Below are 72,089 nucleotides of genomic sequence, written 5' to 3'. Positions count from 1 at the left end.
CTACAGGAAATTATGAAGTATAAAATGAGCAAAACCAAAAAAACATTATATCAAAAAGAACAGAAATATTGTTTGAAGAATGACTCATATATCCACCTCAAAAGAAAGAACTAACAATATCAGTAAGACATAGTTTTATATATACATATAACTTTTTGTCAAATAATGCCTTTTCTCATTTGGGGAGAGGAAGGAGAGGCAGAGGGAGGGAGGGGCATTCCTAGGAATTTTTATGTAACAAAAATAAATAGAGATTACAGCTCACCTACAACTAGGTAGATGGTAGAGATATTCCTGAAAAATAAAAATCTTTTTAATGAACCAGGTATTATAAACTTCTTTGATTAACAATAAACATTTAATTCAATTCAATAAGTATTTGTTAAATATTTACTGCTTATGTATACCCTATTATGTGCTAGAGATGCAAGGACAAAAGTCAAAGTCTCAGACCTCAAGGATCAGACATTCTTTTAGGCAGGCATTCTTAGCCTAGGATCTGTGAAAAGATAGATGTGTGTGTATGTATGTATGTATGCATGCATGCATGCATATTATGTGTATATGTATATGCATGTATCTATTTATATATTTATTGTATCTATATCCCCATATACAAATACCTATAGTTATAAACTTACAGTATAGCAATATATTAATGATATATTATGTGTGAAATTATATACCTACTAGATATACTTATATATTAAATATATTGGTATTTTTCAATATATCAGTATATATCAATTAATATTTTGATAATATTTTATTATAACTGATTTCCTTTGTAATTCTTTGTTTTTTATTTTAGGCATCTAAAATCATGATACTAAGAAGGAGACCAAAAAATTCAAGAGACTGTCAAAGTTTTTGTGACACACAAAAACATTATTTAAGAACTTTTGTTGTAAGAGATTTCAGAATAAATTGAGGATAAATTAGAGGAGAGAGAAAGCTCTAACAGGTGAGGACATCTGGGAAGACTTTGTCCAGGAACGCCCATCTGAGTTGATTGAGCCTTGAAGGATGCTATGAGATACTTTCTATCTTTGAGACCCTAGAAAAATTACTTTACCCCTTTTGCCCAGCCCCTGTCCTTCTGTCTTAAAGTTGTTAATGATGCAGAAAGTAAGTTGTTATTGTCTTAAGGATGCTACATAAACAAGGACATGTGTGTAAATATATTTATATTGATCAATTAAAATTGTGCTTGGCAAATATTACAAAATAACATTGTGGCAAAAGAGGATAGTTTGAGATACTCAGCAAAGATATCTAAGATGCAATCAGAACCTGGTTCTGAAGATTCTCCCTTTGGCACTCTCACTTGGTCAATCTCCACTCATATGCAGCAACAGCTTTCTGTAATCACTCCAAGAGCACAGCTTCTTAAAGATTGGAGATTCTACACCTGCAGCTAATACAATCCCCTCAGGATCTAGACATAGGCTAAGTCCATTGCAGTGCCACTTCCCCCATGTGCAAAAAACAAAGACCATTCTGGGAAGAGGGAGGCAAAGTGTCTATAGAGGAGCAAGGTGCCCTAAAATATTATAGAATTGGGGAAGGCTACATCAACAACATTGCCTTAAGCATTGGTTGTGTTTCTACATGACTTGAGTTAAAGATATTATTCTTTTTAAAACTGTCAGAATTCTCCCACCAGTCAGACAACCAACAAACATGTTTTATTTACTGTGTATCAAGCACTGTGGTAAAAACTGAGGAAATAAAGAAAAGCAAAGCCATGATCCCTGCCCTCAGCACTCTATTTAGCTCAGAAATGTTTCAACAAAGGACAGTAGGATACATTGGGAGAATGAAGCCTATTGAATATATACAGTGTCCCCCAAAACCTTAGTTTGGTTTAAAGCTTAGTTTAAGATTTTGGGGACATCCTGTATAATCAATTTAATGGGAGAAGGGAAGCATTTTAATGATGATGCATAAGTTTAGGAGAAAACTTCTCTGTCAGTAAAACATCTACAACTTTATCTAAATGACTAATGTTAATTGAGAATAAAATTAACAATACCCCTGAAGATACAGAAGACACAATGGCTCTTGAAAACAGGATGGACTCACCTCCCTCCAGAACCAGCTCAGCCAAACTGACACAATGAAATATGATCTTCTTAAATTCCATATGAACTGGAACAAGCTCTAGGAATTGATGCAGAGTGAAAGGAGCAGAACCAGGAGAACATTATACACAGAGACGGATACACTGTGGCACAATAGAATTTAATGGAGTTCTCTGCAAGCAGCAATGCAATGATCCAGGACAATTCTGAGAGACTCATGAGAAAGAAGCAATCCACATGCAGAGGAAGAACTATGGGAATAGAAACACAGAAGAAAAACAATTACTTGATCACATGGTTCTGTAGGAATATGATTGGGGATACAGATTCTAGGTGATCACCCTAGTGTAATTATCAATAATATAGAAATAGACCTTGATCAATGATACATGTAAAACCCAGTGGAATTGCATGTTGGTTGGGGGTAGAGATAGGGGAGGAAAAAAACATGAATCTTATAACCATAGAAAAATATTCTTAATTAATTAATTAATTAAAAAGTTCAATAAAAAAATATGACCTCTTCAGTTACCACCAGAAAAAAAAGAGCCCAAAGTGCCAATGAGGGTCAATGTTGCTAGCCTGGCCCCAGAAGTCAAGAGAAACTCCCCTCCACCCTCTAAGAGGAGCCCCCTCATTTCTGTCCTCTAGAACTAAAAAAGTAGTTTTGCTGAATGTATCCTACAGCTTCCATTAGAGGTAGAATGGGGAATAAGTAATAATTAAGTATCTTCTATGTGTCAGGCACTGTGCTAAATACTTTACAGGCCTCTCATTTGATGTCTTTAATCCTCACATCCTCACAACAACCCTGGGAGACAGACTTTAATATTATCCCTATTTTACAATGGAATAAACTGAGTCACGCAGAGATTAGGTGACCTACCCAGGGTCACATACCTAGTAAGTGTGTAAAGCTGGTTTTGAACTCACATCTTTCTGACTCAGACTCAGCAGTCTATCTACAGGGCCACTAGCTGCCTAAACTTTAGTAACATCAGGTATCAGAATCCTAATCAGGTTTATCCTTGATAAACTCTCTACTCCTCAGTTTATGTGAGAATTAACCTTTTACACTCCAAGCCCTGAGATAAATTTAATTGGGTGCCCATTTTGGTGCACCTCACTGCCCTTTCATGGAACATAGAAGTTTTGGATCAAGGAGGTTCTGTTTTGATAACAGTAAAAAGTTGTCCCATGAATCTTGTCACATGCTTTGGAGACTACTTTTCAAACCGCTCTAGTCCTGGAGTCAAGGAGGGATACCTTCCTATTATTCTTTGTCCCACTCCCTACTCTAAGCAAATAGAAAATAACTTGATGTGAGTTGATAATTATGCAATTTCTAGGGATGACAAGGAGGAAAGGTGCTTTCTGGGGACAGAAGATTAGGTTCAAGGAATCATGCTATTCTTACTTTCTGCATTGCCTTAAACATTTCAATTCAACACTATCAGATATATTTTCATTAGAAGCACACAAGAAAAATGTAGCTGAAGACTGAACTTCAGTTTTCTTGTCAAGAAAATAAGGGAATTAAATGGCATCATTTCTCAGGCCTCTTCCAGTTCTAGCTCTTATGTCCAGATGCTATAATCACCCCATCATCTGTAAATTCACTTCCAGATTTAACATTCTATGAATGTCTGAATTCTGTCTGATGAGAGTGAAGGAGAGAAGTTTCCTAGACACCTCGACTTGGGTGAAGGATCATTAAGTAGTAAGTATTTTCAACCCTACATAGCATCATAATTCTCAGTAACCCACATAGGCTCAGTGAATCTGGAAATACTTCTAAGGCAAAATGTTACAAACAAATATAGTCTTCAATCAATCATTCATTCCTTTTATCCTGTTCAGTTCCCTAATTCATTTCCACCTGCCTTTTGTCCTGTTCGTCTGTAATCTATTCTAGTACAAAACAAAACTATTGTCTGCTTCCCCAGGGGCTACTCAAATTGGCCAAAAATACATTTGCATAATGGAAAAGATGAATGATTTGCAATTACAAGGTCCAGACCTATTTGGTGGTATTCATCATGTTTGGAAACTGGGAGTCAGACGAAGCGACAGGCAAGACTGATTGATGGTTTTCTTTAAAGAACAGAGCTGCTAATCAGCCCATCATGGAACAAGAAGGGTGACTGCCAAGAACGTGTGAGAATTTCTGCTGGTGCTGGATTTGGCCTGACAAGCATGAATTGCTGCCACAGTCAATACTCTCTCAGACCTGCTCCAATTAGACAGTGCTGAGCAAACCCCATGCCTAGATTCCCTGAGGAACCCAAGACATAACTCTGGGAATCACACAGTCACTGCTGTGATCACACCCCTGAATAATCGATTGTCGGGGGGGAAAAGAGTGAGAAAATCATGGAGAAAGGGAGTGGGGAGGAGAGAACTAGGCACTGGTATTCTAAAGGAAGCATATGAAAGCATTTCCATTAGCAACAGGTGCACATGAGAAGGGAATTCTGAAGCTCCATCTTAACCTGGATGAAGAAATAATTTACTTAAATTCATACCTGATTCAAGGATGGTCCACAGTTTTCAAACTGGCTGATTTTTTAATGAAATTCATGGTATTGTGTGGGGATAGCAAAGGAGTGACTATCTAGGTAAATTTCTGGAGATCTTGCAGAAACTAGACTACGATGGTTATTTTCCCCCAGTTTTTCCTGAGTTTTGTATTATTTTGACTATTGGTTCCCCAAGAGCCATGGCTGGGATTCCAGGCCACAACCACATTTGTTGCTTCCATCTCTTAATCCTTTTTGTTCACAGCACAGGACTTTCTGAAGCCAAAATAGTAAGATATGGAAGTTGAAATCTGTGAAAGTAAAGGGAATTATCATAGATTTATCAGTGTATCAAGGAAGCTTCTCTTATTTACTAATTGTTGCATGGGCAGAGAGAGAGAATCAGCATAAACTAGGCAAATCAAATAATCTTCTCATACTTTGACCACAATCTCCCCTCAAATCCCAATGAAGATAGCTAAATACTCTGAGCACAAGAGTCTTGGGAACAAAAGTACCCCCAAGCCATTGGATCTTAGCTTCTAGCCTACTCCCAGCAGCACTGAGGGGAAAAAATGATTGTGTATCCCTTCCTCATCACCACTAGCAATAATTGCTGATCAATTGCTGATTACCAATAGGCATATGAGTACCAAACTCTTGGGATTGGTAGCATTCCACACACTATCCCACCTCCAGGCCAGCCATCACAGCCATCATGCAGGGAAGCAACTCCTCTACAGAAGGGGCCAGTCATGCCAACCAACTGCCCTTCACAGAGTAGATAAGTCAGTCTGGCTGAAAAATCAGAATATCCTAAAGGAGAGAGGGTGGAGCAACATGTGCCAGACAAGTCAAACTCCTACACTGACCACTATCTTCCCTCAGACCTGATAGAAACTTCATAGTATCCTTAAACAAAATGCCTCTGGATTAGAAATGCTTCAAAAATAGTTTTTCCCACCAAAGTCCTTGGCACTGTTTAGTTGTTCAACACCAGAGATTAATATGACTTTATCAGTGAAAATGACATTAAAGCGTAACCATTACCACTTTGCTGCTTTGTTGCATGGGCAACATGCTTCCAAACAGGGAAGCATTCTGACTGGCAACTGAAACCTTCCTTAGGTGATGTTTTTCCCATTAGGATGTGAGTTCCCTGAGATCAGAGACTGTCTCATTTTTCTCTGTCCTTAGGAAGTGGCACAGTATTTTGCACATAGTAAGCACTTTATTAAATATTTTATTCATTCATTCCTTCATGACAAAATTTCTCATTTCTCCAATTAGAATGTTTGCAGGAATTTTAGGTTCCACTTTTTTTGTATCCCTATTTAACCTAGTCATTAATAACTGCTAATAAGTATTCATTCAGTAGACATTCTCTCTCACTGACATGGAAAGCCACAGAGGGGTTTGTCATGAATGTTTTTTATAGTTTACTGAGGGTAGGATTAGTCTCAGCCAGGATTTTGGAATTCGGATTCCTGATATTTTTCTTCATTTGGATATTTTTTTATGAATGTTGGGAGTTTACACTGGCATATTTGACTGACTAGATAATACAACTTACTTTGTTGAACTACTATATGTTGGCAGATAAGACTTGCCCTTCAGTATATTCATATAGTAATGAGCTATGTTATTATGCAGTTCTACCATATAATTGTGAAGTCTTAATGTACACAATTACATATCTTGCAACAGATTCCCTTCTCTCTACTGACATAGCCACCACCTATTTCAAATCTTCATTCCCATTTACTTCTTGTTGTTCAGTTGGTTCAGTCATATCCAACTCTTTGTGAGCCTATTTGGGGTTTTCTTGGCAAAGATACTGTAGTGGTTTGCCATTTCTTTCTCCAGTTCATTTCACAAATGAAGAAACTGGGGCAAACAGGATTGAGTACTTCACCCTAGGTTATCCACAGCTATTAAGTGTCTGGGCCCAGATTTGAATTCAGAAAGTTGAGTCTTCCTGACTCCAGACCCAGAACTCTATCCACTGTGCCACAGACAATTGCAGTAACCTCCTAATTGTCCTCCCGGACTCAAGACTCATCTCTCTCCAAAATTTCCACATGCTCACTAAAATAATTCCTCTAAAGAGTAGGTCACTTTGTTGAAAGTGGTTCTAAAGATGAAATAGAAACTTTCTGGCCCAGTATTTAAAGTCCTTCAAAATCTGACTCCACCTATTATTGTTTATTTCACATCATTCTCTTTGCTCTGTGATCCAGCCAGATTGTTCAATTTATTGCTTCCCAAATTTGTCATTTCAGCTCTCTTCCCATTCCTCTTCCATCTTTGTGCTTTTGCTCAACATGTCTCTAATTCCTAGAACTCCCTTTCTACCAGCTCTTTGAATCCCCAGTTACCTTCAAAGTGCAGTGAATAGGTCCACCTCTTATGGAAAACCTTTCATGAACCCCTTATTTTTGCCCTCCTCCAAGGAGTATGTTTATTTAATTGTTAACATGTTCTGTCTTCCAAGAGAAAGCAAACTCCTGGAGAACATGAATATGCATTTGCTTTGCATTGTCTCTGCATGGCCACCACCTGACACACCATGAGTTACTTGTTGTAGGTGCTTGATAAATGGTACTTAATTGATTATTCAGTTGAAACCAGTGTTACCAGATATATATATACATATATATATATATATATATATATATGTGAGTGTGTGTGTGTGTGTGTATTTTTGGGGGGAAAGGTTCCTAGAAAAGAAGACTATGAGGGCACTTGGGTGGATAAAAATATAAAGTTCTCCATGCAAAAGTGGGTCCCATTCCTTGGGAAGAGATAAGCAGCGAATAACTTTATGGAAAAGTATTCCAATTTCCTTCATGCACTGAGTTATAAACCTTGGAGAGGCTAGCCACCACATTGTCTAATATGGAGATTTCAGCAATGGTATCATTTAGAAGCTCAGATAAGACTTACAGGATAAGTACATTCAAGGGTGCTAGTCTCTCCTGTCCTCTCGACAATAGCATTCAGTCTTCCCTCATGATTAACAATTTATGATTTGTTACTATAAATACTGCCGGGCGCAGTGCAAAAATGTTTGACTGCCGGACCACGTTTTAATAACCAAGTTGTAAAAGCCATTATAGAACACGATCTGCCAGGTTTGCCCCCACATAAATATTTTATCAGGAGTTAAGAGCAGCGTGCAAGGAAGTTCTGTAGGAATAAAACACTCTTCTGGCTCTGAGAAACCAGGGAAACGAGTCAGTGGGGGAAAGATCATGGCACAGTGTATTGTTGGGCCACATCAGGTTACATGGTTCTGAAGCCTCCCTCCAATTTTCTCCTGCTCTTTCTGAAGAAAGACATCATTGTCTTCATTATTAGTGGGGAAACTGAGGCTTGGAGAGCCTCAATTCAAGAGTCCAATTCAAACCTCTTATTTCATAGAGAAGGAAATCAAAGCTCAGAGAAATTATATAACTTGTCTAAGGTGTTGCAGAGAATAAGTAGAATTGGAATTTGAATCCATGTTCTCCAACTGCACATTAAGATACTTTCCTGCTATACAAATATGATTTCTAGCCAAGAAATTCTAATGAAATGAATAAAGAGCTGAATGAAATAGGGGTCTTTCCCTGCAGAAGGAGCTCTCATTTCTCCCTTATTTCCACTTCTTAGAATCTCTAATTTCCCTCAAGACTCAGTTTAAGTATCACCTTTCACCTGAAACCTTTCCTGATCCCTGCCTCTCTTAGGGCCTGCTCCTCCAACCAACTTTTATCTATTTTATTTTTTAATTAAAAAAATTTAAATTTTATCTTATTTATTTTATTTACATAAATATAAATATTTATTTATTTTATGTATTTAAAATACATATTTCATATGTATTTAGTATATCTCATTCCACAAGATTTAAACTTCTTAAAGATAGAGATTTTCACTTTTGATTTTGAATCACCAGTACATAACACAATGCATGGAATATAAGAAAGGCTTAATAAATGCTGGTTAATTTCTTGGCTTACCCAAGCTGTAGTTGTTTTTCTCTTTCTAGATCCCAAAGATTCAACCTTAAACTATAAAAATGAGGGCTATTTCTGTGTGAGAGTTAAAGACACTTATGAAATTATTCACCAAATGGCCAAGTTTCTTTAAATCTGCTTTTGGAATGGAAGGAAAGCCTGGTCTCCTTTGAAATGTGGATGTATTTAGAAAAGCAATAGATCATGACTTGTGTGGGGGTAGGATATGGCTAAAAGTTCCAGGAGGCCACGAGAAAGAGCATTTTGGGCTCAGCCCAGAGATGGGGCAATCATAAATCTCTTGAGACTGACTTCTCTCTCAAGAATTATAGCTTGATTTTTTTTAGACTTAAGATTTATAAAGTTCATAAAAAATCTGATATGGTTCAGATAAATTTCAGATAAGGCTCTGAATTTTCATCACTTATCTAAACCAAATAACCTCTGAATCTGTGGCAGTTTACCCTTCACTAATTAGGAAATAAATCTCATGTGCTCTTTGGCGAATATCCTGGAGGCAAATAGAACTTTAACTGCCCCAAATGTCTTCTTTACCTTCCTTTATTGAAGTTACCAATAGCTCAAGATCCTGGCCTGTCTAGTGTCGACCAAACATTTATAGTCTTGTAGCTTCCTAGCTTTAGGGCTCTGGGTTAATAGAGCCAGGGAATTCATTGTCCAGGATTACAGAGAGTAGTATTAGTTGGCAGTAATTGGAGCTGAGTGGAAAGGAAACGAATCGAAAAGGATCAAGGGAAATCATATTATTAGTTGTGTAAAATAACAACAGGCCATTAATTCTGCTAAGAAGGAAGGGAAGGTTTATTCTTTACTGCATGCTTCACTTGTCAGGTGGGCTCTGTACAACCTTATTAGATGCAAAAATAAAAGAGCTGTCACAGTTCACCAAAGGTGATCATAATATTGGACATATGAGGTGACTGGAACTGAAAGATCAGGCCACTGTGAACCTGCATGATCCATCTTCTGGCTTCCTGGTCTTAGATGAAGTCAAGAAATGAAAGGGCAGAAATAAACAAGAGAAAGGGAAATCCACTTATAGAAAATATTTATCAAGAGGGGAAGGGAATCCACTGAAAATAATGGTCTTTATTCAGTAGTAAATGATCATAGGAATCTAGTGTTTAGCAAACCCAAAGACCCAAGCTTTTGAAAGACTATTGGGGAAAACAGGAAAACAGTATGGCAAAAACTAGGCATAGATCAACACCTCACATCACATGCCAAAGCAAATTCAAAATGGATATGTGCTTTAGAAATAAAGGGTAAAAACAAAAATAAGTTAGAGTAGCATAGAATAATTTACCTATCTGATCTATGGATAAATGAAGAATTTATGATCAAGCAAGACATAGAGAACATTATGAGATATAAAATAGATAACTTTGCATTAAATTTAAAAGTTTTTGCACAGACAAAACCAATGCAACCAAGATAAAAAGGCAAACAACAAGCATGAAAACTTTTATACCAAGTGTCTCTGACAAAGGCCTCATTTTCCAAATATATAGAGAACAGAGTCAAATTTATAAAAACACAAAACATTCTCCAATTGGTAAGTGATCAAAGAATATGAACAGGCAATTTTCAGATGAAGAAATTAAAACTAACTTTAGTCATATGAAAAATGCTCAAAATTATCATTAATTAGAGAAATATGAATTAAAACAACTCTAGGGTATTGCTTCACACCTATGAGACTGACTAATATGAAAAAAATGGAAAATGATAAGTGTTGGAGGTTAAGTGGAAAAATGGAAATGCTAAATTCTCTGTTGGTGTAGCTGTGAATTAATCCATTCATTCTGGAGACTGAATACTCTATTGCAGCAATGCATCAAATAGGTCTCTATCCAAAAGAGTGAAGGTGGGGGAAGGGACCTATTTATGCAAAAAATTATTTATAGCAGCTTTTCTGTGGTAGTAAAGAACTGGAAACTGAATAGATATCCATCATTTGGGGAATGGAATGGTTGATAAAATGTGGTATATGATTGTAATAGAATGCTATTGCACCATAAGAAATGACAAACAAGAGGATCATATACACACCACACACACACACACACAAAAGAAACCTGGAAAGACTTATATGAAAAGATGCAAAGTGAAGTGAGCAGAACCAGAAGAACACTATATATATAGTAATAGAAATATTGTATAATGATCAACTGTGAATGACAACTATTATCAGCAACATAAGGATTCAGGACAATTACCCAAGGGACTCATGACAAAAAAGCTTTTCCACTGTCTAAGAAGGAACTCATTAAATATGAATGAAAATTAAAGCATGCCATCCTTCACTTTACTTCTTCCATGAATTTTTCAAGTGTAAGGAGTATGTGTCTTCTTTCACATAATAGACATGGAAAAGATATATTGTAAAATAAAACATGTACAGCCTCTATCATATTACCTGCTATTTTGAGAAAGGGGGAGTTGTGAGAAAGAGGAAGAGAACATGGATGTCAAAATGTCAGAAAATGATTATTGAAAATTGTACTGATTTAATTTGAAAGAAGGAAAGAAAAGAAAAGAAGAAAAGAAAGAAAGATAAAAAGATAAAAAAGATAAGAAAGAGAAATAATCATGTCTAGCATACACATCAACAAATAGAATAACTGTAGTTTTAAATAGGATCTACTAACAAAAAAAAAAAACAAAAAAACCTTTTATAGAATAGGGTTTTACAACCTACACAGAAATATCATTTTGTTTCATATCTTCATAAACCTCCTAAGGACTGTAAACTTTTTGAGAGCAGGGAGTGACTATGGGGAAATTTTAATTTTAATTTTTCCTCATCTGTGTAACTCTGGGCAATCACTTAATTTCTCCAGCTCTCAGATTCCAAATGCCTAAAGTGAGGATGATGGATTCAATGGTCTCAAAGGTTTCTTTGGTTTCTAAAATCTATGAACTTCAAAGCCTAACAGAATCCTGGGTCCATGGGAGATATTTAGTGAATGTTTGTATTCTGGTCAACTAATTAACAAACTTTGTTTGGGAGAACTTATTACATGCAAGTTAAATGGTACATTCTACTTTTTCCCCCAAATAATGAATTTTCCTTTCTCAGTTTCGTTGAAAAATGAGTCAAAACTAAAAAATAGTTCTATTTAGGGAGAGCTCAGACTTTGTCTTCATCTATGTAACTATTAAAAATAAAATTTACTTTATGAGCATTAATATTTTCTCTTCTAACAACATTCACTCAAGAACAAAAATGTAAAACCTTTGAATGAATATGTATGGATCACAAAATAATTTCCCACATTGCCTGTGTGCAAATATGCATGTCTTATTCTGTATTTGAAGTCCATCATATCTTTAAGAAAAAGTAATTTGGGGGGAGTGGAGGTGAAGCTGTGTGGTTCAGTGGACTGAGAGCCAGGCCTAGAGCTGGAAGGTCCTGGATTCAAATTTGACCTCAGACACTTCCTAGTTGTGTGGCCCTGGGCAAGTCACTTAACCCCCATTGCCTAGCTGTTACCACTCTTCTGCCTTGGAACCAATGCACAGTATTGATTCTAAGAGGGAAGGGAAGGGTTTAAAAAAAAGTAGGTGGTATGATTCACTTTCTGTCTTTTTGACTCATGGTTTATTGCTACATTAATCAGTTGTTTTCCTCTATAATGTCATTGTGTTATTCTAATTTTCTAAGTCTTTCCTCCCTTTACTCTGCACATCTCATCATAAATGTCATCCCACTTTCCTCTAAAAACTGCATTTTTTTCATCTCTTATAGCACAACAATACTACATTCATATACTGCATTCTGTTTAGACATTCTCTATTATCGTATATGATTTTGGTATGTGTTCATATACTACAAATTGTTTAGACATTCTCTAAAAGAATGCATTCCCTTAAATTCTAGGTTGGGGAAAAATGAAAAGAACTATTATACATATTTACATACCTATGTATTTTTTCCTCTTTCCTCGAACTCTTTAGGGATAATGCCCTGTAATGATATAATTAGGTAAAATGGGGCTAAAGATGAGAAGAAAAGAGAATAAGTATTTTTATATTACTTACTATGGCACATAATAAAAAATGTTTATTCTAAGTGCTTATTATAAATATTATCTCATTGAATCCTCATAGCAACCCTGTGAGATAGGATCTAATGATCCCTATTTTATACTTGTGGAAATGTAAACAGATAGAGATTATGGGACTTGCCTAAGGTCCTAGGGTGTGAGTAGGGTTGGATTTAAACTCAGGACTTCCTTCTAGTTCTATTTATTTAAGATTCTACAATACAACTTTCATATCCTAAAAGCTTGCATTGTCTAAGATTTGTTTGGATTTTAAATGAAATGGAAAATCCACTGGCATTGGGTTATATTTGAGAAGTATGAGAGGTTGTATTGAGGAGTATGAAGTATATGATAAGTATTTGAGAAATATATGAGAACTTCTTGATGAACTTAGAGTTTCCCTTTATGAGAGTGTCTGAATGTGTGTGTGTGTGGGAGGGGAGAGATAGAGAGACAGGAAGAAGAAGAAGAAGAAGAAGGAGAAGAAGAAGAAGAAGAAGAAGAAGAAGAAGAAGAAGAAGAAGAAGAAGAAGAAGAAGAAGAAGAAGAAGAAGAAGAAGAAGAAGAAGAAGAAGACAATGAGTGAGAATGAGCATGTGAGTATGAAAAAAGAATGATTCTAAGAGTGAAAGTAAGAGAGCAAGAGAATAAAAATAAGAGAGAAAAAGAAGGAAAGAGAGTGTATGAGAAGTAAAAGAGAAAATATAAAAATGAGAAAAAATGAGAACGTGAAAGTGTTTGTGATAACAAGAACGGGAGTGAAAGTGACATCAAGGTTTTCTATCTTTTTCCCATGTCTTTTTCAGTCCCATCTACCCTCAAATTGTAAAATAGATTAATTCGATCTCTGGGGCCCTCTCTCCTTTCCATTAGGCACCAATTTCTATGAACACCCACCGCCTCCTTCACAATTTCTGCCTCCTCTAGCTTCTATAATCCCCTGGCCTCTCCTAAAGAATGAAGATGATCTGATAAATTAATACTCATTATTAAGGTGGTCTCTATTTAATGTGTTACCCCCTTCCTAGCAAATTTGCATTTGAAAGGAGGACTTTTAAAGGATTAAGAATGAATCTCTAATCTTTGTATTCCAAACACTTTGACACCTGGCAGGTAAAAGTAGAGCCTTCTTAAAACATTCCAATCATATTAGATAGGTGGCCACTTAATATGCTTATCTGTGTTTTTAAGATGCACATGCTGGCAGAGGACAATAATTGTTTGCATTTTTCTTACTTGGTGGTTACAAAAATATGTTTTCCATTATTTATCTCATTTGATCCTCACAGCACTCCTCTGAGGAAGAGGGTATAAGCAATGTTATCCTCATTTTACAGATGAGTAAACTGAGCTCCGGATGTGAAGTAACTTTTCCAAAGTGCCATAGTAAGTTGCTGAGTGGTTCTTGATTCTAGGTTTTCTCACAAGTCCTAAGCCTTCCTGCACTACAGTTGAATGTGGGGGAAAGATAAATGTTAGTTTTTTTCAGTTCTCTTTCCCAGGCTTGGCATTCTCATCTGCAGAGTGTTTTCACTAAAATGGATGACTTTCAATACCACTTCCCAGAGGTTATATGACCATTTAACTTCTCTTTCTTATTGAAAAAGCCAAATCAAGACTTGAATAATGTTCCTATTTTCTCAAATACAAAAGGGACAACTGAAATGTGGCAGGGTCACTGGTAATTGCTACTGAAAGTCATAGCTTGTAGACAGTTAGTAGAGTGAGCAATCTTTTTGCATCCCTTGCCCTTGTATCTTAACTACATCTCCCCACCTCATACTCTACAATGCTTTATGGGGTTGAGCCTTAACAGAGATGATTCTGTGTAGTGTTAGCCTAAGATAAATGTGTGAATTAGATATATGTGATGGGCATGCATGGATATATTGCTGTGTATGCACACATATGCATAGGTGAAGTGCATGCTTTTATAGATACTGTATATATGTTCATAACAAAAATAGAATTGTAATGTCAGAAGTACATATTACATTGTGTATATAAGCTACAATGAATATAGGGTACATATGATCTACATGCAGAAACATATATATTAGATACATGATACACATGTATATACAGGATTCTCAAAAGTATTAATGCAATTTTACTCACAGCTTAAAAACTATAATTAGATACTGATAACACCTTATACATATATGTGTATATATAAATGCACATATACAGTCAAACTTCAAATTTCATAAAGGAATTATTCCTAGAAAATAATGGAAAAGTAAAAAACACAAAAATCTTGATACAAATGTTGATCAAAAAAATATGGGAATTAGAGGACTAGTTTCCCAAGAACATTAAAAACTAGAATTTTTCACTAAAGATTGATGAAAATACTTTCCTATATTCAGTTATTTATAATAAAACATTAATTCTGATAATGTATTTTTCCTAACACAGTAACCATGAAATAACCCATAAGATGAAGTACATAAAATAAAATTGTTAACAGGCAAAACATATTTATCCCTAGCATTTGGTGACCTTTTAGGTTAACATCTCAACAAAAATAAATAAATAAATAAAGCATTGATTTCAGACAATAATCATTATGCATAACCCATTAAATCCACAGTGCCATAAATACTATATAGCAAATAAAATTCTTAAAACTAAATATTTTTAACCTGAATATTACTTTCTGCTATGCCAGATGGTGGGGTGAGGGCATTGTACTGTGTACTATACTTCTGCAAACTTCTCTGACTTGGCCACTCTGAAAATCAAGGGACACGTTGTTGGAATTTTAGTCATTGCTGTTGGAAAACACTTGGCAAGGTCTCTACCTCACTTCCAATTCTATTCTTCAAAACTGGGAGACAGCACTTGAAATAAGCCATCAGTGATGTATCCTATAAGCTCTGATTGAGATCCTTTAGAGTCCCAGGGGATGACCACTCCACAAACTTGGAGGTATTGAGCCTCATTTTTTTCCTCTATCTTACATATCTAAGAATGCACACAGGTGTCAATGGGAAAGTAAAGATGAAGTTACTAATAAAATCACAAGAAAGTTCAAGGTCTCAAAAGTTGCTCTACTGCATATATGCATACATTTGTATTTATTTGGTTAGCTGTTAAAATAACATTTCTTTAATGTTTGAGTCAGTGGGTATATGTGTTGTGTTTTTCCTAGCACCCCCTTCTTACCAAAGGTATATTTGCACTTTAAGATGTTCAAAATCCCTTAAATAAGATATTTCATTTGATCCTCAGAATCTCCTTGTGAAGTAGACATTATTATCATTATTGTTTTAAGATGAAGAACTGAGACAGGGATATTTTGTGATTCTGTCAGTTTCACAATATTTGTAAGTGTCTGAAGAAAGATTTTAACTCATATCTTTTTTTTAATTTTTGAATTAGTTTATTTAGTCAATTTAGAACAATATTCCTTTGTTACAATAATCATGTTATTTCCCTCCCTCCCCTCCACTCAACCTTCCCACCGCTGACAAGCAAATTCATTGGGTATTTCTTGTGTCATTGATCAGAACTTATTTCCATGTTGTTGGTGTTTGCATTAGAATGTTCATTTAGAGTCTATATGTCCAGCCATATCCCCTTGACCCATGTATTCAAGCAGTTGTTTTTCTTCTGTGTTTCTACTCCCATAGTTTTCCCTCTGAATGTGGATAGTGGTTTTTCTCTGTAGTTTCCTTCAAGTTGTTCAGGATCACTGCATTGCCACTAATGGAGAAGTCCATTACATTTGATTGTGCCACAGTGTATGATTGTGCCCTGTTTACAATGTTCTGGTTCTGCTCCTGTCACTCTGCATCACTTCCTGGAGGTTGTTCCAGTTCCCATAGAATTCCTACACTTTTTTATTCCTTTGGGCACAATAGTATTCCATCACCAACAGATACGACAATCTGTTCAGCCATTCCCCAATCGAAGGGCATCCTTTCATTTTCCACATTTTTGCCACCACAAAGAGTGCGGCTATGAATATTCTTGTACAAGTCTTTTTCCTTATTATCTCTTTGGGGTACAAACTCAACATTGCTGTGGCTGGATCAAGGGGCAGACAGTCTTTTATCGCCCTTTGGGCAAAGTTCCAAATTGCTCTCCAGAATAGTTAGATCAATTCACAAATTTACCAGCAATACATTAATGTCCCAATTTTGCCACATCCCCTCCAATATTCATTACTTTCCTTTGCTGTCATGTTAGCCAATCTGCTAGGGGTGAGGTGATACCTCAGAGTTATTTTGATTTGCATTTCTCTGATTATAAACTCATATCTTCTTGATTCCAAGGCCAAGGTTATCTACTGCAGCTCACAGATACTTTCTTCATTCTTTTCCTCCTTCAGGTGTCCAACTGATCTGCCTCTCCAGGAGGAAGAAAGCAGGTAATATAAATTACTAACACTTTAATATGAGCTAGCTTAACATGTAACTTAATTTAACTACTCCCAGAAATATTTGATTTTAAAAGAAGAGAAAACTTTGTGTCTATTATTTTTATAGGCTTCAATTTGATATGTATCATTCTGAATAGATAAGCATGTTTTTTTCTTAAGCCAGAAAATTACCTGGGTCCATCTGTTTGAAGATTCTTATGAAATTGTTCTATCTTTCCCTGTATGTTTGCATGTATGTGTATATGTATATATATATATATATATATATATATATATATAATATATTCCACAAATTGTTAGATGATATGGGGAATCAATTATAGCTTGACTTTTCTAGTGTTTTAATATTTTTATTATTTCAAATGATAGGTATAGTGCTTTTAAAAAAAAGAAAAAACATTTACCTTCCATCTTAGAATCAATATTGCATATTTGTTCCAAGGCAGAAGAGGAGTGACTTACCTAGGGTTACACAGATAGAAAGTGACTGAAGCTAGATTTGAACCTATGACCTCCCATCTCTATGCCTGTCTTTCAATCTACTAAGCCACCTACCTGCTCCATGTATAATAAGTATAGTTCTAACCAAGTGTTTCTCAAACTTTTGGGTCTTAGAATCCTTTTATACCCTTAAAATTTTTTTGAAGATTCCAAAGAGGTTTTGTTTATAAGCGGTATGTCTATCAATATTTATCATATCAAAAATTCAAATAGATACATTTTGAACTATTTATTAATTCATTTAAAATAGTAGTAGTCTCTCGGTAACCAAGGATGACGATTGTCTTTGTGCTCTTTCATCTGTGATGTAGATGAGTGTGCACAAAAACACTTGTGCGTGAAGGAGATTTAAGTGGAAAAGTCTTTGCACAGAGACAGTCCCACTCTCTCAGCGTTGGAAGCCTGGGTCCAATGGCACGAAAAGTCGTTACACCTGGAGACTTCCTCAGCTGCATTGGATGGCTGTGTTGTCTTTTGTGCTCCAACACGCCCTAAGCACTCCACAGTGCTTTGCTGCATCGCCCTTTCAGCCGTTGAACCGTCTTATTGTTTTTTTCCATCTGTTCTGCTGAAGCAGTCTTCACATGCTGGGTGAGCAAAGCCTTAGTTCACCAGGGGTCTACGAGCCGATGGCTACCCTCACAAGGTTTAGCTGGCCTGTTGAAGCCGTTGCCCCGGGGTGTATGGGGTGCTCAGGGAGGAGTAGTATCTCTGGTATGGAGGGCTTGTCATGCCCTCCTGGGGCAGCTCTCCAACCTCTAACCCTCACCTGACACCCAGCTCTCATTTAAAATAATAAACCAATTAAGTGTTATAAATAACATCATTTTTATGAAAAACAGCTATATTTTCCAAAAACCCCAAAAAGTTAGCAATAACTTTGTTTACATGTTTTAAACTCTCTTTAATATCAAGTTTGAGTGAAAACTAAATTTTCATATCTACTTCTGTTTTCAGTCTATTAATGAATTGTCTTGGTTGAGGTATTTGAAGAAAATTTAGCACCACATATGTAGATGGAAAAGAGAAGATTATTTTAATTGGCAAATATCTTCTTAGCATTGTTATAAAAATAGTTTTAATCACTGAAATTTCCAAAAGGGTCTCTGAGACCCTGAGACCATTTGGCCACACTGTAAAAAATCCTTTTCTTTTTTTTTTTTAAACCCTTACCTTCAATCTTGGAGTCAATACTGTGCATTGGCTCCAAGGCAGAAGAGTGCGTGAAGGCAATGGTGCTAGGCAATGGGGGTCAAGTGACTTGCCCAGGGTCACACAGCTGGGAAGAATTCCTTTTCTAACCAATACTCTATTCAATGACAGCTGTGGTCCATCAAGTTGAATGGGATATCATGGTAAGTGCCCAGGAAGTGTGAATCTTAAAAATTCTCAGACTCTACTTCAGAAGATTTGATTAAGCTAAACCCATTTTAAACAATGAAGATACTTGATCAGGAATGTGGGGACTTCTAACATTACTTCACCCATACTTAGGCATACTTTAGGGGAAGATAAAGTTGTAAAACTCCTGATTGAACAATGGAAAGGTACCCAGCGCATACTTAAAATAAAATAAAATAAAGATAAAACCCTTAAGCTGGGTCTATTTTTAGATCTAATACAAAAAGGTGCTAAGTACCTATGAAGATCAAATTAATTACTAAAAGATCAAGCAAGCTTAGCAAGAGGTGTGAGGTTTTAGTCTACCCAGAGAAGGTGATAACAAGGTATGAATTAAGAATGGTCAGTCCTGTGGAAAGCGTCTACTGTGATTGGTAGATGTGAAAATTTAGGGGAGATGACATAGGAGAAAATTCTCTTTAAAAGGAGGTCAGAAGTTGAGAGCTGGGCTCTCTCTCTCTCTGTGGCTGAACTTGGGTCAGCTTCCTGAGCTGAAATGGAGGGGTCTCTCTGAACACTAGAGTTTTGCTTGGAAGGATCTTGTGGTGAGTGATTAAAGACTGACTTAGTTTTCTCTCTTAAGAAGAAAGGCCCTATTTCCTCTCTCTCTCCCATTCTCTCTTTCTCTCTCTCTCTCTCTCTCTCTCTCTCTGTCTGTCTGTCTCTCTCTCTCTCTCTCTCTCTCTCTCTCTCTCTCTCTCTCTCTCTCTCTCTCCCTCTCTCTCTCCCTCCCTCTCTCTCTCTCTCTCTCTCTCTCTCTCTCTCTCTCTCTCTCTGTCTGTCTGTCTGTCTGTCTGTCTGTCTGTCTGTCTCTCTCTCTCTCTCTCTCTCTCTCTCTCTCTCTCTGTCTGTCTCTCTCTCTCTCTCTCTCTCTCTCTCTCTCTCTCTCTCTCTCTCTCTCTTCTCTCTCTCCCTTTCCTTAATTCCTTAATTTGTATTAATTAAAATCTCCATAAAACCCAGCTGACTTGGGTATTTCATATTTGGGAATTTTCCCATGGCGACCACTTTATTTTTGATATAAAATCAAGACACTAAAAATTATCTTTATGGTTTTGGCAATTCACAGTCGTGAAACCATATTTTCACGGTCACAGTATATGGCAACCACTCTTTTGTCTGTAATAGAAGCTAAAAATAGCAGCTCGGGCAGCTTGATCATGAATCAATCATAGAACCCTAGACTATTTAACTAGATAATAAAACAATTCATAAGCATTTATCAAGTGTTTACTATATCCTAAGTGCTGTGCTCAGAGCTGGGGATAGGAAAAGAGGTTAAAAAATAGTCCTCAAAGAGTTTACAATCTAAGTCCTGTCCCATAATTCATTTCTGCATACCTTCCAATTATTGACCTATGATTTTATGATTGAACCTAGATTTGGCTTAAACCATTCACAGGATTTATTATTTCCCCTGGATTGGCCTCTCTGAAGATCTCATAGAAAAATCTTTTTTTTTTGGCCATCTACTTCCTTAACAAGCAAGAAAATTCCCAGTGTAAGCAGGAAGACATGGAATCCCTAGGCTTTCATGGATGCATAAGGTGTGTGGATAGATGTGAGGAAGGTAGAGAAAGTTTTCCAGTGTTCCCTTTGGAAAAAGAATTGCAAGATATTCTGGAGTTTCATGAGCTTCCAACACTAGTTTATTCTGTTTTTCAGCTATGTCAGCCTGAAATACCTAAAAGTGTTACCCTGTATACTTAAGATGGAAATTGTGAGAACTCAGAGATTCTTCTTAGCCCCTGTGCCTAGGCATTCAGTTACCTACAAACCTTTGTAGTGGAAAACAAGAACTGTTCTTTCAAAATACTTTATTCCTTTTAGGGTGCTCTTGCATGCATAATTCTCCCACAATCTCTCCTTGGAAGAAACTAATTTCATAATCTTGGAAAAATGGCTACACATTATAAAAATGATGTCCAAAGTTTTGATGGCCTGAGAGAGGCTAGAATTAACCACAAAAATATATAACATTTCCAGAAAGTCACACAATAGATCAAGTACTCTTCTTCAGTCAGTTTTACTCTTTCATGGTATATGTCCCAGAATGCTATTATTATTATATTAGCACAACATGGTACAACAACCACAGGAAGTGTTACTGTATCCTAAGAATTTTGTGGTGACAGAATCCTAATTGAACACTTGTACCTGCTTGCCTCAGTTTCCCTATCTGTAAAATGGAATAAAAAAGGAAATGGCAAATCAACCCACTGTCTGTGTCAAGAAAACTCTAAATGGTGTCACAAAGAGTCAGACATAACTGAATATGACTAAAACGTGATCTACCAGTAAGGGTCTTGGGACTCCTATTCTCATATTCAACTCACCACTCTCTAAGCCAGTGGTTCTTAACTTAGGATCTAGGAATTTAAAAAAAAATAGATAGAAAAACAGACGCATATAGATGGATGGATGGAGAGAAAGACAGAAAGAGAGAGGTAGACAAAGGGAAAGAGAGCCATAGAGACAGAGGGAAATAACTGTCCCACTGGAGACAATTGAAAACTGCTAGCATAATGACAATGTCAATCTATTATCTATAGCTTTCTACCTCATCCCACTGTTTCCTATTTTCTGCCTGATTACTAAGTAAAGAAATAGCTTCCTCTTCCCTCCCTTTTCCCCTCCCCCCACATAAAAAATAAGCAAAAAAAAAGGCTTTGGCAAAAGGAGTTCATCGACTTATAGATTTAGAACTGGAAAGACCTTAGAGGTCCATCATACACACACACACACACACACACACACACACACACACACACACACACACACAATTTTATTAATAAAGAAACTAAGATCCAAAAAAGTAAAATGTATTACCCAATGGCACCTACTTACTCATATAGTAGTCACTGGATATATGGGAAAAGGCAGTGTTCATGCAAATCTAAATGAGCTTGCACTTCAACCAAATGCAAACTCTTGGTCTCTTCACCATTCCCAGACACTGCCATAGACATGACAAAATGCAAACGTTGTCCTTTCCCAAAGCCCAACCTCTCCTGGGCTTTACTACCTTTCTCTGTAAAATCAAGTCTCTGTAAAATTGAGAACTAGAAATTCTGTACACCACAGGTTCCTTTGAGCCTAAAATTTCATGGTTCTTTGATTCTATGGTCTCCTGAAAGAGCCAGCTGCATATGTGACAATCCTAAATCTGGAGTTCTACCTTGAGGGTAAAGATATTATTTCTCCAGAAAGTCCCTGGATAGACTAAAATGTTATTTATTTACATAAAATCAATATTAGTTGGGGCCAGCTGGTCAAGAAAATGGAAGAAAGTAAGAGTCTAGTGTAAAAAATAGACTCGAATACAGGACTACAATCCCCACGAGCCTTTGCTCCACTTCCCCAGAATGCCTTGTAATCTCACCTGGGCCGAGATCGAGAAGATATTTAAGCAAAGGCTTTTGAAGGGGGTGGGGTTTTTTTTGGACTTCCGTTTTGGAGCAGAGGCGTCTCTTCCATGATGTGAGGTTATTTTGTCTAGGCCTCTGGCCTAGGCACATGTTTCTTACTTGTATATTCTTAATCTTTAACCTTTAATAAACCTCTAAAAAATATAATACTCCTTGCAGAGAGAAACTAATTTCTACCTGCCTCAGTCTCCCCATCTCCCCTAAATTTTAATCCTTACACTAGAGAGTATGCAGCATGGCACCAATTGGTAATATCTCAGAGGGGAAGCTGCAGTAGAGAGGGTTGGTCAACCAGGGGCCAATATGAAAGCATAAAATTATTAAGGAACTACAGCAGCTGAGTAAGAATCCCTGTTCTGCTATCCATTCTGTGTGAATTTGGACAATTCACCAGCTCTCTTGCCTCAGTTTATTCATCTGAAAATCATGATCAGACTAGCAATTCTCTAAGACTCCTTCTTAAACTTCAATTCTATGATCCTATAATCCTAGAAGGATCACATGAATAACTTATCTTGAAAGTGCAAATGAAACCCAAATTCACGAAGCTCCTGGGAAGCAGATAAAATTCATTTGAACAAAGATATTAATTTTATTTATGAAGACTCTGAGATCATCAGAATTAGATGGAATATTTAGAGACTATTGAGGTCATATAGAAAAGAAAACTGAGGGGTTGAATTTGATAATTAGAAAATCAAGATTAGAACCCAATTTTAAAGGCTTTTAGACAAGTGTTCATTTGTCTGAACTAAATTATCATGCCTTTAGAAATATCTCAGCACAGCATGTGACAAGTTAAGCTGAAATGCTGTTAAAGGATGGGAAAAAGCAGGTTGAAGAATTAGCACTAAAAAGTCAGTACATATATCTGTTCCCACAATACTGCATGTAGTCATAAATAAGAGGCCATGTGAGTCCCGTTATTTTTTCCAGACTTATGTAGGTCTTCATATGTTATGGTCTTTAAAAAAATTGTGATATTGTACATATAAATTATTATAAAATGTGGGGTTTAATCAGTCTGTAATAAACAAGTCATCTTCCAAAGAGTACTTCAAGCATTGTGATGGTTATGCCTTACTGGAATTCCTCTGGAACTGATTAAAGGTTTCATTTCTAAGGATTAAGAGAGTGATTTATTGATGGGAAGAATGTCACCTCCATCTCCAGAATGGGATGTTTCTCTCAGCTGGAGAGCTTTTTGGTCATGCATTTCTCTCTTCATTTAAACCAAGTTTAATATTTTCATTATAAATTAGATGACTGCATTATAAAAAATCCAGAAGCTGCTTACCAAGGAGCATTTTGTTCTTTGAATGAAACAAGGACCAGGGATTTTTGTAAGTAAGATTATTGCATCTGAACCTGAGAGAAAAGTCAGATGCATAGAATCCTACAGATAGAAGAGATTTCAAAATTCAGGGAGTCCAATCCTTTCCTAACTCTGGAATCTTCTCTACACTACCAGCAACAAGTAGCAAACTTCATAAAGGCTCCAAAATTATCACAATTATTAAGTTGATATTTTTTTCATTGTATTTTGTTCTCAATGTGTAGTTCAGTGACAAATTTGCTGGATATGGTACTAGTTAAAACCCTACTTCTACAATTTGAAATCACAATGTCAGTGAAACAGTTTACTCTTCTGTAATATGAATGAATGGATTAGATCACGTCTAAGGTCCTTTCCACCAAGTGGTGTTTCAGAGAATGGTTAGCAACTTAATCTCCAAAGAGGGGATAAAAGGTACTCATAACACACTGGAACCTCACTCCTCCCCTCCTTAATAAACTCCTGTGACTTTATATTGCCTCCCTGATCAAATATAAGATCCTGTGTATGTCAGTAGAAGTCATTCATTATCTAGTTCTTCCACTCAACTACCTTTATAGTCTTTCCCACCTTCCTCTCTACCACATACTCTTAGATCCAGTGATACTAGACTTCTTGTTTTTCCACAAACAAGATACTCTGTCTCTCTAGGCTCAGGGCATTTTCTCTTGCTGTATCCCATCCTTGGAACTGTTCCTCTTCAACTCTATCTTCTGGCTTCCCGGGCTTCCTTCAAGAACCAACTAAAATCCCATCCTCTACATGAAAACTTTCCCAACTCCTTTTAATTCTAATTTCTTTTTCCTTTTAACTATTTCCTATCATAAATATGTATGTGTATATGTATATATCCACATATATATATATATAATATATATTAGATATATATACACTTGCACATATTTGTTACTTGTTGCCTCCCTCTTACAGCATAATATCCTAGAAAGCAGAGATACCTTTTTCTTCTTTTTGCATCCTCAGTTCTTAGGGAAATATCTAGTATATAGTAGGTGATTAATAAATGTTTATTGACCAATTAATTCTTATCGAAACAATCAACAAAATAGTAATTCAAACCTTGATTTGTATCTTTTGCCAATTTCCAGGGTGCAAATACTTCACTGAAAGTATACTCCTGTTTCAACCTATCAGTACTAGGAAACTAATATCACCCTGATGCAGGACTTGAATAAATTAGGTGCTGGTTTTTTTAAAGCACATTTAAAGCAAAGAAGTTTTCAAAATGTTTTTTTTTTCATTTTTCCTGGGTGTTATTGTCCCCAAATCTGTACCTGCATGTTCACTCTAATAACTGGGAATATTTTTATAGTGCATTAAAGTTTGCAAAGAACTTAAGTGCTTGTTTCTTTTAAGTCTCTATGTTTCAAAGAGCCTTTTTTAAGTCTCTAGAACCCCATGACATAAGTAGTCTAGGTATTTTCATCTCCTTTTTACAGATTAGTAAACTGAAGATTTTGGCTCTTCTGAATTGTCAATGATTACCTAAGAACTGCCAGACAGAGATTCAAATCCCATTCTTCCTAACAATGTCCAGCTTTCTATCTATAACATACCACACTGCTTTGATTATTATACATTATACTAGAGGAGGAAATGCTGAATTCCCATAGATCACAGAGCTAAATATTCATATACTATTATTTTGTTTTTTAATTATAATGCCTCTGAGCTCATTTTTCAGTGGGTAAGTTGATTTTCCAGCTGTTTCTCTCTGGGATAGCAGACCCCAATCACTACCCTTGTTAAACTAGAGGGAAACACTGGCTTGAACATGAGGCATACTTGCAAAAACCAATCTGTAAACCAGCTTGCATTCTCCTAAAACCGCTGGGCACTGAAGTAATTTATATCAACTTCAATATTTTATTCACCATCTCCACAAGCACGTTTTAAAGTGAAAAGTCTAACAAATGTGCTCTCTATTTTCTTCCAGCATCCAAATCCCTCACTAGTGTGGTTAAGTTGAAAAGTAAAACCATAATGGCCTCACAAAGCCCTCCTGCATTCAGCTACATATTTCTTACTTGGCCTTCTCCTCCCACTCCCCCATACCACTCAATTTTCCTCTTTTTCTTTTTCTTCCTTCCCCCCCTTGGAGAAAATTTTACAGTGAGGAATAAAAGGCCTGTGTTACACTGGGTGTTTTTTTCATTCTGTAAGCCAAATGTCACTCCATCATTCCAATTTTAGCTGACTGGTTTAATGGCCAAGCCAAGATAAGAGCAATAGGTGATCATGACAGGAGCCTGAGTCCAAGCTGAAGCAATCAAAGCCACATTAAGGCAGCCTTAAAGGTGGCCTAAAATAGGTCAGAGGCCTAACAAGTGGAAAGCTTTGAGCTGCCAAATGGGGAAGAAGGTTGCTAACATAGTTCAAGCCTCTGGATAAATGAGTTGCTTAGAATATTGTTCTTGAAATCCAACAATAGCACACACTAGGCAGTGCTAATCAGGATGGTGAAAACCTCAAGTCTAGACCATGTGTAGATCAACTGGTTCTATTTGACCCAAAGAGCCATTGGGTCCAACTTCAATTGGTGGAAGTGGCAAATATCCAGTTGAGTCAAGGAAGAAGTTGCAAGTAATTCAAGCTATTTAAAAGTGGAATGAACTTTCTAAAAAGGTAGCAGATTCTTTCTCAGTGAAAGTCTTGAATCAGAGGCTTGATGATCATTTAAGAGTATGTTATAGAGAGGATTTTTTTTTCCATGTATCAATTAGAGTAGATAGCCATTGAGGTCTCTTTACACAAATACACACACACACACACACACACACACACACACACACACACACACATTCACATACACATGAATTCAGGCATGCCATTTAAACAAAAACATGACCAAATACTGCTGAACATGTTTATCAAAATAATGGAATAAGAAATAAGATGTAATACAGAGAAATGAAAGAAGGATAAAATAAAATTTGGGAATTTAGCATTGTTAGCATCTAAAATTTCACCATAAGAATCAAAGTCTCCAGATATGATCAGTTAAAGAAATATGAGCAACAGGTTAAACATTAGTTTAAAATATAAAGAAAAAAAGAAAGCATAAAGGAACCAGGTTTTAAGTGGTTCCACACATTTTCTATCAATGACTGTCTTTTTTATTTCTTCTAAAATTATTTGAAGATTGATCTTTCTTATGAAAATAAGATAGACAGGCACAGGGTCTAGCCCAGCAGGTCTGTGTAACACTGACTAACATTTGAAAACTTTTGACACATAAATAATTGTTGGCTTGTGTTCTAAGTTATAGATCATTAGTCCCTCTCTCTGTCTTCTGTGACAGTTATGGAACATATGACCCTGGTGTCTTAGATGCCTGACCATGAAAAAAATGGCAAGTAGTCACCATCAAGCACTAGCCTGAGTGAATTGTTCCCAGTGACACCATTCATAGTGACTTAACCCCTCAAAGAATTTAGCTGGAATTCCTAGTTCAGTGCATTCCCCTAAGGGATACATGCTGTCCTTCACATTTAAAGAAAAATCCCATCAATATGGTACTGAGACTTTGCAAATTGCATAACCACTTATAAGGGAATTCACCAGGAAATAGACAGTAATCAAAGTGCCTGCTTTCTTCCCATGCACATGGTCATAAATTAAAATCATTATCTCTGCAAATGTACAGCTTGAGTTTGTGAAACCTGGGATAGTTCATTCCCTAGTGGATAAGCAATCAAAGGATACGAAGAGGCAAATCTCAAAAGAAGAACAAAGTATGATCAGTCGCCATATGGAAAATTCTTGATAACCAGAGAAATACACATTTGAACAATTCATAGATGACACTTTACTCTGATTACACTGGGAAATACGGTGTAAAATGATCATATTCCAGGCTTGTTGGGCTTGGGAAAGAATAGACACACTAACATACTTCCAGCAGAGCTATAAATGGGCATGCTCTTTTTAGACAAAGGATAGGGCATTTTTCAGTTAGAATTATCAATCTGTTCACATTCTTCAACATAGCACCATCACAAAAAGGAAGGGGAAATCATCTCTCTGTTGTTATCTCACACAGAGACAATTTTTAAGAGACTAGTGTCCAACTATTGTTAAAAAAATGGTGGTATATGAACACAAGAACATATCATTGCACTATATGAAATAAGTAACACAAATTAATATGAAGTTATCAGAATAATAATATATAATTCATCTACATAAATAATCATGATAGGCTATACTAATAGCAATAGATGTTAGCAGCACAGAAGCAAAGAGTTCAGAGGAGGGCATGGAAGTAAAGATATATTGTTGCATGAAAGCAAAAAGTTTACCTTTACTCATTGGAAATATTAAAAGCTCTAGTTTCATAATTTAAAAAAAAAAAACCCTTACCTTTCATCTTAGAATCAATAGTGTGTATTGGTTCCAAGGCAAAAGAGTGTAAGGGCTAGACAGTGGGGATTAAGTGGCTTACTCAAAGTAAAAAAGCTGGGAAGTGACTGAGGACAAATTTGAACCCAGGACCTCCCATGTCTAGGTCTGGCTCTCAATCAAATTATCTCAAAGCCACCTAGATACTCTTGTTTCACAAATTTTTAAAAATTTCTTGTTGATTTGAATGTTTATTCTTTTGATGACAAAGTTCAGAATGTTTCAAAAGAAGAAGTCAAAAACGAGTTCTTTTTCTTCAGGTATGCTAGTGAACAAAGATAAGACAAGAAAAAATAATTTAAATAATGAGCTATTTTAAATGGGATTAATAAAAAATGAAAAGTACTCTAAGGAATATATTTCTGTTCACTAGTCCCATGAATCAAATGATGTAGTCAGTAAGCCAAAATCACAGATAAACTGGAAGCTAAATGAGTCATCAATATAGTCTTAAGAATGTCACTCTTGCCAGCATTAGTAACCAGTATTAAATTCTTTTCTTTCTTCTTGTTGCTCTTAGAAATTCCAAATAAATATTGAAATGAACAAAGAATTAACAAACAAAGGGGGAAAAAAGGGAGACAAGTACAACAAGCAAAAAATGAAATTACTGAGTAAACAAATTTTGATCTTTTGAACATATGGATTTATTAAATAATGCATGCCAACTTGACCAACAAATCAGGACCAAGACCCTTCTTCAGGGTAAGGATGAATATCAAATACAGGAGACAAACTTTTATTCAGCAAAAAACAATTAATTAAATAAGATCAATTCATTAAAAGGAAACAATACACTATTAGGCAATCTAATGTCTAATTAGATGAAAGATTAAAAACTTTACAAGTGGGAAGGAGGAGAGTAAATATCTATAATTCCCTGAATTCAGAAAAAAAAAAGGTAACCCACTTCTCTCCATGTATGTGTAAACAATCAACTGAACATAGAAACAATAACTGATTTATCAGTATAGGGCTAGTTTTTAGATAAAATATAGAGATTGCTTGAGATGTACAATTATGTGAAAACCCCTTACATCAGTCTTAACAACTGACTGTGCTTCTTGGTTAAAATAACCTAGGGCTTTGGTTAAGAGTCTCTAAATAGCAGGTAGTTTCCTTGCCGTGTAGGGCTAGTTTCAAATAATTCAGTAGGATTTTTTCCCAATTCCCACAACTGAATAATTTTTTCTCACAAAACACAATTTGGACTAAGTCCATAATTGAATAGAAAACTAGCTCCAGAATGAAGCCACAAGATGGAGTCATTGTGGTTCATTGAAAACTCACAATTAACCACTTACTATACTAATTCCCTCTACAATTTTTTCATTCAAAGATTATTTGGAAACCAAATAATTATAATCAATATCCAAATATTTTTATCAAAACTGCACTTCCCCCCATTTCTATTGTCTCAGTGACTCTTCCAAGATAAAACACAAAATGTTCATACTGAAAAGGACCTTAGAAGGTAACTAGTCAAACCTTCTGATACTGCAGAAGTATCTGATCTTTAGAAAATTAAGTACTAGAGAACTTAGATCATAGCATATCTTGCAAATAATAGAATATAAAAGTTAACTGAAATTTATTTATGTGAGAAATAATTTGAATAGACCACTGCCCCTCCTAAATCAATTATTTTATCCCTATCCTAATTCCTAATCAATATTATCCAGTTTAACATAATTCCATCTGAGAAGTGATTATTTCTTTTGTATTATCAGACATTCATGATATACCCATCTAATCAGTAAAGGACAATCACCTAATTTCAGTACATAATTTAATTAGGAGTAATTAGATTAGGTTAAATAGATAATTTCTTACACTAGACTTTAAACTTGGAGATCCTTTCTTATCTTAGGCTTTCAACTTGTCAGAACATATTTTTGTTTGACTACAAAAATATCCTAACTAGAGGACCTCTACCCATGTGACCCATTGAATGCCACCATGGAAGATGAAGACAGCCAGACCTCTGCCCTGGATCATCTGAGTACTGTGTGAAATAAGCATACATTTGAACCCATCTATATTTCACAAATGTACCCTAATTATTATATATGTTTCCTTATTTTATATATTTATCTTATACATACATGTTTATCCTTAAAAATATTTTCATATTTATTTGATCCTCACAACTTCATTGTGAAGTACAGGGGGAAGACTTTCTCTACATTTTCCAAATAAGGATCATAGAATCCTAATATTTATTGCAAGAGGAGTACTGAACCAACTCAATCTGACAAACATTTAGTAAACACCTATCATAGGCAAGATACTACATTAGTTATTAGTGATACAAAGATGAAAATGGCATAGTCCCTAGCTTCCAGACACTTAGAACTTAAAATAGGAGATGGAAAAGGTCTATGAGTCTATAGAAACTATCCCATCTTCAAGGTAATCTGGCAATCCACTTAAAACCATAGCTCAAAAGCCCAAGCCAATGTGTTTATTTTTTCTAGTCTGACAGAGTAGTTTAATGCAAAAACATTGAATTAAATAGAATGAGAATTTTAACAACAGAGCATTCATTTTTCCTGACAGATCTGAGGCACATTTATCCACAAATAAATACATCATCATTATTTACTCCCTTTAAAAATAGCTTATCATTTGAGTTAATTTCGTGTGTGTTTTATCTGTTGCTCACTGGCATACCTTTTGATTTTTTTAAACATTCTAAACTTAGTAGTCACCAAAAAGGAGGAATGTTCAAATGAATGATTTTTTAAAATTATTGATAAAGTGTACAATTAAATTTATTTAAATTAATAACATTTAAATTTAATAAAACTTTGAACTTTGGCTTAAAAGAATATTTCTATTATTTTAAGACAAAAATTTCTATACTTTCATAACCTTCATGTTCCTTTTAAGCTCTTTGCTTGTGTGTTTTTAATATTTTAGTATTGCTATTACATTATAGCATTATTATTATTTATTTCATGTAGTTACAGTATATATAAATTGGGTAAAGTAGACATTCCTGGGAAACCCAAGTAAGGAAACACACATAGATAAATATGTGGTCACAGAGCATTCATAGTAGCAGCACAACTGGTACTTCCAATGTCTTCGGTTGAGTTTTTCAGACTGTTTTCCCTAAGTCTGATTCCCTGGTTCCTGGTGTTGATTAATCTCTTCCAGGTGTACAGTCTCTGTTAGATGTGTCGTTCTGGTCCTAGAGCTGCTACTAGGCATCAGGCCTCTAGACATGTGGTCATGAAGTTTCTTTATCTTTCCAGCATCTGGCTTCAGCTGAAGTCTTCAACATTTTTTTGCTACCTCTTTCCTAGAAGAAGAATGGGTTCTTCCATCTTTCTTTTAACTCAGAGCATAGAGACTTAAGATTTCATATTTTTCATCAGAATAAGGGAAAGCCTAGAGCTACTTTCTCTCCATGAGAAGAAACATCTCTGTCTTAGCTGTGTGTGGCATGAAATAAGAGTTAGGATTCAGGTTTGATAAGAATTGAAACAAATGAGTACAGATTGTCGATCAAGAATTATAGAACTTAAAGGGATAATATCTAACTGCAAAGTAATAAAGAGGGTTTGAATGAAAACATTACCTGTAGTGATAGGGGAAGGAATTAATTTTAAATAGTGAATGCATGTGGGGGGTCTACTTTTTTGTCTAGAAATTCTGTGTATCCAAAGTTCCAAATGCAACTAGAGATAGGATCCAGAGGTCTATGAGATTAAATCCTGAATTACAGGTAACATTTTGGGCAAAATAATCCTCTCCCTCTTTCTTTCCCCCACCAAGGTCATATCTTCCAAGTATGCTTACTGATCTCTTTTTCGAAGCCTACATTTTCCTGAATAACAACAAACTTGTGGCATGTCTTGAGAGCTATTGACCCTTTTGCTTTCCAACCCTTCTTTTTAAATCTGGTCTTTGTTTATGTTACCATACATTACCTGGCTAAGCTAGCAAATTCCTTATGTACTACAGATAAATAGATTGATTTCTTCACCTTTATTTTGCATGAATGGCAAATTTCAAGTTCAAAGGATTCTAGGCTTACAGAAAGAAAAGACCAAGAATCTATCCTAAATTCCTCATTTTTACAGAAGAGAAAAGTAAAACCAAGGAGAGGAAGGAGCTAATCCAAAGCTAGCTGAGAAGTAGAGGATCTGGAATTCAAATCTAGACTTCAAATTACTATTTTTTTTCTTTCTGTCATATCATGATGCCTTTTAAAAATTTATTCTTCAGTTCTATTTTAGGCCAATTTCATACTTTTAAAATGTTCAAAAAGTAGCTAAATAAAGTCTTATTCTGTTCAGAACACAGAGATTGCAGTTATAGAATCATAGATATGGAAAGGTCTTAAGCAGAGATCTAGTCCCTTCATTTTAAAGATAATGAAACAGGAGTCCAGAGAAAAAAACTGAGGTGTCAAAAATATAACCTTCATTTCAGAGCTAGAACTAGAACCATCAGGGCAGTGCTCTAGCCACACCATGGATTATGTGAAAGCTTCTAGATCTCACAGTCCTAAAAACAGAGGACAAAAGTTGGTCCTGTAATACATAGCTTAAAGTCAGATTGGTTAGGATCCTCATGTCATATTCTTGGCTCAGAGATTCACTCTTCCCCTTTTCTGCTATATTTGCAATAAATCCACAGCATCCCTTCCTCATCTGCTCCCCAGCCTAAGCTAAGATAACTCAAGCCTCCAATAAATTTTGTGTTAGAATGTCATGTGGGAGTTTAATATGCTTCCCTTTTTGGGGGGAAAGAAATTTACCATTAATACCACCACACCAGAAAACGAGGTTATCTGGTTTGTTTTTCCAGTATATTCATACTCAGAGTATCATAAAGCTTTTCCTGACCTCTTTCCTTACAATTATTCTGAACATAACTAGCAACTTGGATTCATGGATGCATATCAGTAGTAGTAATTGGGAATGAGTGAAATAGACTTTCTTAAAATGTGATTAACAGGGGGAAGCTAGGTGCCTCAATGGATAGAGAGCCAGTCCTATAAACAGAAAGTACCAGATTCAAATCTAGTTTCAGACACTTCATAGCTGTATGACCATAGGCAAATCACTTGATACTCATTGCCCAGCCGTTACCTCTCTTCTGCCTGGGAACAAATGCACAATATTGAGTCTAAGACAAAAGCTGAGGATTAAAAAAAAAAAGATATGGTTGGCAAGGGAAAGAAGGACCCAAGATAACTTGATATTTATAAACCACTGAGGGAAAGGGAAGTACCATGAAGAAAGGTTGAAGCTATGAAAATTAGGGGTGACCATAGGGAGCGAGAAGTGTAGACTTCCAAGTAATGCTTTCTGAACTTTCCTTCCCTTCCTTTTCTTCTTTACTTATCCATTCTGAACTTAACAATTACCAAGTAAGGTGAGCATTTCCACATACAAAGCAGATCTGAAAAAAAGAGGATTGTGCCAGAAGATGGAGGTATGTTATATATAGCTTGCTTCTCTTGCAAGCATATATTCAATATTTAATTTTCAAATCATTCATTTATCTATGTTTCCTAATGACTTTCCTTCTGTTCTCCATGGTTTGTTTTTAAATGCTTTCTTGACCATTTTTTCTTTTTTTTTAAGAATTTATTTTATTAACCCTCTCCTGGTCTCCTTTTGTAATTAAAAGAAAATAAAACAAAATTCTTACATCAAATGTGCAGTCAAACAAAAGAAACCCAAATAATTAGTCATTTTTGAAAGCATTTATCTCGATCTATACCGTCAGTCCTTTACCTCTCTGTCAAGAGCTTGGTAGAATGTTTCATCACTGGCCCTTTGGAATCATGGCTGGGCCATTTGATTGATTAAAGTTCTTAAGTCTTTCTTATCCATTTTTTCTTTTCTGTGTTATTATTTTTAAATTGTACTAGAGGTTCTGCCCACTTCATTCTCTATCAGTTCATACAAATCCCCTCAAGTTTTTCTGAAGCTATCTTCTCATCATTTCATAAGACAATAATATTCCAATGCATTATATGCTAATATTTGTTAAGTCCATCCCCAAGTGATAAGTACCCTCTTAAAAAGTGTTCTTTCCCGGTACAAAAAGAACTTCTATAAGTATTTTTATATGTATGGATCCTTTTTTATTCTTTTATCTCTTGGTCCACACCTAACTGCCGATATCAATGGGTCAAAAAATATGATTTTCACCTGGAGTATTGCTGTAAATTGCTTTCCAGAAAGGCTGAAACAAAACTACAGTTTCACCAACATTGTATGAACTGCAACCTTTAAACTTACTATCTTGGACAAAGTTTCATTTTATCAACTTTTTTTTATTAATGACTTTGATCAGGGCACATATGAGTTGCTTATCAAATTTTCAGACAACACCAAACTGTAGTTAATGTATTGGTTACATTACAAACATTACATTACAAGTGTAGTTAACATATTAGATGACAGAACAAAGATACAAAAGAAGCTCTCCAGTAACAGAAATAGTGTATGATGATGGACTGTGAATGACTTAACTATTATCAGCAATCCAGGACAACCCCAAGGGACTCATGATGAAAAAAGGCTATCCATTGCATAAAAGGAACTGATGTATTCTGAAGCATATCATTCTTCATCTTATTTCTTCCATGGATTTTTCTCTAGTGTAAAGGGTATCTGTCTTCTTTCAAAACATGATGAACATGGAAATATATATTATATGATAATATATGTACAACCAATATCATATTACCCACTATCTTGGGGAAGAGGAAGGATTGGGTGGGAGGGAGGGAACATGGATCACAAAATGTCAGAAAACAATTATTAAAAATATTTAATTTTTAAAATAAATATTTTTAAAAGAAGTTCTCAATAGGCTAGAAAGAAGAGCAGTATCTAACAAGATTAAATGTAATTTAAAAATGAAAAATCCTCTACTGGAAGTCAAAAGTATTATGTGAGAACTGTGAAATGCAAGCAGCTGTTCATGTGATTATTATTTGGGATTTTAAGTGGATTGTAAGTTCAATATTATGCAAAAGTCTAAAGCAACTGTTTTAAGGTAATGCAATCTTAGGCTATATTAATAGAAGGACAATGTCTGGATAGAGAAAGAGGGCAAAGCTCACTGTGCTATATTTCAAGGCAGCACATTCTACATGAAAAGCTCTAATGCTTAGAAAGATTTTACCATGTGTGTATGTATATGTATATATATGTATGCGTGCATATGTGTATATATATACATATACATATATATATATAATATGAATCTTTCCCCAGTGAAACTTGCTCCTGCTTTCCCATTTTGCCTACTGAGACCAAGCATCTAATCCTTACATTGTAACATAGGTTTTCAAATTCTTAGAGGCAATTATTCAATCCCTATGCCCATCCCCAGTCTTCCCTTCTCCAGGCTAAGTAGTTTCTATTTCTTCATATAGTATGATCTTGTGTTCCCTTCACCACCTTGGGAAGGAGCAAGTATGCTTTGATGTTAATAATTCTCATTGTAAATAGCTTAAACAGGGTGTTTTGTATTTTAAAAATAATTTTCTAAAGCTTAAAACTGAACTAAGATCTTTTTTTCTTCTGTTTGTTTTTTTTTTAACTCTTACCTTCATCGCTTCTCGGCCTTTTGGCTAAGATCAAGTGTAGTAACTCTTACCTTCTGTCTTTAAATCAATACTGTTTATTGGTTCTAAGGCAGAAGAGTGGTAAGGGCTAAGCAATGGGTATCAAGTGACTCATCCAAGGTCTCACAACTAGAAAATATCAGAGGCCAGATTTGAACCTAGGACATTCTGTCTCTAGGCCTGGCTCTTAATCCACTGAGCACCTAGATGCCCCCTGAACTAAGACTTTTGAGAGATCGTGTATTTGTTGAATTGAATGGATTTTGGGCTGTCTTCCAATTTCCTTGAGTCTTTTGAGGGCAGAAGCAGGTAGTTAGTATAGCGAATGTACCTGGACCCAGAGTCAGATAGTCCTGTGTTTAAAAACAGCCTCGAATACCTATTAGCTGTGTTACCTTGGGTTAGTCATTAACCTCTCTCAGATTCAGTTTCCTCAGCTGTCTAATGGGGATAATGACATCTATCTCCCGAAGTTGGTATGAGGATCAAATGAGATAATAATATAAGGTGCTTAGCAGGGTGCTCATAGTACACAGTAAGAGTTTAATAAATGTTTGTCCCCTACTCCCTCTTCTTTAGGGGCAGATACCTTATCTATTCATTTTTTATATCCTCTCTGCTCCTGCTTCTCCAGCAGCTAGCATAGTCTTAAGTAGTTAATAAGTGTTTGTTGAGAGATTGCTTTATTGCATGATTCTTTTATTCCTCCATCCCTGACCAATCCTGAAATGATATTATATATAGGCTATAAAGAAATGGAGTAAAGAGTAAATGTATTTGGAGAGTGATTTGCTTCAATGGCTCTCACTCCCTTGATAATAAATTAGACACATACAGAAATAGAATTGTTCTTCAGTATCATGTTTTGTGTCACAGTGCTTCAAGCCAGAGAGGAGGAAGAGTCCGATGCTTACTTGGTCCAAGTTACCTTCTTGCTTACACAACTCAAACTTCATCTATTATTACAATAAGCTCTTTTATTTGAGGTTTTTTTAAAAAAATTATTAGCTGCCTGAAATCCACAAGGAAGTCCCAAAGGCATCCCAAATTTAATACATGCAACATGGAATTTATTATCTTCCTCCTTCTCTAAACTTTTCTATTTCTACTCAGGCTACCATCATTCTTCCAGTCATTAAGACTGGCACACTCAGCATCACATACCTACTCCAAAATCCAATGTGTTGTCAAGTTCTACTTTCACATTTCTCCCATATGCTTCCTTTCCCCGCTCCTACAGCCACAATCCTGACACAGGGTCTTCTTAATCAAGTTTCACTCAGATTATTACAATAATCTTGTTTGGTCTCCTTGCCTCAAATTTTTCCCTTATATTAACTTGTACTCTATTCAGATGCCGAAAGCAATTTTGCTATGTTTCTAAATTTTCTACATTTCTAAAAAGCAATTTTTCTAAATTTCTAAATTTTCTACATTTCTAAAAAGCAATTTTTCTAAATTTCTAAATTTTCTACATTTCTAAAAAGAAATTTTTCTAAATTTCTAAATTTTCTACATTTCTAAAAAGAAATTTTTCTAAATTTCTAAAATTTCTACATTTCTACACATCACTGGATTTTGCGTTTACTTAATAAATTATGAGTCCCTATTATTCCTAAAATAAAATACAAAATCCTCTTCAGCTTTTGAACACTTCACAAACTGATCCTGTCTCTGCACTGACTATACCTCTTTCTTGGAATGCTATCCTTCATCACCTCCATTTCCCAGATTTCCTAGCTTCCTTCCAGATTCAATTTAAATCTCACCACATTCTGTAAGAGACTTTTCCCCAGTTCTGCCTTTTATCCCAGTCTTTTCCCTATGTGATTAACTTCCACTTCCACTGAATATATTATTTTATGTAAGGGCAGCAAGGTGGTGCTGTGGAGAGAATGGTGGGCTTCATTTTCCCTAGTTCAAATCTGACCTCAGACACTTAGAGGTGTGTGATCCTGGGCAATTCACTTAACCCTGTTTACTTTACTTTACTCATCTTTAAAATGAGCTAGAGAAAGAAATTTCAAACTACTCCAGTATCTTTGCCAAGAAAATTCCATATAGGATCACAAAAAAGTAGAATACAACTAAAAAATGATTAAACAACACAAATATTTTCTGTATATAGTTATGTCATTTTAACCCCCCTCTTCCCTTTAGATTGATGTTGCTTTGTGGGAAACATAATGAGGGGACTAGCAAATGCCTCAGATAGCAACTCTCTCTAGGGGCAACACGAGGGTATTGATTCCAGAAGAATTATGATGATGCATAAAGGAAATGCCTGCGTCACATAGAAATATGCTATAATTGGCTAGTTCCAGTTGGCCAAACCATGTTTTGAAGAAGGGGCTCTTTGATTGGTGGTAGAGATATTCATCTCCAGTGACATTCTTCTACTCATTGTCTTCAGCGTTACCCTGGTGGTACTGCATATCCATGGAGAGACTATGCTGTAAAGGAAAGGGTCTCAGAATCTTCTTCCTCTAGGGTTTCATGGTCCCTGAGAAATGATCTTGGATCCTTGACCTTTTAATTTGTTCTTTTCCATTCTAGATGAAAGGAGGTGAGTCTTTGACCATGTGTTTTGAAAAGATTTTCAATAATACTGACAATGATTAAATAGAAACATTAAAATGAAGCAATGCAAATAAGCAAGTTTTATTGTGGGGCACAGCACAATGAATTGATTGTTGCTCTGTGCTGGAAAGCACTTGCATTTATAAGGTCATTTGTCTGGTTTACTAGCAGGCCTGACTGGGACCCGGGTATAAAACAAACCCTGAGTGTTAGTAGCTAATTATAGCTACCCAGTTCTTTAAGTACTGAAACATAGCACAGCCACACTGAAGACATATGAGCACCCACTGATCTTTATTCTTTGGGAGTTTCAAAGGCAGGAAATGTGAACAACAGGAATCCAAAAGTCCAGGAATCCAAGTCATTTACTATTAAAGTCAGCCCAGTGTCAATGTCCTGAGAAGCAAGGAACAATATTTAGGAGTGATCATAAGGATTTAAGGCCAGAGGAAAGACTCATCCAGCAGCAACTGCCACCTTTGGACTTGAACTTGATGGAACAAATTCTATGTACAAATTGAGCTAAATTAAAGCTATCCCCTTCCTACTCCATTCATTGGACTGAAATGGTTTAGGGAGATTATAACACCAAAGTATAGGGGAAATTTTTATTTTATCTGAAAAGTAAATATCTTTGCAAAACCTAGCTGATGTTGAGGAGTTAAGTAGAATTGGGGTGCTGATCACTTCCCATAAAATGGGAAGAACACCAAGGAGTGAGGACTCAAACCAATGGTTGTAGAGAAAAAGCTACCCCAAATCACTTAGAGCATCCAGGATTCCTGACTGGTTGATGCCTCTGGTCTGGACCTGAGATAGTGGACCAGAGCATATAAACTTTAAATGGGAATGTGGATTTTACTTTCCTTTTATCCCCAGGACTTAGACTAATGCCTGACATAGTAAACCCTCACTAAGTAATAAAGAAATTACCCCCACCACCATCACTTACATTTCAAAATAACCTCCTTGAGGGCATGGGTGATTTTGCTTTTGTCTTTTGTATCTTCTGGCTATGAACTTCAACATGCACATAGTAGTCATTTGATGAATTTATATTAAATTAAGTTCCAAATCTGGACTTTCTAGGTGATAGAAGGGACTATAGAAGAATATAAATCCAATTTTATTTTCTAAACTTTTCACCTCACCCAATGTCTATCCCTGAATCTTGCTTAGTAAAAATATTTCAATTGAATTAGAATAAAGGGGATCTAGTTCAGCACAGATATTTAATCTGCAATAATGGAGATTCATCTCCACCTGGGAAAAATCCTTACTATTCCCAAGGCAATTGTTCATGCCAATTGTTCTGGTGATTTTCACAGAATTAAACTTAATGCGAGTGTCTTGGTGGCCACATTTTGTATTGAAAAACCAGTCATGGTACTATAAAGATGGCATTCCTCTTTCTGAGTCCTGTCCATTCAAAGAACTTCCCCTTCAAGTGGTCATTTTCTTTAACCAACTCAGTAGTTGAGGTTCCCCACTGGTCTGTATTGCCTAAAGGGTCCAGAATTGAGTGTGGGAGAATTTAGCATGGAGGAAACAATCTAGTTTTACCTGGGTGACAGCAATTATGCAGAATGACAAAAGGAACAGTTAAGTTACAAGTTGAAAACAATAATGGGCTCTCCCCAGTGACTGCCAGTCACTCAGCCATGAGAAAAAAGCGTCTGTGGCAGAATCCATTGTTACCAGTTATGTCTCTATAATGCCTAGACATTCTAAGACTAGAATGCAAACAATGTCATTTGCTGTCTCCCCGAAACACTCTGAGGGCATGTGGAGTCTCAAGCTGTCACTCCTTGGAAACAAACCATTGAGTGGGTCACCAGGTAGCCCATGTTAGACATGACGGCTCCACAGTCACAACTCAGAAGAATCCTGAATTCCCCTCTTTGAATCAGAGCTGACCAATAGTATCCAAAATGTCTCGACCAAGTGAGGCAAGAAAGACACACTTAAAATTCTGAATTTTCCTCAGCATAGGAATATGGAAAGTGAGAGGTGAGGATGAAAAATTGAGATGAATTGCTGTTATATTTTGCACAGTTAGGAAGCAACTGAAAACAAGATACCATCGTGCCATTGCAAACAAATTAGGAAAGTTCTTATTGACTTGAAATTTTAGAATTTCTTGAGGTCCAATCATCTCATATTGACTTAAATCCCTTGATTTACCCTGGGGTTTTCTATATTTCAAAAGACCTTATCTTCTTATGTATCACATTAGTGGGATATGAATATGGCATATTTATTATAGGCAAATTGTATAACTGAAAAAGCCTTGTTAGCTATTAAAATCTCTGTAAAGAATGTCAGCTTCTGGACTTTGAAGCAGGAATGTATTAGAGCTAACTCAAACTATCCTGTAGTGGAACTGGCTCATATTACTTTAACTCCTTGAAAATCAGGGCTTGGTTTATTTATTTTTTTTGTCATCAGACTTATTAATGTGATGGAGAAAATAATAATGAAGTTGAAAGCGTGTTCTCTGTACATTGGAGACAGGAGGGTTAGAGCTGGTTATTAAATATTTACCAGCATAGTCCAGCTTACATAGATCATCGTATTTATTCCCAGAAGGCAATAAAGAAATCATCTAGTAGAATCCCTTCATTTGAAGATGAGTAAACTGAGGTTTATAGAGCTTGAGTAGTTTCTTATGTTTAGAAATTTGGTGGCCATGATGCACAGGAATTAGAAAGAGGCACCTTCCAAAAGTCTAGTCCAATGAAGATCCACAAAGTTAATTTAGACAGCAATCAGGCAAGAAAATTTGTCACTGCCTAGGTCACCACAATTGATTGCAGTTTGAAACAAAATGAAATATAAGTATAGGAATGAGGATTGAGCCTGTGATATCTCTGGTATAGAAAACTCTCAGATGAGGAACCCAAATCTACCAATATAGGTTAAAACTTTGTCTATGACTTAGAGAGTCACTTGGAGCACTAAGAGGTTAGGTGACTTCCCCAATGTCACACAACCAGTGACTGTAAAAGGCAGAACTTGAACTGGTGTCTTCCTGGCTTTTGAGACCAGTTGTCTGTCCATTATGGTACTGAGTGATTTTTTTTTGCATATTAACAAAAGTTGTTCATTTTTTATAAAGGAAGAAACAGAGTTCATGCTATTTCTGGGACTCATTTTCTTCATCTACCAAATTAAAAGATTGAACTAGATGGCACTAATAGTTCTTCTAGTGAAGAGAAGGTTGATTCTAGAGTTAGGAAAACCTAAGAGGAAAGTCCTTCCTATGACACATTTCAGCTGTGTGACTACTGTGGGTGAGTTACTTCAACTATCAGTGCCTCTCCTGATCAAATTGTCACAGAATATTTTGTAGAGATATCTTCTTTATCCCCATTATATCCTGCTCTCTAGTATTATCTCTTGGTATACACAGTTTTAAGCTTTAAGCAGACTTAAGACTGCACTAAAACTTTGAGGGTATTTTGCATTTTATGCATCTAACACATACATATATATATATATATGTATATATGTATATGTATATGTTTCCACTTGCTGCTTACTGGAAACTCCTTGAAGACAGTGACTAGACCATCATTAAAATTGCATCATCCAGGCCAACTATAGTATCTTCCACAGAGTAAATATTTCAACAATCTTTGTTAAATCTGAATTATATTTATTTAGAATTATAATTTACCATAACTATGAAACTATGAAAACTTACCAAGTCAAGAGAAGCAAAGTCATTTTCTAGATGATCCATGCTAAAATGCCAAATTTATTTAAACTATCTGGATGAAGAAACTAAACATACTTTTGTCGTCTCCTCCTCTATAATTAACCAATTACCAATTCTCCACAACACTCTCTACATTTGTAGTTCCAAATCTACTATTCTTATTTCTATAAACTTCATTTACAGAGTTAGACATATTGCCAAATGATTTTTGAATAAGGGGAAATTCAGAACTGAGGAAGGAGATGACAAACCAGTTTCCTGCTATTTTTAGAATTGACTAAATTATTGAGTTTTAAAGATTTGCAAGCCTCTTGGGCCCAGTTGGCTTCTTCATTTGAAATAAGGATTAAATAAATGAATGAAATTTCCTGAGATTTCAAATAAAGTTATAGAGATCAAAACAGTTCATTGGTAATAGAAAGGCATCAGAATAGTCTTCAGTCCCAATTATGTTACTAAAATTGCCATGGATCTTATACAAGCTACTTCTCTTCTCTGGGTCTTGTTTTTGTAATTCTCAAAAAGGAGCATATGGAGTATATAAGCAGCAAGGTATAAACACTAAGTTGAATTCTTATATCTCTAATAATTGATTATCTACGATCAGATTTCTAGGATTTCAGATTCTAAACCATCACCTAAGTATATTAAACTATAGCCATTCTTCAGTAAATTCCCTATATTTTCATTATTTAAAACATATTTTGCATTAAAGTAACATTAATAGGGTGGATAAATGGGTGAAAAGATAAAAATTAGGAGATGGAATTTAATGTACAGAAAATACAACTTAAGTAGTTTGGCTACAAAGCAGAATATTTAAGAAGGAATCATTATTCCAGGTAACCAGCCCCAAAAGATATGCTTGATGCAAATCATGATGGTCTTTTAAATGCCAAACTTAGGCATTTGTATTTTATACTAGATGCAATAGGGAACTACTGAAATTGCTTGAGCAGGAAAGTGACATGATCTGATATGTACTTCAGAAATATTAATAAGCTATGTGGGATGTGGATCAGAGAAGGCAAATTAAGAAGTTATTGCAATAGTCTAGGTGAGCTATGAGGGACCTAAGAGATTGCAGCCATGTTAGAGAAACTTGACAGAATGTGGCAACTAATTCTGATAAAAGATTGAGAGAATAAATACTAAAGGATAACTCCTAGGCATGGTAGCTGGGTGACTAGAAGAATGGTGGCGCCCTCTACAGGAATTAAAAGTTAGGAAGCAGGAGAGAAGATGACAAGTTCTATCTTGGACATAAAGATGTTTATTTGGTTGATCCAGTTAGAACTATCCAAGGGACAACTGAAAAAGTGGGATTAGAACACAGAATAAAGGTGAGGGGTTAGCTGTGTAGATATAGGAATCATCAATACAGATACAATTCAGAGGAATGACGCTGACAAAATTCCAGAAAAGGTGTTGCGGCAAGAGGGTCTATGAATGAACTCACTTGGAGGCAATGAAATTTGTATGATCATTTTGGTTAATATGATATTTTAACTCAAACTTTCTAAATAGAGCAACCACTGTAGGATGACCCTTAGAACTCAAATTCCCAAATGGGATTCTTCCAGGGTAGAGGGTCTCTCCAGGTTGAAGACATTCTGTAGGTATAAACTTTTAAAATTGTAGCCCATAAACTCTCACCTTTGAAAAACAATTGATTCAACTACATCCTTCCAGGGCTAATTTTAAGCTGTTTTAGATTCTCTAGGCTTATTTTACTCAACCCTCTTTCTCCTAGAAAGTGATAAGTTGTCTTTGGTCATGAAAAAATGGAGGGAGCCAGAAGCAGGAGAAATATATTTTCCTTGTACCCTTTCCCATATCTCTAGAATATAAACTATAAAAGTACTTCTAAAGACTTGTGTTTTTCCTTCATAACTGACACTTTCTGTCACTGTCTCTATCTGTCTCTCTTTTTCCTTCTTTGTTCTAAATCTTTACAATGCATATTTTTTTTCATTTAAAAAGTCACCCTTGGTGCTATTGATCCTTCAGTCAATTAATGGCTGCCTAACTTAGCAATTCCTTAACTTGGTTAAAGTAGTATACACTTTCTTTAATAATCTAACATCCCATTGCCTTTGCCTTTTATGTCCCCAAACTGAAAAAGTTCAATTAGGGGAAACTCAACTGATAAGTATCTCTGATCAACACTCCATATTATAATAGTATGCAATATTTGCCTTCCCAATGTCCTAATGAGGAATGACAGCATAAATTTTCTAACACAAAGCCTACTATTTCAAAGAGAATGTTAAAAAAAAAGTATACAGGGAGAAAATAACCACATGCTTAATTATAGTGTTCTGGACAAGATCCTATTATTGTAGACAAAAAAAGAATTATGGCTAAACAAAGAGAATCTATATCTCATCTTGTTATGCTCTCTATGTTGCATACAACCTCTCTGTTTCACTGTTCATTTGGATTGAAAGTTTTTCAAATACGTATTTCAAAGTGCCCTACATTAATTTGAGCAAACCCACAAAACTGGCTGCGATAACTGAATGCCCTACAAACATTTCTTAGACAGATCAAAAAGGATCTTCTTCCAAATAGTTATACATTTCGAGCCCAATTCAGAAAAATCAAACACATTGAGAATTTAGGGGTAAGTGGGTAGTTTTAGGAGAGAGAAAATCAGTGATTTTCTGGGGGAAACAGTTGTGTCTTAACCATACAGAAGGAAAATTCATTTGTTTCTGACAAAATTGGTTGAGAAAAATGATACTTGGTTTTTCAGCTTGAAGAAAAAGTTATTAGAAAGTTTGAGAACTGTGGTTGGGACAAAGTTCACTCCCTGACCAACACAAAATCCAGGTTATTGTTGTTTTCTTTAATGTTTTCCTTTCAATGAAGAACTAATAGTGGTGAAAACTCTTCTACAGGAAGGGGCTGAGGTGGAACTGGCCTCCAGAACAAAGAAGTCTTCTATAGGTATCATGAGAGAAAAAAATAATTCCTCTTTCAGCTAAGTATTTTCTTAATAAAATTATAACAACAATTTCCCTCCTAGTTATATCTACATTTCCTCCCATTGATGTTTACTACTGGACATGTAGAGAATACACATTTAACAGGGTCAGTCATGGGCAAACCCCTGAAGTAGGCAAAGGTGGCCTTTGATATTGTGATTATGTCATTTTGATACTATGTTATTCTCTAAAGAAAGTCATCTGCCTCCATGTTAATATTTCTTAGTTGAGTTATAAATAAGATTTATTCATTATATCAAATAAATGTTTGGAGACCAGCTTTCTGAAAGAGGGATCCCATTCTATTAACCACATTTTCTAGTTTTAATACAAGTCTGGGACAGATTTATGTCTAAATTGATAGAGATATAGTTTTATATATATATATATATATATATATATATATATATATATTTGTGCATATAGACATACATATATATATATATCATGAAGATATTTTCCAGAAATATTACAAATTTCTAGAAATTCCTTCATACTACAAGGTTTGCTTTAAAGTTACAAAAGGAAAAAAGTGAAATGCTTTTTTGATGTTAGATCATTCTATCATACATTATGAAATAAAGTCATTGCAAATTACAAAGATCCAAGTAATTAATAAAAAATTAATAAAACTATTAATTAACTATTAATAAAATTAATAAAAATCCAAGTAATTAATAAAAAGTTAATAAAAACAGATTTAATTTTGTTTTTAGTAGAAACTTTCCTATCTTATGTGATCTTGACTCTTGTTCCTTGGTGTTTAACCTGCTTTTTTCTGTTTGAAGTATGGGGCTTTTTTAAGTTGAACTTTGGATCATGACTAGGACAAATCCTTACACTTTTGCTATTCTTTGGGGTACAGGTGATCAGTGAATTCTTTCTATGTATACTATGTCCTCTGGTTTCAATAGTTTTCGACAGTTTTTAATTGATGTTTTCTGGAGATATAATGTCCAGGGTTCTTTTTAATTCTGATTTTCATGGAGTCCATTGATTCTGAAAACAAATACCATATTAATATAAAGAATAAGTACTAGACCTATAATTTCATTGGCTTAGGAAATACCTAATCAGAAAATTGCCAGTCTTAGTTAGCTCTGTCACTATCTCTGTCTCTGTCTGTCTGTCTGTCTCTCTCTCTGTCTCTCTCTGTCTCTCTCTCTCTCTTTCCCTCTTCTCCCTCTCTCTAACTTAAAAAGTTGCACAGAACTTATCTTCCCTGAACCTTTGTATATATTTGTGTAAGAGTGTTCTCCAGGTTTGACTGGAGGAGAAGATTTTTTATGTAAACTATTTTTATTATACCATCTCAATAAATACCATTTTCTAAAAGCTAATTATGTCTAGCTGACTGATACTAATGGAAAACATGAGTGGCGATGCATGAGTGACAGTACTAGAAATCCAACTCCTCAGGGTAACTAACCTCATTATCCTAAAGCAAGGGCATTGCCCTCTTGGGAGCAGTCCTCCTTTGTGGGAAGGGAAGTAGGTTCAACAAATATTTATTAAATGCCTATTTTTTGGAAACACGTGAGTTTTATATACATTTTAAATCCTTGCATGTGCTGTTATGGTATTATGTTTCTAGTAGGATATGCTCTTGACTGTCAAAAAGAAGAAAAGAAATACAATTGTACAATAGTCATCTCCCCTCCAATCAATAATGTTCTTGAGGGGAAAGAGGAGAGATATCAGTTATACCAACATAGATGCACCAAGGAATGCAAGTACTGGTTAAGATCCTTTCATTAACTTCCAAATTTAAATCTCTAATTCGGACTCTTTTGGGAGCTACCAAGGCTAATTCCAACCTTCTCTTGGACATCTTCTTCTAGATACTCCCTAACAGTTCAAATCTTTCTGCCATTTCTATTTTCTGCCACTTCTGGAGACTGAAAATGAATGAAAACCTATGTATTATGTACTTACTATGTTCCAAGCATTGCATTAAGTGACAGACATACAAGCAAGTAAGGCAGGACACCCCACCCCACACTTTAAAGATCTTTTTTAATAGGGATTAAATAGCAAACTGAACCACCAGTTTCTAACCACAGTCCTATGTGGATTGGTGGGATATTACTACATAAACTTGGCTCCAGCATCAGAAGACTCACAACATTGTTCTTCTTGCCATGCTGCCATCAACATTTTATATTTCCCACCTCCTGACAACTTTCATCTCTTGTTGTGAGAACAATAATCAAATCAAGACTTTGGAATGAGGGTGTCAATAAACCAGTGTACATAGTGAACCTCCAAATGTCCTATCATTCCACTTACCATTTCTGTGATTTCATTCCTTCCTGGCCACCAATGCCCTATATATTTTGTCTTTTTATAATGAAATATAAGCTCCTTGATGTCATAGACTGACTCATTTACATACTAAACTCTCCTAATGTGCCAAGCATATAAAAAACACTATTATAGATTCATTTTAATTCTTTAACTGATTCCTGTTGATTTTCCTATTTGTGTTCAGGAGACCACCATTTCCTTGGTCATCCAGCCTTAAAAAACTGTGTTGCCTTTGTTTTTTTTTTGTTTGTTTGTTTGTTTGTTTGTTTTTATGTCCCAAACAATGTTCAACTGATAGTTAATAAATCATGCTGTTTCTGTCTTTACCTTCTAACTCTCATATCTTTGTTCACTCATTTCCTTTCTGAATTCTGAATGAAAAAGTCCCCATTCAGGTCCTTATTACCTCTTACATGAATGATGGTCTTCCTTTTTGTAATAACTCTCTCTTCTAACACACCCTACATTCTGCTGCCGAGATATGCCTTGCTCAAAAACCTCAGTGGGTCCACATTACCCATCAAAAAAAAAAATCAAAGAATCATTGACACACCAGCTCTGAAAAGGTTTTTAAAAATCATATAGTATCTCTCTTTATAGATGAGGAAACTAGGGCCCAGAAAGAGAAAAGAGCTCACTATTCAGTAATGTTCAGTAATGAATAAGAAGAATTGATTTTGAATTCCAGACCTAATCCAACTATCTTTACAAATTCCTTAAATTGTCATTCAAGGCCTCTCATGTCTTAAGTCCAAAGCCTTCTTTAACCACTTCTCTTGACTGATCCTATATTCTATCTGAACAGGACATCTTTGCATTTCCTGAAAATATATATCACTTTTCTTTCTAGATGCTTTTGATCTTGTAACTTGGATCTGAAATATCATTTTCTCAAGTTCTATCTGTGAAATTCATACTCATATTTTATGACCAAGCTCTAATGTCATTTCTTTTAGAAACCCTTCCCTGATCCCTACAACTGGAAACATTTTTTCCTCCCCTTTAACTTCCAAGCACTTTGTATCTCTTTCCTTGAACTTTTAAAGTGAACCATATATAACCATGAAGAATAGACATAGGGTGAGGCAACTGGAGCCTAGTGATGATATGAGGGGTACAATACATTGCCCCATATTTTGAGACTCTCCACCAGCCTCATGCCACAATGCTCAGTCAATTTGGCATTCAATACTTTTACTGTCCAGCTCTCCCATTATACCCAACCCTCAAATCCTTTGTTCCCTATTCCAAAAGCAGAAGTATCAAACCATTTGGCCTCAACTGGGCTACAAAACTCTTCTTAAGTGCAACTAGAACCAGATTCAAATGTAATAAAAATATTTAACAAAATAAATAAAAAATATACTAGAATGAAATTAATTTTATGGTTTTCTAAATCAATATGTGACCTGTAGGGATCCTCATATACTGGGTAGTAGCCCCATGTATCCTTTTCACTTGAATTTGATTGAGCTATTATTTTACTAATCTAAAACAATTCACATTTTTTGTATACCTACTTTGATGAATTTGCATATTAAAGAATAATCAAATAATTAAATTTTAATAAGTAAAAAATTTTGGCACTATTTGGCTTGAATTGGAGATAAAAACAAAGGAGGTCTTTTAAAATACCCCTCAAATCACAAAGAGAACTGGCCATGGTCCTAGGAGAGTTTAGACCTACTGTTAGTTCCAGTTTTAAAACTTGATCGAGTCCCATACCTCCTAGGCACAATGTCTTCTGCTGAAAATGAAGAAAATAGATTAACTAATAGATAGGGTCATAGATTGTCTGGAAGACATAAGACTATATAGTCCAAACCCTTCTTTTTACAGAGATAGAAACAAAACTAGAGATTTTAAAAGACTTGTCCAAGGACTGGTGGTATTAAACATCAAATGTAGAATTTGAATCCAGATTTTTGGCTTTAGGACCCTTGGTTTTTTCCATGGAACTAAGTTATTTCTAACCTTTTACCTCTAAAACTCTATGATTTTAATTGGTGTGAGGAAGGAGGGTGTCCTCAGTTCTTCAAGGAGCCCCATAACCTGTGTCTCAAAAGACTTGGTGCTCTGGAGTCCACTCCTCACTTATTTCTATCTTTTGTCAACTACCTACTAAAAGTCCAACACAATATGAATCAGGATGTCCAAGCTTTACTTTTAAATCTAGTTCTTATTAGCTATATGATCACAAATAAGTCATTTATCCTCTCCAGTCTTCAGTTTTGTTATTGGGGGAGTGGGGAAATTTTGTATATACTGCCTAACCCATGTAGTAAAAATGTTATTGCTACCTCTATGATTAAGGGAAATCAGAGGGCTGCTAGGTGGCCCAGTGGATAAATTGCTGAGCCTAGAGTAAGGAAGATTAATCTTCCTGAGCTCAAATATGGCCTCAGACACTAACTGTGTACGGACCTAGGCACCAACACTTAAAGTGCTTTTTGCCTTCATTTCCTCATTAGTAAAATCAGCTGGAGAAGGAAATAACCAACCATTCTAGTATCTTTGTAAAAAAAAAAAACCTTAAAGAGGTCATGAAGAGTCAGACATGACTGAAAATTACTAAACAGCAACAACAATAAATCATTTCATCTTTCTGAAGATCAGTTTCCTCAATTCTGAAATGGCTAATGATGATTCTACTGCTCTCAGGGAATTGCCATGAAGAAAGAAATATGTAAACCTTAAAAAACTATAAATAATAGTAGCTGATCATTCTCTATATGAGAAGTAATTAAAATTATAGCTTCCTACCTTGATTTATCATGGGGCAAAATTTTAAAGCAATAAAATTAGCCCTGTCCAACTAATTGTAAGAACCATCCAGTTCTGGGGAAGGATTATCTTAAAATCTAGTAATAATTCTAGTTGAAAAATAATAATAATAAACCCTGTTTAGCTTCAATAGTAAATATACACTCATGCCAACACACACACACACACACACACACACACACACACACACACACACACACACACACACTGGTAATGTTTTTAGTTCTAAGTACGACTTGCCCTACAAAGTACATTGTAAATTTTGCCCTAAGTAAATACTTAATTCTAAGGATAGGAAAATAAGATTTCTTAATGCAACAACCCCTCATTAAATACAGTCCTACAAATGCATTTCTGGAGATTTGTTACTTGCTGGCTTTGAGCCTCATGGGACTAAATCTCTTCCTTTGCTATTGATCTGTGATTTAAATTATTTTCCCATGAGGCTTTCAGCTAAGAGCATCTTTTCCTTGGATCTCTTTGTATTTTTAATTGGCTTATGTTTGTTTAAACAAAATCACACCAGTGCCTTAGGCGGGTCTATTCATTACATTTGAAAACCTTCCCCAGAATTGTACCTCCCTATCCTCCCTGTTCCCACCCCAACCTGGACTCTTCCAGTCTTCTCTTTCATGGCAAACAATGAAAAATGCTTGTCTTCAAAAAGTGCAAAGTTTCTTAAAACATGTTATAGGAGGTAAAAAGATAAAAAAAAGTCTCCCAAATTAAGTTTATGGCCCAGATCCTAAATGAGTCTGCATTTCTTCCAGGCAGACAGAAATGAGCTATCATTTTAACTCAAAGGAAAGGAAATATGTGAAATAGTGGGAAAACACCCAGATCATTAGGGACTCTATTGTCATCAGGACCAATAATTAGTTCTGTGATCTCTGGCATCACTCACCTTTTCTAAAGATCTATGAAATATAGGTGTCAGTATGATCAATCTCCTATGATCCAGTCTCTGGGTGATTTCTAAAGTGCCTTCTATCAAGTCTTGAATATCCAGTTACACTGGCTTCCATGCTATTTTTTTATAGATGAAGGAAAAGGAAAGAAACAAACATTTATGAAATGCCTACTCTATGTCTCACATTGCATTGAGCATTTTTATAGATTTTTATCTCTTTTAATCCACAATACAACATGTAAAGTAGTTGTCATTTTGATCCCCATTTCACTATTGGGAAAACTGAGGCAGACAGAAATTAAGTGGCTTGCCTAATGTCACATAGTTTGTGTCTGAGGTGGAATTTTAACTTGGACCCTCCTGACTCAATTCCCTGCACCCTCTAGCCAAAGCTCCATCTTCTGATTATGCATTTTCACTAACTGGCTTCCATGCTTGGAACTAGATAGTTCCCCACTTATATTTGCCTTCTGACTTCTTTCAAGTATCAACTGAAGTCCCAATTTCTTACAAGAAGTTTTTCTTGGTTCTCTTTAATCTAAATCTTTCTTTCTAAGATTATCTCCCATATATTCTATCTCTTGTTTGAATATGGTTGTTTGTATCCTTTCTCTGCCCATTATACCAGAAAGCCCTTGAGAACAAGGGCTGATTACCTCTGGTCTGATAATCAATCCTGTGTATTGGTTCCAAGGCAGAAGAGTGATAAGAGTTTGGCAATGGGGTTAAATGACTTGTTCAGGGTCACAAAGGTAGGAAGTGTCTGAGACCAGATTTGAAGTCAAGAAGTCTCTAGGTCTGGCTTTCAATCCACTAAACTACTTAGCTGCCCCTTTACCATTAGATTATAAATGTCCTGAGGGAAGATGTGACTTTTTTTTCCCTAATTCTTTACATTTTATATTGCCTAATAATAGGTTATGAAGAAAGGCCTTTTGAATGAATAACCAATCTAAGAGATATACAGACTTTTTATCATCATTTAAAAATTAATGAATTTAGAAAATGAAGAAATAAAAGAAAGATAATTAACCCCCAGGAACCTCTCCTTTGGCTGGTAATTCCTTTAAAATGTATTGTAAGAACTGTTCTCAAGATGGTGGAGAAAATACCACAGCCCACCAATATCCCAAATAATTGTCAAGGATTTAAAAAAAAAATGAGCAGGGGCTAAAAGACTATCTGCCCTTTGATCCAGCTATAGCACTGCTGGGTTTGTACCCCAAAGAGATAATAAGGAAAAAGACTTATACAAGAATATTCATAGCTGAGCTCTTTGTGAGTCAAAAAGTTTTGTGAGCCAAAAATTTCCAAAAAATTGGAAAATGAGGGGATGCCCTTTGATTGGGGAATGGCTGAACAAATTGTAGTATATGTTGGTGATGGAATGTTATTGTGCTAAAAGGAATAATAAACTGGAGGAATTCCATGGAGACTGGAACAACCTCCAGGAAGTGATGCAGAGTAAGAGGAGCAGAACCAGGAGAACACTGTATACTGTGGTACAATCGAATGTAACAGACTTCTCCATTCATGGAAATGCAGTGATCCTGAACAACTTGTAGGAATCTATGAGAAAAACCACTGTCCACATTCAGAAGAAAAACTGTGGGAGTAGAAACACAGAAGAAAAAACACCTGCTTTAATATATGGGTGGAGGGGATATGACTGGGGATGAAGACTTTAAATGAACATCCTAATGCAAGCAAACACCAACAACATGGAAATAGGTTCTGATCAAGGACACATGTAATAGCTAATGAAATTGTGTGTCAGCTATGGGAAGGATGGGGGGAGGGAAGGGAGGGAAATGATATGATTCTTGTAATCAAGGAATGATGTTCTAAATTGACTAAATAAATTAATTTTAAAAAATGAGCAAAAAAATCAAGTCATTCTCAAGGAATCAAAGGAGAATGTATAGAAATTGCATTCTGCCACCACAGATACAAATAAAAAGATACATATAAAGCTTCAGGTACTAGGGAATCAATCCAATCAGAAAACCCCAGACTTAGGACATCCACAGAAGTCTTTTGCCTTGGAGAAGCAGGGTGTATCCACAGAGTCTTCTCAGATCTTGAGTGATGACTTGAGATCTTGTGGACTTAGACTGAAAGGACAGTAATCATGGTGTCCTAGATCAGATTTCCCTAGCACAGTTCAGTGACCATAGATATTTTGGGGTCCTCAGACAAGGTAGCATTCATTGCCCAGGTCCCAGATAATAGAGATCAGTACCAAAGAAGGCCTATTTCTTTCTGGAATGCACAGCACATGGACATGAGGCAAAGTCCCAATTCTGGAAGTAAGGCTAGAAAATGAGTAATCAGGAAAAAAAAAACGCTAATGGTAAAGAAATAATATATGTCCAGGGACTTCCAAGATATAAACCCAAATGAAGAGCATAGGTATATATAATCTATAAGCAAAGATTCAGAGAATATCATAGCTATTCCACAAATTCTACTGGAATTCTTAGAAGAAATGAAATGTTAATGTATATATAGTTTTATTATATGCTATATTGTATACTATTATGTATTTATACTTGTTTGCTATGTATTATAGGAGAATTTATATATGCAGATGTAAATAAATATATATGACAAAATGAAAGATTTAATGGAATTAATAAGAAATCAGTTTTTAAAATGGTATCCATACATTGACTTTTAAAAAATATATTTTGATATAAATAATATGGAAATATGTATCAAATGATAACATTTTTATAACCCAGTGAAATTTCTTGGTAACTCTGGGAGGGGGAGGGAAAAATGTATCTCATAAACATGGAAAATATTTTAAATTAATTTATATAGATAGATAAGTATAATTTGATATAATTTATTTCCTTTGTAATCTTAAAAATTTTATGTTAGTTATTTTAAAATATCATTATGAGAAGTGGTCAAAGATTCTTAAGAAAGTCAAAAAGGCTCTGTCACAATAAATGTTAAGAACCTTTGTTCTAGAAGGAAATAAAGGTCTAAAGAGTTAAATAAAAGATTCCTTGAGAATGTGATTAAATCAGAAATAGATAAAGACTCCATGAAATAACTTATGCCAGAGCAAGTTTGAAAGACTAAAAAGATTTTTATTATATTAATTTATTTTTATATTTATTGCAATGCAAAGCAAGTCACCCAGGAAAGAGAAAAAGTAGATATTCTTTAAGACTGATTTGATTATCTGAAAATTTTGATGAAATAAAAAGTCTACACACAACACTCCAAGATATCATTTATGAAAACTTCTCTCATCTATCAATACTGAGGTACTAACAAAATAGAAAAGAAATAATTTCACCAATTACCTCCTTTAAGAAACCCCAAAATAAAGATCTCTTGAAACAGAATAGTAAAATTACAGAGCTTCTAAATCAAGGAAAAATCCAGTCAGGAAGAAAAAATCAAATATAAAGAAGACAAAGTCAACTTCATATGAGACCTGGCAATTACTATTATAATAAAGAAATGAGCTTGAAATGTTCTCTCATATGGAAATTAAACTGTATATGCACTAGTTTTATTTAGCAATAAACATTAAGGGGTTGGGATAAGAATATGACTTTTTTATCAGGTTTTTTTTTTCTTCAGTTTATGACACTTTTTTTCCCCAGCACACATGGCTTCATTTCTCTGGATCTCTCAGTCTGACTGATGATTTCTCTCTTCCACAAAGCTTTAAATCCTTCAATTTCAGAGACAACAAATATTCCCCACACAAACACATCCCCTTCCTACTTCTTTAATTGTTCCTTGTAGTTCTCCTTAATAAGCTCTTCATCTTCCTGGTTCTGTGAAGTGGGCACTGTCCAACAGTCTACCTTTGTCCTCTTATCTTTTCTAAATAAATGTTTAATTTCATATGACTTCTCAGGTTTAAGTAGATGACTAACTGGAATTGCCCACAGAATCATAGAATGATCTGAAAAGAGAGTTTAGGAGGGGTGTAGCAAAGAAGAAAGACTAGAGGCAATCCAACTGAACTTTCTCAACATTCTCCTATAAACAATTTAAAAATAATTACTCAAATAAAATTTTGGAGTGGCAGAACCAGCAAAGGGACAGTAAGACTTACAAATTGAACTATGTACCATCTGACATGCATCCCCTAAATTTTTCTGTCTTTGTCTTTTCTTATTTGGTTCCCTCAGTTTTACTCCTGGAATGCATTCCTGTTTCCCCTATCATTCATTCACCTACTAATCCTATAATGTTACCCAAAGAAATCTACTCTAATTCTCCATGGAGCTCTAAGAAGCATTTTTTCCCTCTCTTATTTTTTACTTTCCATATTATCAGTTTTTATATGACATTTTTATATACTATTATCTCCTAGACTGTAACATCTAAGAGCATATGGTCAAAGAGAGACAAAGTCTATTGTTTTTTCTTTTAAGCATTTTCATTCCTATTCAAGCATTCTCAATTTAGGAGGCTAATAACTATTTGGTGAATTCAATATAATCATTTGATGATTAAAAGTGAATTGAATAAAGAATTTAAGTTTGTGAAAAGAAAGGACCTCTTTTAAATGGCAGAGTTCCACATTAAATTTTGAAAAACATCCTATGTAGGAATACTTAGTATATTGAAAGGGAATGGTGGGGGGGGGGCGCATAACATTATTCTATCATACAGTGCAAAAGAAAAAAAAATAATTGAAGAAGTCAGAGCTGATCTGACATTCTTCATGAATTGCTTTTTAAAGTCTTTTGGGGATGCTAGTGTTCAGATTTAACAAACAGGGCCCTCATTTGACATGAACTAATTGTCTTGATTTTATTCTTCTCTTCAAAAGTGACAGAAAGGTTAGACAGTCCTTTATAGAGCCATGACTAATTCCAACCCAAACAGAACTCAGAATAAGGGAATGGTGACTGTCTAAACCCTTTTGTTCCTAAAATGATAATATTTCCACAGGTGCAATGAATTTTAAAAAAAATGGTTCTTCATCTATTTAATAGCAGAAGTTGCCAACCTTAGCCCTTTCATGTTGCTTTCCCATCAATCTCTGGCCAATCGTATAGCCAATTAGTACAGTTAACCAATTTATTTCAGCCAAAAAACCTTGACTTTCAGTCACCTGGCTAGACAGGTAAGAACTATTTCAATCATTTAGCTTCTCTTAAAACAATATATTATGTCACAAACATTTACTACAGGGCATAATCAAATTTAAAACAGATAACAAATTGTCTTTTCTTCACAAGGTCCTTATAAAAATTGTTTTAATGAATAGATAAGAAAGGCTTATAATTAGCATATTAATTGTTTCTTTGTAAATGGATGCTTCAGAAGTGCTGGAGGGTGCTTAAAAACAGTTTATTCTTTGAAGTATTTTAAATATTGCCTTGCAATCTGTTTTACCCTATTAACTTGTCTCCTCTATGAAGAAAGGATTGACTAAGCAAAGATATGCTCTATCGAAAATATCCCAACGACTGAATTACTGACATCAGAATTAATGAGGTTTTACAATATGTTACTAACGTCTATTGGTGAATATACAAGCCCACAGTTTAATACCATTCATCTGGCCAGCACAAAACTTAAATTGGAGTCAAGGAATTTTGTATAAGTCCTTTTGGGGAACCATAATTCCTGAAAGGGTTTATGGGCAGAAGTTGTGCTTAAGCATCCAGTGATATAAAAGAGGAGTTTTTGATAAATATTTGATTTTTAAGAAGAGTTTGATACCCTGGAACATTTGGTGCTACAAATAAACTCTGGTTTTCATTCCTATGAAATAAAAGGGATAAGGAAGAGTACAACTAACCAGTAGACTTGGAGTCAAGAAGATTTGAATTCAAATATTGCCTCTGATATCTTCTAGCTGTATGACAAGCGGCAAATCACTTAATCTGTCTAATCTACTGGGGGGGGGGGGTAATAACCTTAAATAGATCAACCATTAGCTAATGTGGAAAAATAACCCTGAACCTTCTGCTTCCATGTATGCAATATGAGATTGCTTTATCTTTTGTTACATTTTATGTCACATGGTTGAATTACCTTAAACACCGTAAGCACAAGGTTATTTTCACATTCCCTATTATCTTCTCAACCCTCTCCCATCCTACATCAATGCCTCCTCAACCTACTGAATCCTCCTTTATGACAAGAACAAAACACTCAAGAAAAGCCATCACACTGTCACAGGGTATACAATATTGTCTACCTGTAGTCCCCAACCTATCTACAAAGAGGGGGGTTAGATTTTATGCTTGTTAATTGAACCATTTATCCTCTAATCAATTAAGGCACAGTTATTTATTAAGCATTCACTATGTATAGTGTGATGCTGTTGTCATTCATCCTTCATTTTTTAAGAAAATCAATGGCATCAAGAGAATGATTTCTTGATTTTTGTGTGATTTGATTGTAAGGGAGGTCAAGTTGAAGAAAATTATAAGCCTCACTATCTCATCCAGAGTTATCAAAGTCAAAGTGACAGGACAAAGGACAAAAAAAATGGCAATGGCAAAGATGTAGTGAGTGACTTTGGCATCTTTAATGTCTGACCAAGCTCTAAGCATTCCACATTGCTTACTTCAGTCACCTTCATGGCCTCTGGCACAAATTGTTCTCATCTTCCCATTCCACCAGGGGAAATCTTTAAATGCCTGGTGTAGACATCCACATAAGTCACTGATGGGATTGGTCCTGTCAGTCACCTTCAACCTGGTTTAGACAGTATACCCAGGTGGTTTTATTGAGGTGTAGGTAGCACATGCCTCATCTTCTTGGAGTAACAGATGTCACTAAAAGTAGTTGAGAAATACTGAAAAGGGCTCAGCAAACCCCCATACTAGTCTTCCTTGAAAACCCCATATATCTGAGTGTGTGTGTTAAGTACTGGGGCTATGATACAACAGTCCTGCCTATAAGAAAACTACATTCTTTTGGGATAAATAGCATAAACAAATCCAAAATACTTATACATGAATCACAAAATAATTTCTTGGGGGAAGGACAGTAGTAGTTGAGAGGGTCGGGTCAAAAAAGGTCCATTATAACACCTGAGGCTTCAGTTAGTACTTTGAGCAAAGCATGGAAGGGAGTGAGAGATTCTAAGAGTAGGAGTAAGGAAGGAATGAGGGGGCCAGTCTACAAAAAGGAACAAAGAAAGGAGAAAGAACATTATGTATAAGGGAGAGCATACAGATCAATTTGTCTGGAAAGAAGAATGTATGAAGATGAGAGGTTATATCATGAGCCAGAAAAAGGAGGCTGCAATCATATTAGGAAGAGCTTTGAATGATAAACAATGGAGTTTGCATTTTATCCTAGAAGCAATAGAGCTTCTAGAATTTTCTTTACCCCAAATAAAGGAATGACATGATCTGAGTTATACTTTGAGAATATTACTCTGAAAGCTTTATGAAGAACATATTAGAGAAGGGGAGAGACTTGAAGCAAGCTGGTCAAATTAGACTATTGTAATTGTTCAGCAAGAGGTGATGAGGGCTTACGTTAAGGTAGTGGCTTATGAATAAAGAAAAGGGGATACACACATGAAGTGCTGTTGGAGTAGAATTGATCTGACTTAGAAACTGATAGAATAGGGATGGGGAAAGGTTAGTAAGAGAGAATGAACTCCTGAAGATGACTAAAAGGTTATATATAGATTTATAGGACTAAAAGAATGGTAATGCCTTTAATAGCAAAGATAGAAAGAAGGAATCAATTCAATCTCTGGAACCAAAATAATTTGGGTAACTCATGTGAATTCAGACATTTTATTTATTTCCTTTTGTTCAATGTGATTTCCTTTGTTTAGTATGCTTCTTCTTTCTCTTTTTCACTTTAATTTGTATTTCTCTAAATATTGATTTGGAGCATTTTGTCATATAGCTGTTAATGACTTTTATTTCTTATTAAAATCATTGGGTTTTTTCTTGTGTTCTTTGACCCCTTATCTTTTTTTTTTTAATATATTTTATTTGATCATTTCCAAGCATTATTCGTTAAAGACATAGATCATTTTCTTTTCCTCCCCCCCACCCCCCATAGCCGACGCGTAAGTCCACTGGGCATTAGATGTTTTCTTGATTTGAACCCATTGCTTTGTTGATAGTATTTGCATTAGAGTGTTCATTTAAAGTCTATCCTCTGTCATGTCCCCTCAACCTCTGTATTCAGGCAGTTGCTTTTTCTCGGTGTTTCCACTCCCATAGTTTATCCTTTGCTTATGAATGGTGTTTTTTTTCTCCTGGATCCCTGAAAGTTGTTCAGGGACATTACACTGCCCCTAATGGAGAAGTCCATTACGTTCGATTATACCACAGTGTATTAGTCTCTGTGTACAATGTTCTCCTGGTCCTGCTCCTCTCGCTCTGCATCACTTCCTGGAGGTTGTTCCAGTCTCCATGGAACTTCTCCACTTTATTATTCCTTTGAGCACAATAGTATTCCATCACCAACATATACCACAGTTTGTTCAGCCATTCCCCAATTGATGGGCATCCCCTCGTTTTCCAGTTTTGGGCCACCACAAAGAGCGCAGCTATGAATATTTTTGTACAAGTCTTTGTGTCCATTATCTCTTTGGGGTACAGACCCAGCAGTGCTATGGCTGGGTCAAAGGGTAGATATTCTTTTGTCGCCCTTTGGGCATAGTTCCAAATTGCCCTCCAGAATGGTTGGATCAGTTCACAACTCCACCAGCAATGAATTAATGTCCCTACTTTGCCACATCCCCTCCAGCATTCATTACTTTCCTTTGCTGTTATGTTAGCCAATCTGCTAGCTGTGAGGTGATACCTCAGAGTTGTTTTGATTTGCATCTCTCTGATTATAAGAGATGTAGAACACTTCTTCATGTGCTTGTTAATAGTTTTGATTTCTTTATCTGAGAACTGCCTATCCATTTCCTTTGCCCATTTATCAATTGGAGAATGGCTTGATTTTTTGTACAATTGATTTAGCTCATTATAAATATGAGTAATTAAACCTTTGTCAGAGGTTTCTATGAAGATTTTTTCCCAATTTGTTGTTTCCCTTCTGATTTTAGTTATATTGGTTTTGTTTGTACAAAAGCTTTTTAGTTTGATGTAGTCAAAATTATTTATTTTACATTTTGTGATTCTTTCTATATCTTGCTTGGTTTTAAAGCCTTTCCCCTCCCAAAGGTCTGACATGTATACTATTCTGTGTTTACCCAATTTACTTATGGTTTCCTTCTTTATGTTTAAGTCACTCTTCCCATTTTGAATTTATCTTGGTGTAGGGTGTGAGGTGTTGATCTATTCCTAGTCTCTCCCACACTGTCTTCCAATTTTCCCAGCAGTTTTTATCGAATAGTGGATTTTTGTCCCAAAAGCTGGGATCTTTGGGTTTATCGTATACTGTCTTGCTGAGGTCGCTTTCCCCCAGTCTATTCCACTGATCTTCCTTTCTGTTTCTTAGCCAGTACCAAATTGTTTTGATGACTGCTGCTTTGTAATATAGTTTGAGGTCTGGGACTGCAAGGCCCCCATCATATGTGTTTTTTTTCATTATTTCCCTGGATATCCTTGATCTTTTGTTCTTTCAAATGAACTTTGTTATGGTTTTTTCTAAATCAGTGAAGAAGTATTTTGGTAGTTCAATGGGTATGGCACTAAATAGATAAATAAGTTTGGGTAGGATGGTCATTTTTATTATATTGGCTCGTCCTATCCATGAGCAGTTAATGTTTTTCCAATTGTTCAAGTCTAGTTTTAGTTGTGTGGCGAGTGTTTTGTTGTTGTGTTCATATAGTTCCTGTGTTTGTCTTGGGAGATAGATTCCTAGGTATTTTATTTTGTCTAAGGTGATTTTGAATGGGATTTCTCTTTCTAGTTCTTGCTGCTGAGCTGTGTTGGAGATATATAGAAAAGCTGATGATTTATGTGGGTTTATTTTGTATCCTGCAACTTTGCTAAAGTTGTTGATTATTTCAATTAGCTTTTTGGTTGAATCTCTAGGATTCTTTAAGTAGACCATCATGTCATCCGCAAAGAGTGATAACTTGGTCTCCTCCTTGCCTATTCTGATGCCTTCAATTTCTTTATCTTCTCTAATTGCTACTGCTAGTGTTTCTAGTACAATGTCAAATAGTAGGGGTGATAATGGGCATCCTTGTTTCACTCCTGATCTTATTGGGAATGCATCTAGTTTATCCCCATTGCAGATGATATTAGCTGTTGGTTTTAGATATATACTGTTTATTATTTTTAGGAATGACCCTTCTATTCCTATGCTTTCTAGTGTTTTTAATAGGAATGGGTGTTGTATTTTATCAAAGGCTTTTTCTGCATCTATTGAGATAATCATGTGGTTCTTGCTAGTTTGCTTGTTGATGTGGTCAATTATGTGAATGGTTTTCCTAATGTTGAACCAGCCCTGCATCCCTGGTATGAATCCTACTTGATCATGGTGAATGATCCTTCTGATCACTTGTTGGAGTCTTTTTGCTAGTATCCTATTTAAAATTTTTGCATCTATATTCATTAGGGAGATTGGTCTATAGTTTTCTTTCTCTGTTTTTGACCTGCCTGGTTTTGGAATCAGTACCATGTTTGTGTCGTAAAAGGAGTTTGGTAGAACTCCCTCTTTGCTTATTATGTCAAATAGTTTGTATAGTATTGGGGTTAACTGTTCTCTGAATGTTTGATAGAATTCACAGGTGAATCCATCAGGCCCTGGGGATTTTTTCTTAGGAAGTTCTTTGATGGCTTGATGGATTTCAATTTCTGATATGGGATTATTTAAGAATTCTATTTCCTCTTCTGTTAGTCTAGGCAGTTTGTATTTTTGTATATATTCATCCATTTCTCCTAAATTGGTGTATTTATTGCCATATAATTGGGCAAAGTAATTTCTAATGATTGCCTTAATTTCCTCCTCATTGGAGGTGCTGTCCCCCTTTTCATCTTTAATGCTGTGAATTTGCTTTTCTTCCTTCCTTTCTTTAATTAGATTGACCAGTACTTTGTCTATTTTGTTTGTTTTTTCAAAGTACCAGCTTCTTGTCTTATTTATTAAATCAATAGTTCTATCACTTTCGATTTTATTAATTTCTCCCTTAATTTTTAGGATTTCTAATTTGGTTTTCTGCTGGGGGTTTTTAATTTGATCGCTTTCGAGTTTTTTCAATTGCATTTCCAATTGATTGATCTCTGCTCTCCCTTGTTTGTTAATATGAGCTTTCAGGGATATGAATTTGCCTCTGATTACCGCTTTGGCTGCATCCCAAAAGGTTTGAAAGGATGTTTCGCCATTGTCATTTTCCTTGATGAAATTATTAATTGTTTCTATGATTTCTTCTTTAGCTAAACGGTTTTGGAGTATCATATTGTTTAATTTCCAATTGGTTTTAGATTTGGTTTTCCATGTACCATTACTAATCATTATTTTTATTGCCTTGTGATCTGAGAAGGCTGCATTCATTATTTCTGCTTTTTTGCATTTGTGTGCTATGTTTCTGTGACCTAATGTATGGTCAATTTTTGTGAATGTGCCATGTGGTGCTGAGAAGAAGGTGTATTCCTTTTTATCCCTATTTATTTTTCTCCATATGTCTATTAATTCTAATTTTTCTAAGATTTCATTCACTTCTTTTACCTCTTTCTTATTTATTTTTTGATTTGATTTATCTAAATTTGATAATGGTTGAAGTCTCCCACTAGTATGGTTTTATTGTCTATTTCTTCCTTCAATTCTCCTAGTTTCTCCATTAGAAATTTGGGTGCTATATTATTTGGTGCATACATGTTGATTAATGATATTTCCTCATTGTCTAGAGTCCCTTTTAACAAAATATAATTACCTTCCCTATCCCTTTTGATCAGGTCTATTTTTGCATTGGCTTTATCAGATATCATGATTACCACTCCTGCCTTCTTTCTATCAGTTGAGGCCCAGAAGGTCTTACTCCATCCTTTAATTCTGACCTTGTGGGTGTCAACCCGCCTCATGTGTGTTTCTTGAAGACAACATATGGTAGGGTTTTGGATTCTAATCCATTCAGCTATTCGTCTACGTTTTATGGGTGAGTTCATCCCATTCACGTTCAAAGTTATGATTGTCATTTGTGGACTCCCTGGCATTTTGATTGCCTTCCCTAATTCTAACCTTTTCTTCTTCGGCTCTACCTTTTAGTCCAGTGATTTACTTTGAATCAGTCCCCCTTGTCCCCTCCCTTGATGTTTCCCTTTTTAGTCCCTCCCTTTTTCTTCCCTCCCCCTCCCCCCTCTCTTTCCCTCCCTTTTTGTTCTCCCTCTCCCCCTCCCCCCCTTGGTTTTCCCTTCTCCTTACCCTTGTTGGGTAAGATAGAATTCAAGATCCCAATGGATCTGGATGTTTTTCCCTCTCAGAGTTGATTTCCCTGAGATTGAGGTTTAAGTAAACCCCCCCCTCTTCCTCTCCTTTTTATAGGAGTTTTCTTCCCCTCCCCTTCCCATGTGAATCTTTGTGTGAGAACCATTATTCTATTTGGTCTTTCTTTACCCCCTATTTATACATTACATTTTCCCCACATGTTAGTATACATAGATTGATATAAATGTAGTCCTTATAGAAGAGAGTTTGAGTAAAAGAAGAAGATAACATTTTCCCCTTTCCTTAATATTTACCTTTTCAGGTATTCCTTGCTCTTTGATTTTCGGTATCAAACTTTCCACAGAGCTCTGGTCTTTTCTTTGCAAAAAGTTGGAAGGCTTCTATTTTGTTGAATGCCCATACTTTCCCTTGGAAGTATATAGTCAGTTTTGCTGGGTAGCTGATTCTTGGTTGGAGACCCAGCTCTCTTGCCTTTCTGAAGATCATGTTCCATGCCTTACGATCATTCAGCGTAGAACTTGCAAGGTCTTGTGTGACCCTGATTGGCATTCCTTTATATCTAAATTGTCTTTTTCTGGCTTCCTGTAGGATTTTTTCTTTTGTTTGATAGCTTTGGAATTTGGCAATTACATTCCTGGGAGTTGTCTTTTGGGGGTTTAGTGTAGAAGGTGTTCTGTGAGCTCTGTCAGTGGATGTATTGCCCCCTTGTTCTAGAATCTCTGGGCAATTTTCTTTGATTATATCTTGTATCACCATGTCCAGTTTGGTGTTTATTTCTGGCTTTTCTGGGAGTCCAATTATTCTTAAATTTTCTCTTCTCCCCCTGTTTTCCAGATCTATCACCTTGTCGGTGAGATATTTTATGTTCTCTTCTAATTTCTTGGTGTTTTGGCTTTGCTTTATTAGTTCTTGCTTTAAAGCCTGGTTTTCTTTTACAGTTTGGTCAAACTGGTTTTGTAGATGCGTGAATTTCTTTTGCATCATTTCCCACTTTTCCTCCCAGAGGGCTTCCATCTTTTTGGTCCTTTCTGATTCAAATTCTTCATGGGTTTGTGGAGAGTTTCTATTTCCTTTGGAAGATTTTGGAGAATTTTCTTGTATATCTTCTTCTATCTGCTCTGTATTTTGTATTTTGGCTCCATAGAATGTGTCCAGAGTCGCCCCTTTCTTCTTATTTTTCTTGGTATTTTGGGGCTTCTGTGCTTCTGTGGAGTTTGTCATCTCTGAACGTGGAGGATTGGCTTTTCTTGTCTTTGTCTGGTGATCAGAGGCTTTAGTCCTGGGCAGATGTTGGTTCTATGAGCGTTCCCTGGGTTAAACTGAATATGCCTCACTGGAACTGGAATAGAAGGGTCGGACCACGAGGCCACACTCTCCCCCTGGCTCGATTTCCGGAAGTTGCCTTCAGAATCCCTGGCCGTGAGGCTGTTTCGTCGGCCTGCGGGGGGATGGGCTGCCGCTTCCCCAAGCCCCGAGAGCACAGACTTTCACTGAGACTTGGATAGCAGGATCCAGCCCGTGAGGCTGTCTTGCCCACCCTGAGGGTTGCTGTTGTTTTGACCAGCTCTCTGCAGCGGAGGCCCCAGGCAGTAACTTTCACCTGGACCGACGGGCTCTCTGCAGAGGAAGCCCCAGGCAGTAACTTTCACCCGGACTGGGACTTGGGTAGAAGACCCTGAGGGTTGTTGTTCCTCAGACCCTGCTCTCTGAGCCCGGCTCGGCTGCCGCTTCCGGGAGCCTTGGACTCTGCGCTCCTACCCCTGAGGTCCGAGTGATCTCGGGTTCTGGCTTTTGAGGGGAGCCGTACCTTTTGAACCGGGTCCAGGTCCAGGAGGAGGGTTCCCAGGGTCTGTGCTGTTGATCGTTTTGAATTTCGGCGCCTTAGGAGCTTCTAGTTTGAGATCGGTCGGGAAGGGTTTTCCGGAGATCTGAACGTCAGCTTTCTCTAAGCCGCCATCTTAACCGGAAGTTGACCCCTTATCTAATGAAAAACAGTATTCTATATTCATATCAGTCCCTTTTATGTCTCAACTATCAGTCTTTTTATCATGAAGATATAATGTATACCTGCTTTCCAAGTTGATAAAAATCTTATTTTTAAATGCATTAGTTTTGCCTCTGTAAAAGATTTTTAATTTTATGTAATTGAAACTATTTTATATTTATAATTATCTCTAAATCATTTCTTGTGTGTTTGAGACTTCTTCTAGTTAGTGGTATTACCTGTCACCCACTCTTTACTATTTTTATGATGAACTTTCATATTGATTCCATGTGCCTATTTAAAGCTTATTGTGATAATAATGCAATATGTTAGGCTAACCCTCTTGCCAATCAAACTGTTTTCTACTTTTCCTAGTAGTTTTATGACCTTAGAAGTACTGTTCCCAGAAGGCTATGTTCTTGAGTTTATTAAATACAAATCTACTATCTTCATTTGATTAGCTTTACATATAACTAGTCTAACATTGATTTATTCTTTCTATCTTTAATCATAAAAATTTTAAGATTACTGATTTACATTATATTTTAAAATATGATAATGCTACTCCTTTTCATGGCAATTTCTTTTCCATTATTTGCCTTGAGATTTTAAAACATTTGTTCAACCAACTTTTTTCACTTTATTGTGTTTAATCCTATAAAATTATCTCTTGCCAGTTTAATTGTCATTGTAGTATATTTCTGTAGATTAATTTATGTATTATTCACATTTTTATGTTGGTATGATCTAGCTGTGATTATTATTGCATTTCTAGTTATTTACATTTTCGTTTAAGTAAAGAGTATTTTGGTGGTTGTTTTTTTTTTTGGAGTCTTACATGTAAGACTTGGCAGGTTAATATCCAGATATTATGCAATATTTTTGTGTTTTTAAGCAGAATTTCTCTTTCTTTTCCTCTTAGGTTTTGTGAGTTATTTGCATTTAGGTCAATAATTTCTATTAGTTTTTTGTTACTTTATTGAAGATATTAATCATCTCAGTTTCTTTACTGCTTCCAAGTTCATTTTCTAAATAAATTATACCATCTGCAAATCAAGATCAATTTCTTTTATTGATATCTTAATCTTTTCTACCAAATGATAGCAGAAAAAGGGATATTCTTGATCTATCATTCATCTTACTAGGAAAAATTCTGATTTTTGACTGGTCCAAATAATGGTAGCTCATTGTCTTATTTACTTTATTCACATCAAAAGAAGTATCTTTTATTATTCTGTTTCCTAGTGCTCTTGACACAAATGAGTTTGCCATTTTATTGTGAAGGTTTGTGCCATCCTTTGATATAATTATAGGATTTTGATTATTTTTGTTACTGATATAATTTATTAAATATGTAGTGTTCCTGACATTGAACCATCTATTCATTTTGAGACTTAATCTAACATGTTCATATGACTTTAATAATGTTATGAATCCTCTTTGGTAAGTTATTATTTAATATTTTGCATCAATATATCTTTTGATCATGTTAGGCTTTTTCCCCCATTGATCTACATTTCCTTAGTTTAGATTTTAAAGCCATAATTATCTATAAAGAGTTTGATAAGGTGCTCTCTCTTTTTATTTTTTGAACAATTTTAAAATACTATCTGTAATTTTTAATGTTGGGCACCTAAGTGGCACAGTAGATAAGTGTACTGGGCTTGGAATCAAAAAAACATCTTTTCACAAGTTAAGATGCAGCCTTGGATACTTATTAGATGTGTGATCCTGGGCAAGTCACTTAATCTTTTTTGTCTCAGTTCTCCTCTGTAAAATATGTTGGAGAAGAAAATGGCAAGCCACTGTAGTATATTTGCCAAACAAAAATCATAAAATTGGATCCCCAAAAGTCAGATATGACTGAAACAACTGAACAGCAAATTCTTAAATAATAATTTAATATAATTCATCATTAAATCTATTATCAGGGTTTTTTGTTTGTTTAGGGAAAGGGATTAATGGCTTCTTCAATTTTGAATACAGAACTTGGGTTACTTAATTTCTTTGTGTTTTCTGCTAGTCTGCATGTTTTGTATTTTTGTAGCTATTTAGAAATTTTAAAAAAGTTTTCCATATTTTGACATGTAATTGAGTATAGCAATTTTTGATAATTTTCTTAATTCTGTTTTTATTTTTGTGAATTCCATTGTCTCATTTTAGATTTTGGTTTTCCTCTTATTTTTTCATTCTTTTCTTCAAACTACCTCTCAGAATGAAATGAGATAATTTATAAAGCACTTCAAGAACATTAAAGCACTATATAAAAATGTCTAGGTATTATTATTATTCTTTTAAAATTGATTATTGTTATTTCCAATTTCTGTAATAGTTTCTTTGACATACTATTTAATATATAAATAAAAGTCATCTACTGACAGATACATGATCAAAATGTATGAACCAACAGTTATGAAAAGAATTGCAAACTATCCACAGCCATATGAAAAATATTCCAAATCATTAATAATGAAAGAAATGAAAATTAAAAGAATCCTGGAATTTTCAGCCTCATTTCCTAACCTCAGTTCAAGTGAAGCATACATGAGACATTTCCTGCTCTGTGAAAAAAAATTGCTATTTTCCCCAGCTAAACTACAAACAATTTGAGGTTATAGACTTTTTAAAAAATTGTCCTCATAATTTAAGGGCATAGGACAACAATTGGCACAAACGTGTTTAATATATGCTTACGAATTGATGGATAAAGTGATGTGAACTCTATTATGAAGATATAATTAATAAAGCTTTGTTTTTTAATAGGAGTGATACACAAGGGAAGAATTGAGGATGACTCAGAGATTACAATCCCAGCTGAGTGGAAGGATGGTGGTCCCCTTAAAATAAAGAGGAAAAGAAGAGATTTTCATGGAGGGCAAAGATAATGATTTCAGGTTTAAATATTTAACTTTGAAATGTCTATAGAATAGCTGTGTTTCCTAGTGCTTTTTCGGTTGTGTATGTGCATACACAGATATATGTATATATATGTATATATATATGTATGTGTGTTAATGCATATGAATATTGTATTGTATATATACTACATACATGTGTATGTGTAGATATATCCATGAAACATCTGTATAGAAGATGAAGATAAACCCAGGAGAGGAAAGGAGTGAGAAGAGAGACAAAAGAAGAGGTTACAAGTCAGAACAGTAGAGAACACAAGTAAAAGAAAAGGCATAAATGATGATCCTACAAAGAAATCTGAGGAGAGAAAGCTAGACCAACAGGAAGAAGACCAGGAGTGGGCAAAGAATTTAGGGAGAAGTATTTTAAATGATGTAATGATCCACTATCAAATGCTTCACAGAGATCAAGGTGGAGAGAAATTAAGAAAAAAGATACTGTGTTTGGATATTAATAGATTAGTGATGACCTTAAAGAGAGTATAAGATTGGAGTCTCTGTTTCAAGGAATTAAGGAATGGGAGGTGAAAAAAGGGTGGCAATGACTATACATACTTTCTCCCCCCTAGGTGTTTGTGAAATGGAGGAAAGGTAAAGAATGGTAGCTTGAGGGGTTGAAGTCTCAAATGTAGGTGGTTTTTGAATGCTAAAAAGCAAGAACTGCTGCAGAGAAAGATATTCATTAATATATATGTCTTCCAACTATGTATAAGGTTCTGATAACCTTCTAAATTATGACTATTATTACAAAAAGGCAGCATGAATTATATGTAAAAAGTCAGAATGGATTGTAAGAAGAGAATGATTGGTTGGATAGACAGCAGTCCTAAGAGTCAAGAAGACCAGGTTCAAGTTTGACTGTGACACATACCAGCTATGCCATCCAGGGCAGATCATTTAACTTTTCCACCAACTCCCCAAGAAAATTAGCTACAGGAAAGCTGCTGATATGCAGTGATGGAGATTTTTTTAAACCACCAGTTGCCTGCAGGGATAAAATCATGGGTCCAGATCATGGAAAAAAAGTGTGGTAGGTGTAAAAGGAAAACATCTAAATGTTAAAAAGCCAAGAAGACTGTGAAGTTTGTCATTAAATACCATTATCAGTAATTTTTATTTGGACTTTTAAATTTATATTATTGAAGTCATTTTTTGTTTACCTGATTCTGCTAATTTCTTTTGCTTCAATTCTTACTGATCTTCCCACTTTTCTCATGGTCAGCATTTCTTAAAATATTATTATGTTATATTAATATACATAGCAGTGTATATTAATTAACTCTCGTTTCTTATTCAATAGTAACTTACTTTGTTCCAATTCTTTGCTAATCTAAAAAGTGTTACTAAATATTTTTTGGTAGAAAGTGAATTTTTGTTTCTGTCTTTGACCTTCAAACCCTTGATTTATGATAGGCATCAGCCAACAAAGATAATTGACTAGCTTAAGTTTAGAACATTGCCAAATGTTTTTTAAACACTGGTCCTTTTTTTCAACTTAATTGGCCAGCCAAAGCCAGAGAGGACATCTTTGAAATTCTATATTTTCAGCACTGAAGAAGAGCCCTTTTTTAGGATACTCTTATCTATAATATCACTGAGTTCTTGTATTCTGCCATAGCTTAGGTCCTCAATAATGCTCTCAGGCAAAAGAAAAAGAAAAATGAAAGAAAAGTTAACTCTTACATGAACTCAGTGTATTCTGATATCCCAAGTATTATTATTATTGTTATTATTTTTATAAGTTCAGTGGATTTAGAGAATATCATTGAAACCATTCATGGGCAGGATTGATCATCCTGACATTTCCATAGCAAGATCTGGACAAGGATCTGTAGCAGTCATAAAAAAACATTTTTCTTTGAAAAAGAAAGTGAAAAAAGTTCCTTCTCCAAGACCAAAACTAGCCAAAAAATAAGGAAAAAAGAAAGAAAAGAAACTCAACAAGCCCCCAAAGTATGCATTATTATTCAAGCCAGATGGTTTCTTCCTGAATCAAGGCCCATGATAGCATAGCATTAGGGAAGAGATCATTTTACTTTTAATTTGTATTCCCCACTCACAGAATTACCAGAGTTAAATCCTCTTCAGATTATACTAAAGTGAATTTGTTCTGCATTAATTTTAAACGGAGCCTTTTGCTTGGGGGATATACAGCATTAGTTGGAAGGAAATTTTACTGATCCCAGACTCAAAACCAAAGCTTCACTACCACTCACACAAAACTCCCAGAATTGAGAAAACAGTTGAACATCTGGAAAACTCTAAAAATAAGTATGCAGGTGGACCTTGCTTCAGAAATAGACAGGGACCTCAGAAGTTGCAATTAGAATGAATTTTTCTAAGCAGAATTCCAGGTAATCCCCACCTTCCACACATGAGTGCCATTAGAAATGTTTGCTGAATTCAACTATACTTCATAAAGTTCTTTTATGAGTTGGTTATTTGGAATTTGAAATAAATATTTCCCATAGAATCAATGTTGTAAGTGGTGGTTACATTCCCAAGACATCCTATTTACAAATCTATTTCATAATGTATCTTTAGTATTATATTCAACCAGTATGTTTTTGTTTGAATATGACTAGACCATTTAATGTAGAGCCTTGCCCATACAGATATACTCAGTGCTTAATAAATACTTATTGTTTGCCTAACATAAATCACTTATTTAAGACTTATTTAGATATGGAGGAAATCCTGGTTTTCCAGAGGTTTTGTAGTTATAGAGAGGGGTAACTATACCTTTCAGTTCATACCTAGTTATTTATTGTATGCCTGCCAACTAAGGATCAGCATGAAAAGTGGGTCATCACAAGAAGTTGGGTCATAGGTAGAATATAAACCCTTGTTTTTGTTATTATATATATATATACATATATATATATATATACAAACACCTCTTAAAATGACTTTTTCTTGTTTTTCTAGATTACACATCAGTACAATATTTAATATTTTTTCTGATATTTTTTAATCCATGTTCTCTCCCCCTCACAACACTCCCCCTTTCCCAAGATGGCAGGCAATATGATATAGTTTATACATATGTTATTATACAATATATATTTCCATGTTCATCATGTTGTTAAATAAGATATATATCACTTACACTAGTGAAAAATTCATGGAGGAAATAAACTGAAGAATGGCTTGCTTAAAGTTGCATTCAGACTCCATCAGTTTCTTCCAGTATAACCCACTTTCATCATGAGTCCCTTGGAATTGTCCTGGAATCTTATTTTAATGATAATAGTTAAATAATTCACAGTTGATTATCATACTTTATTGCTATTACTGTGTACAATGTCCTCCTGGTTCCATTCACTTCACATTGCATCACTTAAATAAGTCTTTCCAGGTTTGTTTGTTTTCTCATCATTTTGTTTGTAATTTCTTATGGCACAATAGTATTCCATCACAATCATATACCACAACTTGGTCAGCAATGTCCCTTATAACTAGCACCTTGCACAATGCTTGACATATGGTAGATACTTTCATAGTAATATAAAACTTAAATAGAAAAGATGTAGGTGGGGTGCTAATCCCTACACAAGGATCTTTGAAGACCATGTATTAATTTTGAAGAGCATATAGTAATGTTATGTTTTATTATATTGATAATTATTATGATGAATTTTTCAATTACATTTTTTTATTAAACATTATTTTATTTGGTCATTTCCAAACATTGTTCATTGGAAACAAAGATCATTTTTTTCTTCCCCCCATCCCCCACCACCTCTCCCATAGGCGACGCATGATTTCACTGGGTGTCAGATATGTTCTTGGTTCAAAACCACTTCCATGTTGTTAGTATTTGCATTAGAGTGT

At 35.3% G+C, this 72,089-nt stretch overlaps 1 long non-coding RNA gene and 1 pseudogene across 1 annotated transcript; both read left to right on the top strand.

Moving 5' to 3' along the window:
* The first annotated feature begins 35,735 nt into the window (after positions 1-35,735).
* Positions 35,736-35,807, top strand: LOC130455308 (U2 spliceosomal RNA; annotated as a pseudogene).
* Positions 35,808-38,099: 2,292 nt separating this feature from the next.
* Positions 38,100-68,205, top strand: LOC130455044 (uncharacterized). The gene is made up of 2 exons (XR_008912844.1): positions 38,100-38,315; positions 68,104-68,205. It is a non-coding gene; the product is annotated as an uncharacterized LOC130455044 (long non-coding RNA).
* Positions 68,206-72,089: the final 3,884 nt, after the last annotated feature.

Source organism: Monodelphis domestica, chromosome 6 (genome assembly GCF_027887165.1).
Source record: "Monodelphis domestica isolate mMonDom1 chromosome 6, mMonDom1.pri, whole genome shotgun sequence".
NCBI lineage: Eukaryota > Metazoa > Chordata > Mammalia > Didelphimorphia > Didelphidae > Monodelphis > Monodelphis domestica.
Note: the sequence above shows the minus strand (reverse complement) of the source record. Positions and strands in the feature narration are given on the sequence as shown.